General features: G+C 37.1%; 1 pseudogene; it reads left to right on the top strand.

Annotated features, from left to right (window-relative positions):
* Positions 1-45688: 45688 nt before the first annotated feature.
* On the top strand, positions 45689-49509 carry LOC141489480 (arginase-2, mitochondrial pseudogene; annotated as a pseudogene).
* Positions 49510-72089: the final 22580 nt, after the last annotated feature.

The following is a 72089-nucleotide window of genomic DNA, read 5'->3' as shown; positions in this document are numbered from 1 at the left end:
TAGACCTTTCTATGATTGTTAGCTGCTTGACAAATAACTGCCTCAGTGTCCCTCAGCAGGAGGTCACCAAACACCATTACTTTTCTCTTCCAATGATTCTTGTTGATTGATCTCTCACCTGACATCACCTAGGGAGCCATCATCATTTCATGGAACATGAGTTGCCACTTCTTACTCAGAGAGTCTAACTCCCTAGTATCTGTTACTTAGCTCCATCTGTTCTGTGTTCCTTAGCTTTCCCTTTGTCTCCTGCGGGATACCTAACCATTCTCTAATCTTCTGGCATAGGTCATAATTCCCTTCTGCTTCATCCTTATTCTTCACCTCCTCCTTCCCCTTTATGTGCTCTCCCCCTCCCTCTCCTCTTCCTCCTCCTCCTCCTTTTTATTCTTCTTTTTCTCCCTTTTCTTATTTTTCTTCTTCTTCTTCTTCTTTCTCCTCCTCCTCCTTCCTCTTCTTCTTCCCACACTGAAATCCTTGCATTTCTTACTTAAAAAGGAACATTGGCAACCTGGAGAAAAGGACAACTTTTCGTGAATTCCTTCTTTTTTAAAAGTTATTTTGTCAGACGTGATAGAGACCTAAATGACTGAGGAAGTCTTTGGTCCTATTCACATTTCAGAGCAGACTTGGGCTGATATCTCTAGCTGAACCCAGCTCTTCAAGGACTGAGAAAGGTTCTAAGAAAATATCTGTTCTTTCTCCATCTTCCACAACTGGGGTTTTTGTATTGCTATATAATGTCATGTACTCTGCTTCTCTACCCAAATGTTTCTGAAAAAAATCTGAATTTTGCCTCACCTCTATAAAGGTTAGACTTTTAAAGAGGTAAATATAAATGTAAATGAAGTCATACAACCAAACCTCTGCCTAAAAGTTAGGAATTTTCCTAACTGGGAGCTTAGAGCAATTGTGATTGTATTTCTGACTTTTCAGTTATAAACTCCCTAAAGAAGGAGATGAGAAAAATCGTGTGGACCTAAGGGACCATCTTAATAATGAACTAATTTTACAGTTGCTGTACTAGTTAATAATTTTTGGACTGAATATCTAGTCAATCCATGCTCTAATTCTATTCTTCAAAGAATGTATAACAAATTGTGGACCTTGTATTGCAAGAATTCTTGTAATTCTTTTTTCAGCATCAATACAAATCACAGACTCAATAATTGAGCATCCAAGAAGGAAAGTGAGATAAAGAGAAGAGGGAACCATTTAAACAAATTAGACTAAGACCTCCTTATCACTAAAGAAAATGATTATTTAAATTAATTTGATCTAGAAAAATTCATCTCTCCCAGGTTTTCCCCAATCTTCCAATTTATTTTATTTTAAATAGATCCTTTGTATGGTGCTTAATATGCCTCCTTACATAAAGATAATTTAAATTCTCTTGCATTTACCAAGTTCAACAAGAAGGCCCAGATGGTTTCCTATAAGATAAGGCATACAGTGAAACTGAAATAAAATCAGTTATAACCCTTCATTCAGTAAACATTTATTTTATGTCTCTTCTGGGTAGGATACTATACTGGGGAAGCTTCAAAGATAAATAAGAAATGGTTTCTGCCCTCTGTAAGAACACTTACATGATGATTCAGATCACAGATCACAAAGAGATCTTTTGCGAGATTATTCGGATAATACTAACTAATATTTATGTATCACTACTATGAGACAGGCTCAGTGCTGAATGTTTTACAATTATTATTATAGTTAATTATTGGGATGAAACATTGAAGAATGCTTAGTGACAGTGAAAACAGTTCAGGGAGAACCCAGTTGCAAGAAAGATCATTATCCCTTATAAATCAACAATTTAAATGCAGAAGCTCAGGCACAGGAAGTTAAACCATTTCAGGAAGATGAATCTAAAGTGGTAAACAACCTCAGATATGTTAAGGAACACCCAAGTAATCAGAAAAATGGAGAATAAACTCAGGATGACAGATAGAACCTCCTGTGGGGATTTAAGCAAGAAAGATGGAAAAGTTCAGGTTTGTCCTTGAAACAGATAGCAATACCACCACATATAATTATATTTTAATTTTATTGAAATATTATGATTTAGAGTTCAAATTTGGCCTCATAATTACCCGGCCTTAATAATTATCTAGTTGTGTGACCTTCGGCGAGTCATTTAACCCCCTTGCCTGGCAAAAATAAAATAAATATTATGATTTATACTATTGTTAATAATTATTGTGATAGCAACAATATCTAGAATTTCTATAGTGCTTTAAAGAGGGAGGGATTACAGGTTCCCAACTCATGGAAGTCAAGAATTTCTCTCAGACTTACTCTAACTCTGTATTTCGTTTTCCATCTCCCATATTTTCTCACAGATAGCTCACCACAAGTGGAACTCCCTCCCTCCTTATCTTTCCCTCTTATCTTCAAGGCTTGATCCAGGAGCATCCTACAACAAGCCTTCCTTCCTATCTCTACAGTTTTGCTTTCTCTTTCTCCTCAAATTGTATTTATCTCCATTGCCCAATAGAATTTAATTTCCTCTTTTTCCCATTTTTGATTCTGGTCTTTTTATCTATTACCACTGAGAATGGTGCCCTTCATAGTAACAGGATACTTAAAAATCTGTATGAAAAGAATTGTTGTGTTTTGTTATCGTTAACAGGTTGTGGACCTTGAATTGTAAGAATTCTTTTGTCAACACAAATCATGGCCTCAATAACTGGGAGTTCAGCAGGGAGAGTGAGATAAAGAGAAGTTAATTAATAAAGAAGTCCAAATCAGCTTGTCTCCTATTTATCTGAGGTGACTCTCAAGAAACATAGCTTTTCATCTCTGAGGTACCACCTCACACCTCTCAGACTGGCCAATATGACCAGAAAGGACAATGATCAATGTTGGAAGTGATGTAAGAAATCTGGGACACTAACACATTGTTGGTGGAGCTGTGAATTCATCCAACCTTTCTGGAAAGCAATTTGGAATCACATCCAAGGGGCAACAAAAATGTGCATACCCTTTGATCCAGCAATACCACCACTGGGTCTATACCCTGATGAGATTATGAAAAAAAGGTTAAAAACATCACTTGTACAAAAATATTCATAGCAGCCCTGTTTGTGGTGGCAAAGAATTGGAAATTAAGTGACTGTCCTTCACTTGGGGAATGGCTTAACAAACTGTGGTATATGTATGTCATGGAACACTATTCTATTAGAAACCAGGAGGGATGGGAATTCAGGGAAGCCTGGAGGGATTTGCATGAACTGATGCTGAGCAAGATGAGCAGAACCAGAAAAACAATGAACACCCTAACAGCAACATGGGGGTGGTGATCAACCCTGATGGACTTGCTCATTCCATCAGTACAACAATCAGGCACAATTTTGGGTTATCTGTGATGGACAATACCATCTGTATCCAGAGAAAGAACTGTAGTTTGAACAAAGACCAAGGACTATTACCTCTAATTTTTTTTTAAAAATGTTATCTTATTATGTAATTGTGCTATCTCTTGTAGTTTATTTTTCTTCCTTAAGGATAAGATTTCTCAGGGCGGCAAGGTGCCGCAGTGGATAGAGCACTGGCCCTGGAGTCAGGAGTACCTGAGTTCAAATCTGGCCTCAGACACTTAATAATTACCTAGTTGCGTGGCCTTGAACAAGCCACTTAACCCCATTGCCTTGCAAAAAAAAACCCAAAAAATAAAAAAAAGGATATGATTTCTCTCTCATCACATTCAACTTAGATCAATGTATACCATGGAAACAATGTAAAGACTAATGGACTGCCTTCTGTGGGGTGGGGGAGGAAGTGAGATTGGGGGAAAATTGTAAAATTCAAAATAAATAAAATCTTTCTAAAAAAAAGAAACATAGCTTTCAGTGATTCTCCAAAATCATTGTTCTTTCTTTGATCCATTTGCTATTATTTGTGACTCTTACCTTTCTAGATCACAAGAATTCCCTTTGTTTTCACTCTTCTACTGCTCTGCTAAGTGACAATTCAAGGAAAACTATATTTTATTTACTAAGAACTTTCTTTGAAACTGTGTGAATGCATTTAAAGACAGTTTGATGGAATGCATAAAGTACTGAACTGGTAGACAGTAATACCTGGGTTCAAATCGAATTGAGTGATTCTGGATAAATCACTCAATGTCTCTGGACTTCAGTTTCCTCTTCTGTAAAATAAAAAGATTGAATTAGATGGCCCTTGAGTTCCCTTTCAGCTCTAAATCTATGATCCAATAATCTTTGGTTCAGAATAGTCATGAATGGTTTCCTGAACTTGGGCTGAATCTAAAAGACCAATCGTCATTGAATAGATCCTTTCTATAAATGGACAATATAAACAAATCCATGAGTGAATCTCTAAGTGGGTAGATTGTGTATGTGAATTTAAATCCTTTAGTGGGGACATATATATTATATTATATTATATTATATTATATATATATATATAATTAGACTATCTTGTCTGCTCAACTACAATTAAACAAGAGGTCACAGAACAACAGAACACAGAACAATTGGGTGTTGTTCTGTGACCTCTTGTTTAATTGTAGTTGAGCAGACAAGATAGTCTAATTATAATTCACATTTCTATACTGTTTTAGAGTTTGCAAAACACTTTCCCCAAAACAGTTCCTTGAGGAAGGTGTTGCAAGTATTAGTAAGGTTTCTAAAAAGGACAAAAAAAGGAAACAAATCCAAGGTCACAGAGTCAGTGTCAGCCAAGACTAGACAAAAGTGTCATAGAATTTGAAATTGTAAAGGGACCTCAATAACCATTTCCATGAAAGGAATCTCTACTATCATATGACCTAGGCAAGTCCCTTAAATGCTGTCTGCCTCAGTTTCCCTAACTACAAAATAGAGATAATAATAGCACCTACCCTGCAGGCTGATTGTGAGAATCAAATGAGAAAATATTTATAAAGTACCTGTCATGTTGAAGGTGCAAGTTAGTCTCTAGCCAGTGCTTGAAAACCTCTGAGGAGGGAGAGCTGTCACCAGGGGAATAGGCGACTCATTTGGCTTGGGAATAACTCAGGAAGATTTCCCTGACTTCAAGCTTAAATTGTCTTCTTTGTGACTTCTACCCATTACTTTTGATTCTTCACTCAGAGATCAAACAAAATACATCTGTCTTCCCAGGATACTCCTTCAACTACATGGCCTGGGCCTAGCAAGTTGGTCCCTAGGTGATTCCTATTATCTACATTAACGATGGGGTTTACTAGCTCAGGGGCCACTGCTCCAACACCACAATCTGATATCTGTAACAGCCCAATCCAAATCCTGGTAGTCAGTGGTTCTCACCTTAAATCAATACAGTAAATCTGTGTCACCCAACGAAGCCCTAGGAGGAAGTCAGCAGACTTTAAAATTATAATGTCAAAAAGCCTTGGAACCAACTCTGAGTTCTCAGTTAGCATCTTTCTCCCTAGTCCCCCTTCTTTTCAACTTATAAGACTTTGCCTTGCACGCTTACTTGCCAAAATTCATATAAATCACAATCTATACTTTGCAAGATTTACATTTGATTAATTCTTAAAAATGTAGAAGCTGCGTGAGTAGGGTTTGAGATTAAGTGTATAGAGATGCTTGGGACTAGCCTCCCCACCAGTCTTCAGATTGAGATGGATGAGAAGCAAGACAATGTTTGAGCTATCTATAATTGAAAAAATGTGTGCCCAGAATATGATATTTACTCTGACTCTTTTACAAGAGTCATAACTCTCAGGCATCCCATTAGTTTGCCAATAAAATGAATATTTGTGCTTAGAAAGTTTTCCCTGAGTCAGTGAAAATAGAAAGCTTGGTGTTCATTAGAAGGGAAACAGAACTAAAAGAGTCTTGAGAGTTAAGAAGGCAGGGGCAGCTAGATGGTACAGTGGACAGAGCACCAGCCCTGGAGTCAGGAGGACCTGAGTTTAAATCCAACCTCAGACAACTTAATAATTGCCTAACTGTATGACCTTGGGCAAGTCACTTAATCTCATTGCCTTAAATAAAAATGAAAGAAGAGCTAGGAAGGATCTCAGAGATCATCTAATCCCAATCCACAAACAAATCACAAATGTCTTCAACAAAATCCTCAACAGTGGTCTACCTGCCTCTGTTTGGACATTCTCCATGACAAGGACTTCACTACCTAATGTTTAGTTAATAAAATGCTGGGCCTGAGATTACGAAGACTCATCTTCATGAGTCCAAATCTTTTCTCAGAAACTTACTAGCTGTGTAACCCTGGGCAGGTACATTTAACTCAGTTTCCTCATCTGTCAAATGAACTGGAGAAGAAAATGGCAAACCGCTCTAGCATCTTTGCCAAGAAACCTCCCAAATGGGATAACAAACTAGTGAGACATAATTGAACAATAACATTATTTGAGACTGAAATAAAAATTTATCTTTCTGAAATTTCTATCTGTTGACCCTAGTTTTTTTTTTAATTTTTCCTGCCTTTGGAATCAGAGTTATAAAGGATTTCAGGGACCATCTAGTCCAACTGGTACCCCGGAGAGGATCCCCTTTATAGTATACAGGTCACATAGCATCATCTTGAAGAGATTTGATACAAGTGAGACCACTGTTTCCCAAGGCAGCCCACTTCTCTTCTGGCCCTTGTTTCACATAGCAGCAATTTGGGTCTTTAAGACAGAAAATATGGTTAGAAAGGTTAGAAATAAAGGGAAATGGAATCACTTTCTTCTAGGCAAATGACCCCCAAATTCCCTGAGGAGTTCATTGTGGAGCAGCCCAATTTGTGGTTGTGAACAAAGCAAAGAGGAGGGGAGACATTCAACAGTCAGCTTAACAGTCCGCCCCACAAGGGAAGGATGGCAAGAAGCAAAAGGAAAGGCCCTAATATCAACCCCAAGGAAAAGAGTTTCAGTTATCTGGTCTTCCCCAAATCTTTAAAATTCACCAGAACTTCCCTTGGCAATGAAACCAGAGGAGTTATAGGCAACACAGGTTTGCCTGGCATCAGCAGGCATTTATTGGCACCTTCAAAGGACTTGCTGAAATTGGCCATAATTTCTAATTGGGACCTTGATTTGACTATTGTTTGGCTATGATTTTTAAATAGGACAATATCAATGAATCTGTCCACTCACTTCCTTACTTCATTTTCCCTTCTTTCTCCTTTTTTACCCACTCTACTTTTTCTAGCCCTTTTAATTTTCAGTGGGGTTTGTTTGTAGTGAAATAAGTTGGTGGCTCCAGTGATGCAAGTTCAATAGCATCTGATTTTGAATTGGGTTGAAATGAGAAAAAGGGAAAGAACACAAATGTAATTAAGTCGGATCTCTTTGGGCAGATGCTAGCTGAGAATGATTCTTGTTAACATTCGGACAGTGGCAAATGGCTTCCTGCTAAGATGGCAGAGTGATTGTGAGCAGAACAGTCCAGATTTATTGGAAGGGTACTAGTAAGAATGAAGCCAATAACATCAAGGCAAAGAACAATCAAGAAACTCAGGGAGAAGTAAGAGTAAGAGAGCAAGTCCATTTTTACCAGTCCAGGTCCACACCAAGAAAAGCCCAACCTGGAAATATAGTGCAAGCAAACCTGGTAACAGACCAGGAGTGAGCCAGAGAAATCTGAAACCTTCAGCTGTGTGCACAGCAAGATGAAGCCTAACCTGGAAGCCAACCAGAGACACCTGGACTAAGCAGCTGGGTCACTCTGACCCTGAACTGGGTTCTGGAGCCTACAATGACCAGATCAGAAGAACAGTGATCAGATCACTCCCTAGACCACTTAGGGGGATGAAATTTTTGGAGTTGTTGACCTGAGGAGCCACTGAGGTTTGTGAACAGGACATTTAGATAGAATATAACAGGCCCAACAAGTAAGGAAAAGGGAAGCAGTTTTAAAAACTTGGCTTCAGAGACCCAGTAGGCATAAGTAAGTAGGGCAAGCAAAGGGCAGTTAGCTGCCCAAATTAACCCAAACCAAAGATAATGAGAGGATCTCAGTAGATGGATGAAGGAAATAATACAGGAACCTGTTAGGTTGGGGTACATTGTCCCTGATAGTGCTAATTGGTAACTCTACTTAGTTGATAGACCCATGATCTCATACATAGAAAGATCTTGTTCTGCTCATAACTTCCCATCCTGTGAAATTCATATCCAGCCATTCATATAACTACCCCAAAGAGAATCTCTCCAATACACTAGAGATTTTACTTTTACAAAGGTGCTCTTTATCATCTTTTATGATAATTGAGCCATTATAATTAAACTTTAACACTTCGGTACCTTCTGTGACAGCTGAAGTAGAAAGAACAGCTGAACAAGATCAAGTTATATACAAAGAAACCAGAATTAAAGATATCACAATTTTGAAAACACTCAAAGGTGAAATTTCAAGACAACTCAAATGACAGGATGGGGGTAGCGGTGGAGGCAAAATGATGTAAAAAAAAAATCATAGATTGCATTAATACAACAAAAAGACAAACAAGATGACCCATCTGGTTGTTATAGTACTTTGTTATTGTATTGGGGGGTTTATTCAAAGAGATACTGGAGTGGTTCACCATTGCCTTCTCCAGTTCATTTTACAGATAAGGAAACTGAGGCAGAGTTAAATGACTTGTCCAGTTTTGAACTCATGTAGATGAGCTTTCCTAATCCCAGACCCATCTTTCTATCCACTGTGCCACCTAGCCGCCCTCTGTCTGTTATCCCTTATATATTATCTTCCACATTACAGTTGGCAGATAATTGAACAAAATTAACTCTGTGGCTGCATCTGTCTAAGAATCTTGGCTGTGTCTTCCCCACCGAGGTTTGTTGTTATTTGTTGTTGCTGTTTTGGTAATCAGCAAATAAAAACAGTGGGAACTCTCTGCACTTGTAAGTAAATTATGTGATGTGAAGATAAATCCTGCCATGGAAAATTGCCTAAGAAAGCTTGCCTGTTATTTCCTCATATTTTCATCAAGGATAGCCTCACATGCACAGATGATTCTCATAAAGATTTTAAAGAGATGAGAAAGAAGGCACATGGGACCTTAGTCCACTAGGTGTTGACGTCATCTTGCTTGTCCTTTTTGTTCTTATAATACAATCCATGATCTTTTTTTACATCATTTTCCCTCTGCCATTTGAGATATCTTGAAAGTTCATCTCGGAGAATTTTCAGAATTGTGACATTTTCAATACTGGTTTCTTTTAGATAAACTTGATTTTGTTCAGCTGTTCTTTCTACTTCTTCAGATAACCCAGAAGGTATCAAGATATTAGAGTTTAATTAAGATGGTTCTATTGCTATAAAGAATGACAAAAGAGCACTGGCAAATTTGGAAAAGTTTAGATCTATTTCTTTCTCCTTCTAATTTCATCTATAAATGCTAATGGGGTGATCTGGTTCGAGTCAGATATCATGCCAAGGTTTCTGTGAGCTTGCCCCTCCTACATTTCTTTTTTCTTTTTTGTGAGGTGATGCTGCTCGTAATTTTCCCTCGCTCTGTTATGCAGTGCTTTTTATATAGCAAAGCTTGCCAGATTTTCTCTTCCCAACAAACTATGCCAGGCTAAGTATCTGTTTTTTTTTTCCATGCCTCACCATTCTCCTACTCCAGGTACATGGGATTGGCTGACTTTTTGCCAATATTTCAGATTTGGGGATACTGCAAGAGAAAACAAGGGGTTTAGGGTAGAGCAAGCCCCCCCTAAATCATTGAGAGGGTTGTAGGAGATCCAAGTGAGTTCAGGTCTGAAAATAGAGTAGAAAATGGAGAAATATAGCAACATGACACATTAGATGAGGCACAGTCAGGTGAAGCCAAAGGGAAATAATCAAAAGTGTCCTGAACTTGGCACTACAGCAAACATAGTGTTTCAATTCCTTAAGTATAAAGGTACAGAAAAGAACACAAGAGTACTGGTGTACTCTTCAGAGCTAGTTGAAATAGGTTAGTTTGAGTATAATTACTTTCTTATTCACCTTTTATCCTATTTTAGTGCTAATTTTGACCTTTATTCTAACGGGTCTATAGTTTGACCAGTCATACATAGCTGACATGAAAATTTTTCTCAATCTGTAAGCATTCATTTCCTGTTCACTGAAACAAAGTACAGGTGAAAACCTGATGAAATGACTCAAAAGGATCAGTTGGAAGAGATGTTGAATAGGCAACCTGGGGGAACCATGCGATGGAGTCACAGGACAAGGGAAAGTCACAAATCAACATTCATAGTTAGGTACAACATTAAAAATATAAGTGCAATATTTTCCATACAAACTATGACTAAAAATGGCTGAGTCTGAAGAATATTTGCTCATGAGCAGGCGTGATTATTTTCTATGACTTCTAATTTAAGTCCTATTTGTTTATCTTTATTTGTAAACAAATCTGTGTACTTGTAAGAAGAGCTGTTAACCAGAACCTGGTAGAGAAGATGATAATGTTAGCTCTGGTCTACAGTTTATCTGGATGGGAACAATCTGAACCTGTTAATTTCTTAGTCAACAGGTATCAAGATATATTTTGAGTTAATTTGGAGTCTTTTGTCAAGTTCTTTACAGAATTTCCTAGCTCTTTCTTCCTCTATAGCAAATGTTAGTGCATAAATTACAATCATCTTCATGGTTATCATGGCTCATTCAAGGTGAAGTGACCACATATCCCATTTTCTTTACATTTTACTACAACTTTTTTGTGATATGTGGTAATATATACTTGTCGACTTTCAGTCACAGCATAGAATGCATCTCTCTAGTATCTCATTCATTGTTGGACAAAGACATTAAATTAAATATTTATATTTGGTTTAATGTCTATGAAATTCTGAGTATATCCTATGTCCTTTTTCTGCCATTGCCACTATCATTGTGGAAAAAGGTAACAAAGGACTGAGAATCATTTTGTATTTTTCTTTTTTAAAATGATTACTCATCACCTAATGGCATATTATTTGTTTGATCATTGGAGGATGGAGGAATTTTAATTGATAGAGATGTATGGGGAAATTATTTTCCACCTATAAGAAAAGAGGAAATAAAAAGGAGACCACCACCTCAGCCAGGCATATGATCAGTGATACAACTGAAAGGGTTCAGAGAATATTAAATGAACCTTTCTTAGTTTTGTTCATACTCAGTTTTCACATTTTCTCTTCCATTAGACTGTAAGCTCCTTGAGGGCAGACATTGTTGGGTGTTAGGTTCCTGCCAACTAGCTTATCCTTACCCAGGCAAACTTTGAAGAGGTGGGAGACAAGGATAGAAAGTTCTCCAAGTTCTCCTTTTATTAAACCAAATACAAGTGCTTAAATATCCTCCCCAGTCCCTGATCCACTCCCACTCCCATGGCACTCTCCAATCAACCAGCAAATAATGCTCTGGTACTAGAGGACACCAGGTGATAAAAGTCTATAGTACTCCCACACACAACAGTCCCTTACAGTTGGGTTTTTTCTCCTTTTCTTATAGCCAAAGCACTTGCCATGATGCCAGGTTCATTGTAGACACTTGGTAAATGCTTACCGACTGACTAAAATTTTGGAAATTTTACAGCAGTTGACCTGCTTGGCTCTAGAGGTATCTGTTTTGAAAAAGAAATGGTCTGGGGTGGCTAGGTGGCATAATGGATAAAGCACTGGCCTTGGAGTCAGGAGTACCTGGGTTCAAATCCAGTCTCAGACACTTAATAATTACCTAGCTGTGTGGCCTTGGGCAAACCACTTAACCCCATTTGCCTTGCAAAAAAACCTAAAAAAACAAAAGAAAAAGAAATGGTCGACATGATGATTAGGTAATCCAGGATCTGCTTTAAGGATCAAATTTTTTATTTGTCTTACTTAAATCCTCAGCTGTTCTTCCATATAAACTTCATACACTTAACATAGTATTGTGATTCTCTTCTTATATGCCTTTTCTTTCCCCTAGACTATCTTTTTTATTTTTGTTTTTGCTTTTTGTAAGGCAACAGGGTTAAGTGACTTGCCCAAGATCACACAGCTAGGTAATTATTATGTGTCTAAGGTCAAATTTGAACTCAGGTCCTCCTGACTCCTGGACCAGTGCTCTATCCACTGTGCCACCTAGCTGCCCCCTTCCCCTAGCCTATTAGTGGAGGCTTATAACTGCATCTTATTCATCTCTCTGTCTCCCACAATATCCTGCAAGTGAATAAATCTATTTTATGTATTTTTGAATCAAATTGAATAATGTAAATAATAACAATCAGTTATATTTAAAATAGCTCTTTTAAGATGACAAAATGTTATAAATACATTATCTGCTCTGGTCCTCACAATAACTTTGATAGTTTAATAATACAAAAATTATCTTTGTATATGTGAGAGTGTGTAAACTATACTTGCAATTTCATCAGAGTAAAGAACTATGCATGAGTAATGTCTTCCACCAGTACAATTCAGTATTTGTCCCAAAATTTATAGATTTAAAAAATTGTTTGCAGAACTGAGGGTTTAAGGTTCACACAGCCACTATGTCTCCGAGGGAAGACTTGAACCCAGGCTAGCTCTTTGTCCACAGTGCCATATTGTCTTTTGTTTCTATTTTATCCGTGGTAACTAAGGTTCAGGAGGACTATGTGATTCATCACAGGCATCCACTTTGATAGGGCTAGAAATTATACCCTTTCACATAAATCCTAGGCACAAATATTTTGCTTTTGGATCTAGTTCTCTTTACACTGCCATAACTGCTTCATAAATTCAATGAAAGTAAACACTTTTTCAAAACAGATACAGGACAAATTATGAAAGACATGCCTTCCTGGCTTCCTGCCTTCCTGACTTCCTTCCTCATCTCTCCTTGCTATTCTGACTTCCCATCTCTTTTCCTCCTAAGGTTCGATTGGTTAGTTGAAGTTCCAGTGTCATAATACTGACTTGAATCAATGTGGTTCATAGACTAAAAATCATAAATAAGGCAGAAAGTGTTAAAAAGACATAAGAACCTGCCACTGAGGTTTTTGCATATTTATTTTATTCTGAATTTAAGAAATAAAACAAGCATATCCATAGCATGGTAGAACAGAAAGAAAGAAAAAAATGATTGCATGTTTTGTAAAAATTCAAATAAGGGCCATAATCTGGCAAAGAAGAAGGAGCCCTCTAATGCAAAATGTTTTGATATTAGACAGATTTGATAATTACATAAAAATCATAGATTTAAGGATAAAATGCTAGGACATATTCTAATAACTTCATTGATTTTATTTTTGAGGAAAGAGGAGGCTTAATATAGTGATAATATATGACAAAAATAACAAAAATCATTCAAGTACAGTCATCTTAATTTTAGATAGTTTTTTATTACAAGTAGTTTGTTCTTCAGGGAGTTGTGAAATATACTTGATCAGCTTTGAAGCACCAAATAATATTACAAAACACATTTACTAATTGGTTATTTGCCCAGTTCTTGGTTCTACCTTTACAAGGTCATTATCCCTTTGGAATTAGAAAGGAAAGAATATTGTCCATTTGGACTCATTAACACTTCTGGGCTCTTCCCCTCCACGGTTGATGGTCCACGTGGCTTTGGTCACTAAAATCTATGTATGCTAATCAATGGAATCATGGAACTCAAAAGTTTAGAAGAGACTCCAGAAGTAATCTAATCCAATTTGTCCCTTAGCAAAAAATGTTGTTTCTATATCCTTGACGAGTAGCTTCCAGTCTCTAGGTGAGACAAGGAACTCCTCTGGAGGCATCCCATTACATTTTCAAATAGTTAATTAAGGAACTTTTCTACATATTGAAGCAAAACTCAAAGTCCCCATAGAAAATAAAAAATAATTTCTTCCATATGAGAGCCCTTTAAATGTTTGACTAAAACTAAGACTTAAGTCTTCTCTTTTTAGATTAAATATCCCCAATTCCTACAATTGACCCTCCCATTATATGCTTTACAATCTCTTCACTGTCCTGGTTACTCTCATTGGGATGTTCTCTAGTTTATCAATGTCTTTCCAAATGTGTGACAGCCCAAAATGAACAAAGTTCTGAAGATGTGATCAGATCTATCACTTCACTTAGTTACTTGAGGAATTTAAATCAAGACCAGATGAAAAACTTTAAAATATGTCCTAGGGGTTGGTTTTATTCTGGATGCTCAGGATGACAGGTAATGAGAACTGGGTTAGACATGGAGGCTTAGGTATCACCACAACTATTTCTGGGTGACTTTGAGGGAGAAGAGAGCTTTCCAATGGCCATCTTACATAGGAGGCCAGATGATCATTAACAGAAATGCTGTAGGGAAGATTCCTGTCTAGATATAGATTATACTAAATGATTTCTAACCTGGGTTTCTAGTAAAATAGCTGATACTCATACATCACTTAAAGGTTTACAAAGTATTTGGCATATTTTATCTTACTACCATCTTCATTATAACTGAGGAAACTGAGATTCATGGAGATTAAGTAACTTGCTTAGAGCCTTATCACAAATGAGAATCAGATCTGGGACTTGAATATAGGTCTTTGAATTCCAAGATCAGGAAGTGTCCATTCCTTCACATCATGTGTTTGAAGAGCTCCCCTGTTTAGAAACAGGACCAATGACCCCTGGAAAAGAGTATTCTTTAGCTTCACTAGTCATTTATAGGAAATTATTCTCCATTAAGCACATTCCCTTTGTGGCGGCAGTCCAAACCTACCACCAAGAGTCCTTTCAACAGAGTTATAACTGGGATACCCAGCCTTGGAGGCAGATTTATGTGAATAATGACTAAACAAACTGAAGGCAGAGACAGTGTAACAGACAGGCTACATGTAAGTTATCTTTCTGGGAAGGTGGGGGATCCATCTTCCAGACAGTTTGACCTTTGGTCCATCTACAGGAAGGAGAGAGATGAAAAGCTAGACCCTGGAAGCAAAGCATCTTGACCACAGGATTCAAGGGGCATCCAAGAGCCCTGGATGATTGTGCCCTGAGGCAGTAAAGGCCAATGGAGGAAGACACAGAGCAGGTACCATAAGGGGTAAAGGTATTCATTAGGGAACAATGAGTTCTCTGTCATTTTGAAACCCTCAGACAAAATCTTATTTGTCTCTTACTAGTTACACCTCCAGTCTCCCTGCCCACACCCAACACCTTAGTTCTTCTTGATGAAGCTAGCATAACCAGATAGTTCCGTGCCCAGGGATCAGGGCTCTCTGCTTTCCATAATCAAAGCTCATTCCCTTTTCACTTGCCTCTTCACCTTTTATGGCTTGGCAATACACTCTGCAGCCCTTCTTGCATTGCTACAGGAAATGATGGAATTGGATTAATTCTCTCCCGAGGAGAAATAATCCCCCCCACCAACTTATTTCCCTCGTGCTGAGAGATCATAGGCTCACAGTCCACTATTTAAAACAAATGGTTTGCCTCAGAAGTAGTTTCCTCCATGTAGACATAAGCAAAATGGTAGGGAAGAGAGCACATCCATTGGGACATGAGGAAATTCAGATCCGGATTGTAATCCTTGCTCTGCCACTAATTAACTGGGTGACCTTGGATGAGCCACATCAACAATTAAGCAGACATTTATTAAATGCTTGTCTCTCTGGGTTTTAATTTCAGCATCTGCAAAATGAGAAAACTGGAGGAGCTGATCCCAAAGGTCTCTTCTAGCTGAACACTGGATGATTCAGAGGCAAGTGTAAGGCTTGGATCTGAGCTGGTTTTCCCAATTGCATGTTTTTTTTTCCCCCACTAAATTACTGAATCCCACTACATATTTCTAAAGCCCAGCCTTTTAAAGCTTTGGTCTTGATGGTGGTGTCCATTGTGTGTCAGCCTGATGACTTACAGTCATATGTACAAAACAAATACATGGAGAGCAGGACCTTCCCCCACCCTCCTCCAATTTGGAGGAAATTATTTGGACTTCAAACCAACTTTACCATCGAAAATACCCCTTAAACTTTGAAAAGATATTGATAGCAACTATCCATCTGTTGAATAAATCAGAACAGGACTAGAGATTCAGGGAAACTACCCAACATTGTTTGAATATGGAAAACAGCCAGGAAAACACTAGAGTTTCAAGAAAGCTGATCCTCTTGAGTACAGACATAAATAAAACATGTCAAGATCTGAAAGAAGAGAATGAGAATAAAGGGAATAACAGAGGTGTTTTCTGCTTATTATTAACCTCTTTGTAAGGAAATCTAGAGGAAGAGTTTGGGGCTGGGAGTCAAGAGAACTCTGTTTTGATCCAGTCTCTGCCTCCTAATTCTTTGTGATCTTAGGAAAGCATTTCAATTATCTGGAGGACATGTTTCTTCATCTGTGAAATGGGAATATCTGCCCTGTTGATGTTCCACAGGAAGATGTAACTGGGGCTCGGTGACCAGGCACAAGATTGTAAATTCACCTGGTTGACTAGATTTTATCATTTTGATTAGAAATGTATCTACTACTTCCCCAAGCAAGAGGAAAATAAATTTGGCACTAAATTAGCAGTAATAATTAATGAAATTGGGAGCTACCTTTCCATCTCTCCCTTGATCTCCCATAGAGTTTTGTTCCCTACTCTCATGAGAGAATGTCCACAGCAGTGGCCTTGTATTATCCTGACAACTTTGGCAGTGACCCAGGGACCCTCCTCACCACTGATGCCTTAGGTCCTCATGTTTGACCACAATTTTTCTGGTTCAGTGTGCATATCTATGTGTGAATTGGGGTGTGGTGGGGAGGAAGGCAATATCTAGAGCTGGGATTTCACTGGTATGGGGTAATTCCCTTATGTAGAAACTACCTTTCCTGATGGGGATCAGTGAGTTAATCAATAAACATTTATTAGGCATCTACTATATATTAGGCATGTTCTAAGTTCTGGCAATGCAAACAAAAAATATTATTAGCAACTCATCTGCAGAGAACTGCCCCAGGGACTAAAAATGTATTCCTTGGGTTAAGGGAATCAAAAGAGATGATGTGATCTGAATAGTTAAATATTACACATATGTCTCATTTTTCAAAAGAAACTCAGAATGACCACTCTAGCTCCTGGGCATGGCAGAGACATCCATAGCTGTAATAAGCAGCCAAAGGAAGCTCTAGAGAGCTTTGATTCTCATCAAAATTTGAGGAAGGATCCTTAAAGAGAGGGCTGATGATCATGCAGAAAAGGAAGGTGTTACTGTTGTTCAGAAGGTCGGACTCCTCATGACCCCATTTGTGAATTCAGAAAAACCTCTCAAAGAAGGTGGGATTTTAGCTGGGAAGCTGTCAAGATGCAAATTTAGACCAGAAGTCTAGATATACTTTCGAGAAATTCGAAATATTCCAAAGTAGAATTGGTTGCTTTGAAAAGTGATAAGTACTCCCTCCTTGGAGATTTTCAACCAGAGTTTGGACTGCTACTTATGGATATGTTTTAATAGGGATTCCTTTCATCTATGGATTAGACTCAGTCATCACAGAGATTCCCTTTCAAATATGAAATCCCATGACTCTATGATTCTATGATCTAAGGACAAAGAAGAGGGTCACGAGGGGTGAGAAATAGGGAAAGATGTAAAAGACAGATTTTATTATCAGAAATGAGGGTTCCAAAATTCCATGATATTTGAAAAAATGAGGAAAACAAGAGATATACCTCAGGATTCAAAAGGAGCAAATGTCATCCACATTTTTTAAAAGGAAGATGATTATATATTTTACTCCAATTCCTGAGGAAATTGTGGATTAATTTTTGGAGAAATAGTTAATAAATATCTAGAACCAGCATAGTTTGTTTTTTTCATCAAAAACAAGTCATATCAGAGAAATAGTATTTACTTTTCTAACCAAGTTATTAGAATAGTAGCTTGGGAAAATTCTGAAATTCATCTGGTTGACTAGATTTTATAAATTTGATCAATAATCTATCTACTACTTCTTAGAGAAAATATGGAGAGATGTGGCCTAGATAATAGTACAATTAGAAGGATTCAGAAATAGTGCGATGGCTATGTTGAAAAAGTAATTATTAATGATTCAGAGTAAGGTGGAGTATCAAAGGGAATCTGTGTTTATTTCTGTATTGCCTAACACATATAGGAGTGAGGGTAGGGATGGGAATGGCCATGGGAAGGGAATTTTGATCTATAAGGACACAGAGATGTTGAGTTGAATCATGAGGAAATCAATTATCATATTCCTTACAGAAAAAGGAGTGGTATTGATTTGAATTCTGTAACCTGAGTCTTAGTGGTAAGCTGGACATGTGTATGGTGGAGGAGGTAGAAGGGGCTATACAAGGGTATATACAAGATTTCCTGGGTGAACAACCATATGAGATGTGAAGCTAGATATAATGGACTAAGTAAGCTTTCCCTTGGGGCAGTGAATTGATTGGTGTCTGGTCTGGAGTCAGAAAGACTCATCTTCATGTGTTTAAATCTGGCCTTAGACACACTAACTATGTGACCCTGGGCAAGTCACTTAACCCTAGCTGCCATCTATAAAATAAGTAAACCATCCCATATCTTTATCAAGAAAACTAGAAATGGGGTCACAAAGAGTCACGATGCAAAAACAACAACCAACAACCATCATCCCTGGCAGCAGCAACAAGTTTTCACTCAACTTAAAATCAAGAGACCTCAACCCCTGGGAAATAGTCTCAAAGTGAAGCAGATTACCTTCCCCTTTTAGAAAATACTTGTCCAGGAAGGAACAAATGAGGAATTGGAAACAAGGCAGATGTCAAGATGAATGGCTAAATGGAATGGAAAATGGTTTCAACCTTCATCTTAACTATTGAAATTCCTTTCCTTCTGTCTAGATCCCACTCAGGTGCAATTTCCTAAAGGTCTTCCTTCACCTCAGTTAGTCACCATAATTACAAGTGATGAATGATAATCACTAATCATTCACTATTTATTATTTATTATTCACTATTTATTAGGCCCTGTTCTATGCAAACCTTTCAAAAAGAAAAATCCCTTGGCCACAAGGAAGCTTTCATTTTTAACAGGAAAAGGCAACACTTAGAGGGAAGTGATGACTGGGGAAGAAGGTTTTGTTGGGAGATGGTTTGGGTGTATGCTTGGGAGATGAAGGTGACATACAAAGTGATTTCCCCCTTCTTAAATCCCTCATGCCACTGTTGCATCTGTCCTGTGACTTAGCATATCTTAACATATTGTAGTTATCTATGATCATGTCTGATCTGCCTTCCCTCTGAGATGTCCTCTTATAACACCAACTACATGTGTTCACCAAGATCATCTCATACACATAGTTCTGAACTTCTTGATGCTAAGGCCGCCATGTTTTAATCTTTCTTTATTACACAAATGCATGGCCCTGCAGTTGATATTATGAGCTCTGTGAGAACAGGAACTTTGTCTTTTTTTATTAGGTATCCCAAACACCTAGGTGAGTGTATTATATATAATAGACATAAAGTAAAATTTTGTTGAATGAAAGAGTTAAGGAGGAAAATAGTGGAGGAAGATGATGTCTAGTAAAGTAGAATCATATCATTTTAGATGCGGAAGAGTCCTTTTGGGTACCTAACTTTTATCCACTTATTTAACAGATGAGGAATCTGGATCAGTGAACTTAAATGCCATTTTCTAACTCTAATTCTAATGCCCTTTTCGCTCTATCTTTGGTCTCTTGAGGCTCCCTTAATTTTATTCCTCAGAAGAAAGCTGATTTGGTTAAAGGACCTGGCAGAATTCCCTAACATTGTTACAGCTCATATCTCATCTCTGTCTGTAGCCCGGGCAGCAGATCTGAACACAGAGCTTATGTTGACTTCAAAGGGAACTGGCAGGATGGAACGGAGCCCAGTTTCTTTAATCAAGATAGATTCAAAACCTCTTCTTATCAAGAGGGAAAACAAAGCCAGCAATGGAGAACTAATTGACACCGACAGAAAGGGAGCTGACAATTGAAAGGGCTCCTAGTACCTAATAACATTATTTTATAAGGTGACACTAACATCTGGCCAGATGCAGTCCCAGAATGCCAGAATCTCAGAGCGGGAAGCGATCTCAGAGGCCATCTAATTCAGTTCTTTTTCAGTTGAACAAGAATCCGCTCTCCACCATCCTTGGCAAGCAATCTTCTAGCCTCTAGCTGAAAATTTATAGGGTTGGAAAATTCACTACTCATCGAGGCAGCCTATTGGCCTTTGGGACAGCTCTTCTTGTTAAGTGGGGTTTTTCTTTTATCAGGTGATTTAAAAAAACAACTTTAAATGAATCCTACTTGCCGCTCACATACTTTGTAAATATGAAAGTGCTGTAGTTGATATCATTATTTATCATTGGCCCAAACATTAGTTATGGTAGGAAATTGCAAAAAAAATAAAGAAAGAAATGAATGAAATAAAAAGGACCTTCGTCCAAAATAAAATGTCTTTTCTTCTCTGGCATTTCACCCTGCCTGAGATTTTTCCATTAAAAATCTATTTGTCTAAGTAATGAAGTACTCCAAAGACTTTAATGTTCATGGAATGTAAAACTAAAAAGACCTTAGAAATATCTCATTCAGATGAGACAACTTTTCCCAACCAATGAGTTTATTTATCAGGATTGGCATAGAGCAAAGGATTCTTAACCTTTTCTATTACAAGACCTATGAACCCCCTCTCAGAATGATTTTTTTAAAAATCTATAACCAGGGGTAGCTAACTGCTGTGGATAACACCTTTGAATCAGGAAGACCCGAGTTCAGATCTGACCTTACTCACTTTTTAGTTGTGTGACTACTTCATCCTGATTGCTTCAAAAATATATATATAATTGAAGCAATTTAAGTTAGAGGTTAGTGAAAATAAAGATGAAACATTTCTCATCAATGCTCACTGACCCCTTCAACTCTAACCACATACTTCTTAGAAGTCCACAGAACTTCCAGGTTAAAAACTCTTACCATAGAGCAGGAGTGGGGAACCTTTTTACTGTCAAGGGCCATTTATAACATCATTCATGAGCCAATCAAATTTATCATCTTAAAAATTAACCTGCTATATTTGGTCAAACATTTAATTAATACAACCCTAAAAAATTCCTAGATTTATTGCATCAGATCAAATGATTTCTTGGGCCTTATAGGGTCTGTGGGTTGGATATTCCCACCACCCCTGTCATAGAATAATGATTGCACTTTAAAACTGAATTTGGCTGATTTTTGTTAGCGTTCATATATTCTCACAGTGACTTTATATTAACTGTACCATCATCTAGTTCACAGGACTCCATCATTTCCATAAGGACTGCGTAAGAAACTTTGTAAAATGTTGTGCTAAAATGTAAACAAATTATTTCTAGAGAATCCCTCTGATCCACTAATTTGGGGACTGTCAAAAAAAAAAAGGCAGCTTGATGAAACCTTCATAGATGGGGATGATCTTGGAGGCATCCTTTCTGAGTCTTTGCACTTCATTTGTAAATGAGTGGAACTGCACTGTGGTCTACTGAAAAATATGGTTTTAAATTGAAAAGGAAGGAGGAGAGAGAAAGTTGTCTCCAAATATCACCAAGCTAGATGATGAGATGGTGATGATAATAATGATAGCTCACATGGTTCGCAGAGCATTTGAGCGTTAGCAGTTCATTAACTACCAAAAATAGTAACTACAATGTAGAAGGAAGACTAATAGTAGACACCCTAGAAAATTCATAAAAAGATAAAATCTGAAAAAGAAGCCAATAATAAAATCCAAGGACTCAAATGCTATTAGGCAAATAGACAATGCATGTCTACCAAGAAAGGCGTATTAGAGATTCTAACTCAAAAAGACAAGTTTATCCGCAATATATAAAATCCCTTAAATTAGGCAGGATGAGACGCTTGCCCAGAAACCCAACTCTGGACAGGAAAAGGAGAAGAAAGAAAATAAGGACTTATCAGTTGCCTGCTATGGACCACCAGGTGGCGCCATAGTGCAAAGAGCCCTGGACTTGCAATCCCGAAGACTCAATTTTCATGAATTCAAATCCAGCCTCAGGTTGTGTGACCCTGGACAAGTCACTTCACCTTGCTTGCCTCAGTTTCCTCAGCTGTAAAATGAGCTCCAGTATATTTGCCAAGACAACAAGAACAATTGCCTGGCACAGTTTAGTTCTTTAAAAATATTAGCTCCTAGAGGAGGCTAGGTGGCGCAGTGGATAAAGCACCATCCTTGGAGTCAGGAGTACCTGGGTTCAAATCTGGTCTCAGGCACTTAATAATTGCCCAGCTGTGTGGCCTTGGGCAAGCCACTTAACCCCATTTGCCTTGCAAAAACCTAAAAGCAACAACAAAAAAATTACCTCTTACCCACATAAATCAACATGTCTATATATTACCAACAAAGCCCAGCAACAAGAGAGAGAAAAAAAGAAATTCCACTCAGAATAACTTAAACAGCACAAAATATTTGAGAATCTACCAGCCAACAAGACAAATCCAGGAACTATATGAATACAAAAAGGTCAAATCTAAACTAGAAAAATGTCAGTAGACAAAGCTAATATGATAAAAATGACAATTCTACTTAAACTAATGCATTTACTCAATGCCATACCAATCAAACTACAAAAAAATTTTTCTTTTTTTTTTTGGATTTTTCCAAAGCAATGGAGTTAGGTGACTTGTCCAAGGTCACACAACTAGATAATTATTAAGTTGGGTTTGATTATGAGGTTGGATTTGAACTCAGGTCTTCCTGACTCCAGGGCTAGTGCTCTATCCACTGTACCACCTGTCCCCCAAAAATATTTTAATGGAGCTAAAAAAATAATAAAAATATTACCTCATTTGATCCTCATAATAACCCTGGAGGAATAGGTAGATAAAGAAAAATATAATCACAGAATCTGAAACTATGCCCAATATTAAGTCAACCAGTCTTTGTTTGATGCCCCCCCCCCAACTATAGGGGATTCACTACTTTGTGAGGTAGTCCAATCCCCTTTGGGAAAGCATTGTAATTAGCTTTGATTTGTTTGTTTGTTTGTTTTTTCCTTTCACATCAAGGCTAAATTTATGGCTTTGAACTTCATGGAATTTTCAGTCTCAGAATTCCAAAGCTGGAAGGAAACTCCAAGGTCATTTAGCTGAATAAGAATTCATCCTACACCATACTTCAAATGTGATTATAAACCTTGTACATAATGTTCTCCAGTAAGAAACCCAAACTTCCCCCTTTTCTAAAAGTTATCAACTTTTCCTTATTCCTCTTCATTCGTTTAAGTTGCATCTGACTCTTTGTGACACCCTTTGGGGTTTTCTTGGCAGAGACACTGGAGCAGTTTCCATTTCCTTCCCTGGTTCATTTTACTGATGAGGAAACTGAGGCAAACAGGGTGAAGCGGCTTGCCCAGGGTCACATGGTTAATAAATGTCTGAGGCCAGATTTGAACTCATATCCTATCTACTTCAGGGTCAGCCCTGTATCCACTGCACCACATAGATGCTGACAACCCTTCTAAAGGACCTAGCAGAATAAATTTAAGATATTCTCATGTGAAAAAAAAGTCAGAAAACAGAATGTGATGGAGAACATTTGGATAAGGATCAATGAGGTGGAAATGGATGGGATATTGTAATCAGAGTGTATTTTACAGACCACCTGACCAGAAAATTTAACTAGATCAAGAGTTTAGGAAAGAAATCATAAAACTAACCTAGATATGGTGATGGGGAACTGCAATATTTGGACGTCTAAGAACACTATGCCCTCAAACAGAGCAACTAACATCTTCAATTGTCTGCAAGATAATTTGAAACCCTTCAAAAGATAGGGGAATTTATAAGGGAAACTGTTTTCTGACTATGATTTCTACAACAAGAAGGAACTAGTTTCTGGAGTAAAAATTATGGGAACCTTATAGATGAATATAAAAGCTATTAACAGTGAGTACTCCATCTTAGAATTTTCTAAAAACAAAAGGAGGAGCTAAAATTATCTGAATGTACCCCAGATTTTATGAGAGCACATGTCAAGGGGTTCAGAGACAGATCCCATGGAATAAAGTTCAAAGGGACAAATTATCTCAAAAGTGATGAAAAGGATCTTAAAAATGAAACTTCTAAGATACAAAGAGAAATGTGTATGCACAGGAAATTCATCAACCAAATAAGAATTGGGGGTTTTTTAAGACACAAAAAGCAAATTGGTGCAAGGACAGGTAACAGAACATGAATACAAAAGTTTGGCATGAATGTATAAGAACAGTGCCAACAATACTAAAGCTCATATTTAAGTCAGTTTAGTGAAGAAAGCTAAGGAAAAAAGGTGGGAGTGACTTGCACTGAAGGAAAAAAAGAGGAAAATCCAAAAGAAGGGTAGGATTCAAGTTGGAAAGGGTGGCAATAATTGACTACAGAAAGTAGAGCTCCTTATTTTACTGTTTTCTCTGCCAAAGAAAATTATTTTTGGACAAGAAAAGATAGAACAAAAATAGGGAGTTGATATCTGAGATATATATATATAGAAAAAGTAATAGAGTATCTCGATGGCCCTGATGAATTCAAGGCCTATTTGAACTGCATTCATAGGGTACTATAAGAAGTGACAGGTGTAATTACAGATCCACTGCCTGTGATCTTTGAGGGAAAAAAAAAAAGAATGTGAAAAACAAGATGGGTATGCACTGGGTAGAGTGTTGGACCCGGAGTCAGGAAGACTCATCTTTGTGAGTTCTAATCAAGCCTCCACACTAGCTGTGTGACCCTGCACAAGTCATTTAACTTTGCGTTAGTTTCCTAATCTGTGAAATGAGTTGGAGAAAGAAATGGCAAGCCATTATGGTATTTTTGCCAAGAAAATCCCAAATGGAGTCACAAGGAATCAGACAAGACTGAAACAACGTAACAACTAAAAGACTGGGAATAGCAAATATTGTCCTCATTTTCAAAAAAAAAAGTGATTAAAATGGAATTTGTAAGCCTTAGATCAGGAGATTAGACTTCAATTCCTAGAAGAGTCTAAAACATATTATTACTAAAAAGATTACTTAGTAAACATCTAGAAAAGGAAGGAATGATCACAAAGAGCACATATGGCTTTAATAAAAATAAATCATGCCATACTCATCCTTTAAAAAAACAAATTATTAGAAAAATGCTTTTGAGGTAGTTTACCAAGATTTTAGCAAAGCATTTAACAAGGTTTTATATGGACCAGAAAATAGTACAACTAAATGAATTTGGAACTGGTTGAATAATGAAATCAAAAATTGAGTCATTTTATGGTCCTGTGTCAATTTAGAATGAAGTCTCTGCTAAAGGAATCAGTGTTTGACCTCGTTTAACATTTTTATCAATGACTTGACAAAATTCATGCTTGCCACACTTATTAAATTTATAGATGACATAAAGCTGAGAGAGAGAGAGAGAGAGAGAGAGAGAGAGAGAGAGAGAGAGAGAGAGAGCTAGCATATTGAATAATATGGTCAGGCTCCAAAAAGATTTTGAGAAATTTAAAAGTTGGGACAAATCTAGAAAGATGAAAATTAAAAGATTAAATATGAAACCTTTGGCTTTGAAGAAACTTTTTGGTTTGATTCTAACCTGTCTTTCTAGACTTCCCTTCATATATGACACATTTCAGTCAGTTTAGCTTATTAACTGTCATAACTATTTCATCTGTCCATTCCTTTGCATAGACTGGCCCTTGCCCGGAATGCCCTCACTGATTACATCACCTCTTGGTATTCCTAGTTCCTTTCAAACAAAAGTCAAGGGCTACCTCCTTCAAGAAGTCTTTCTTAATTTCCCCAGTTATTAATATTTAACCAAAAAAATATTAACATTGCATATTTCTATATGTATGCATATGTATGTATGTGTGTTTTTATTTATACATATTTATATATATATATATATATATATATATATATATATAAACTTCCTAATTTTACATGAAGAAACTGAAGTACAGAAAAATTATGTGACTTGCCCAGGTTCACCCTGCTAGTATATCTGAGGCAGGATTCGAACTCAGATCTTTCTGATTCCAGGTCCAGAATTCTATCCACTATTTCATCTATCTGCTCCTCTAGATTTGTGCATGCTGTCCTTCCTGCTCCTAGAAAGCATAAACTGCTTCATTTTTATCTCTTTATTCGCAGAGCCTAGTACTGTCTGATGCATAGTAGTCATTTAATTAATGCATTTTGTAATGCTGAAATGAATTTGACACCAGAGTGAAGAAGGGAGAGTAATAGAAAAGAATGAAAAAGGGACAAATAGTACTGATGTAAGAAATTTCTAAAAATAGAGAAAAAATTCACAAAGTTTTTCTAAAATTTCTAAAAGTAGAGGAAAAATTCACAAAGTAGAATGAGTGCCCCTTTTAAGAGTTAGTGAATTTTGGACAGCTAGGTGGCACAGCAGATAGAACACTGGCCTTGGAGCCAGGAGTACATGAGTTCAAATCCAACCTCAGACACTTAATAATTACCTATCTGTGTGGCCTTGGGCAAGCCACTTAACCCCATTGCCCTGAAAAAAAAAGTTAGTGAATTTACCCATAACTGAAAGCTTTCAGGAAAAGGCTAGATATTTTTTTGAGTATAGATAGAAGAGGTTCTTCTTCAGAAGTGGATTAGATTAGATTGCCTCTGAAGCCTTCTTTTTTTTTTCAGAGACCCTCTGATTTTGGATTGGTGGGACTGAGTATCAGACAAACTGGATTCAGATCCCAGTTCTGCTACTTAACTAGCTTTGTTGTCTTTGAAAAGTTACTTCCCCCTTTTAGGATTCAGTTTCCTCATCTTTAAACCAAATGCAACTGGATTAGAGATTTCCAAAGTCCCTTCTACTTTGAAGTACTATAGTTGAATAGGTGATCTCTAACCTTCCTCCCATTTTAAAAGTCTATGATCAGTGAGAGAAATGAAAATGAATCATATCACTCACTGATGGATTTAAAATATAGAATGAAACATTTGGGGGCACTATGGCCAATGTACATTTATTGTTTATTATTAACTTTTTTGTCATTCAATGAAGGAGGGGAGAAGTAGGAGAGAGAAGCCAAAAATGTTGTAAAATAAATAATTTGAAAAAATAAAGCCTATTATTTATCTTCAATTTAAATAATAAATGAAATTATTTATTATATATAAATTATATATGAATAATAATAAAATAAAATAATGATAAATCATATATTTGATTTCCAGATTTTCTTTTTTAAAAATAAAAGTGTGTGAGTGTGTTTATGTTTGACTAGATCTTCTTATCTTACCTAGACTGGAAGTATAGTAGCAATCCTGGGACCTACCCCAAAGCTGATAGGCATGAAAGTTTTCACTTGTTTCCTTTGTCCAACTTATACTGGTTTAGCCTTCCTTAGGCAGTCAGGTTCTTTGTTCCAAGGGTTTGCCATATTGATACCCAACAACTTTAGCTCTACTGTAGCTCGGAACTCCTAAACTCAAGTGATCCATCAGCAGAAACTACAGATGTATCCCCTCTACCCTCCACAGCCAGCCACCTCATATGCTTTCAATGGACAATAAAACTAGACAAGTGGCTAGGAGAAATCGTAGACTGGAATGTATTTGGAAAACTACAGTGTTTTCAATGAACCCCATCTCCTGACTGAAACAAAAACACCAGCATTTTCCTGTTATATTATATGGCTGAAAATTTTAGAACATAAGACCTTTGAAAAGTCAAAGTTGTGGATGACCCAAAGGGCAACAAAGAGATGCTTGGAGGGTTCGAAATATTGTCTGATATTGTCTGCTGTAATTTTCATTCAAAAAGTACTATGTCAAATTACTCTAAATCCACAAATAACAAAAGAAATGCAAATTAAGACAACTTTAAGATTCTGCCTCACATAGATTGGAAAAGATGATTTTTTTAAAAGGCAATTTTGAGAAGGGGTTTGAGAATACAGGCACCCTAATTTACCATTGTTAGAGTTTTAAATTGACCCAACCATTCTGGAAAACCATTTGGAACCATATTCCAACCAAATCACTAAATTGTGCATTCCTATTGTCCCAGAAATTTGGCTAGAATGCATACACACCTCAAAGAGAACAAACATTGAAGAAAGAACCCATATACACCCAAATATTTATAGCAGACTTCTTGCTGTAGTGAAGAACTGGCAACAAAGTGGGTGCCCATCAATTGGGGAATGACTGAGCTAATTTATGGTATACAAATGTAATGCCATAAGAAATGACTAATATGAAGGATTTAGGAAAAACTTGGGAAGAGCTTTTCAAACTGATGCAGAATAAAATGAGATGAATCAGGAGCACAATTAAATGACAACTATAATAAAATAAAGACAATTTTGAAAGATTCTGGTCCTCAAATGATCTTGTGAGGCTCACAAAAAATGCCTTCTGAGTCTCTTCGAAACTTTTAGTCTGAAATGGGCAGAACCTGGACTGTGGACCAAAATGGAAATCTCAACCCTGATCTCTAGAAGGAGCTCAAAGGCTATGGTGCAATATTTCCCAATTTTAGATTAATGGATTAAAAATAGTATATGGCAAATTTGTATCATTCTGCAAATTGTTTACTAACAAAACCTTTACCTTTACTTATAACCTATAAACTTCAAAAACTTATTCCATAGTTTTCCTGTATCTTTCTTTTGCTATCCCTGTATCCTCCTTATTTCTAGCTCTGGTTCTTTCTCTTGTCTGAGGAAGACGATTTATATTTTTTACCAGCACCTGTTTAATAACAGTTTTAGTTTGGGAAATGATAATGTACTTGCTCCTTGAATCCAAAATATCAAGAAGCCAGTAGCCAGAATCCTTCACAAATGGTAGGTCAGAAGTTAGCAGGAAGGTTCCTTAGGTAGATATCAGAGTATTTCTTTTATGAAGGGTAATGACCTTTTCCTTATGAAGGGTCACCTATCTAAAAATAAGAGCACATAGTCCTCGCTCTCTTCTTTGGAGTTACTGATTGGAGGCTAGGTAGAAATTCTGGTTTTCCTGATGAGGAGATACATCAGGGTAGTTGGAAGCCTAGGCTCAGAATTTCTAGTTTTGGTGTGGGAGCATTTGGATTCTGTTACAATACAGTACAAAAAGGAATGATTGAAGAGAGCAGGCTACAAGATGTGATAAATAACAAATTATGAAGAATTGGAATAAAAGACATCATAAAAGTATTCCATTTTGAGTAAGTGGGTAAATTTTGTCTTTGCTCCCCAATAGATTGTAAATTCCTTAAGGGAAGGGACTGTTGTTGGTTTTTTGTCTCTATCTCTAGGTCCTATCAGGGTTGTATGACTCTAGATCATGACATCCTGTCCATTGGATGTATCCACTTATCAATTTTGACCATCCCTGACCACTCTCTTTCCAAAGAATTAAAAAGGAGCATTAGTGTTATCACTTGGAAAACAATAGAAAGGTAGGTGATAAGTGGAAATGAATAAACAGAACAAATAAGAAATTGGTAAGAGGAAGTGGAAGAAAGGACTTCATCAAAGAGATGGTGAAAAATCTTTCAGAAAAGAAGAGGGACTGGCCATTCTATGAGAGCACATAATGACTGACAGACAGCCCATATGCTTTACTGCCTCCTTATGATGTTGGGAAAAAGTCAGGAACTCACCTGATACATTGGAAGAGCTTCTTGGATTGAAGTGAAAGCACATAGAGAAGTGTGGATATGTATGCATCCATGAAGGTAATCACTACATCAGTTGCATATAAGGACCACGTAAATAGAGAAGCAATATCAAAAAGAAAATTTTTAGTGATCAAAGCTATTTTGCCCACTTGGGTTATTCCTACATCACTTAAAAACCCCTCCTATCTTTCCACAAGATATGTGTGAGGACATATCTTTTGGAATATTTTATGTCCAAAATCTGAAATCCTTATTTTACATCTTCATTTACATTTACAACCTTCAATGCCAAGCAGATCAGATGCCAGATCTTTCTAATAATTAGAATCTGTCCAGAAATGAAATGGACTTCTTTGTGTTATGTTTCTTAAACGGGTATCCCATTAGAGGAGAGATTTCTAAGAGTGGATGAGTTGATTAGGGAATGAAAGCACCAAATTGAAACTTCTTACAGAAATTTGCCTTCTAACAGAGAGATGAAATAGTTTGCTGGGGAAAAGGGGATTAAGGGAGTTTTTTCCTAAGGATAAGAGAAATTAGGGCATATTTTCAGAGAGAAAAGAAAGAACCAATGGAAAGAAATTACAAATGCATGAATGAGAGTAAATATTGACAGAGAAAAGTCCTAGAAAACAGGTAGAGGGATCAGTCTTGACTTGGAAAGCCTTCTCTCCCTCTTAGGCAGAGAACTTTTGTAATGTGAGGGTAAATTATGAGATAGCCACAATCTTCTTTGAGAAGGAGGCAAAGCACGAGAGAAAATGTGTATGATGGTAGAAGTGTGGGGGGGAGCATGAGAGAAGTGAGGTAGAAGGGGCAAGGAAACCAAGGAGAGAGGAAAAGTTTAGGAACAATCACTGAAGATAATCTGAGTAGAATGGAGTAAAAAAGAGTTGAGATGGAATATCACTGAGATGTATTAAGAGTTCCATTAAGGTTATGTACTATAAATTTATATCCAATACAGAGTCTCATAACTTTTTCCAGCCATGTTTACCAGCTAGTAACAGCAAAGAAAGGAAATGTTGGAGATTGTTAGCATGAGTTGGTGAAAACTTGATTGATTGGTGTGGTGCCAACCTCCCTTTCCTCCATTTCAGCCTTTTGCTGAGATGGTACCATTATGTTGAATTACCATTTTTCACTGCTCCTCCTTCCTCACTCTATAGTAGGTAATTTAGAAAATATTCTCACTTTTATGTCACATTTATAACCGAGCAGGGCCCATTGATATCATATTAGCTCTTTATATATAATGATTTATGTTTGAGCCTAAAGGATTTGGAGCCAACTGGAAAGTGGGTATGGTTCCACCCTCTGCCCATGTATTTCTCACTCTGTATGTGGAAGTCACACATTGAGACAATTCCTAGACCAGCTGTTTCCTCCTCACCTTGTAAATAGCAATGGTTTTTGTTAAAGTTATTTCTATGTGAGCTGATCCTTTTCATTTCAGTTCCCCAGTGTAAGAGTTTAAAAACAAAACAGAGTAAAACAAAAGTGTTTAGGGGCTCTCTTTAATACTCATAAGGTTCATTTTCTAGGTTATTTTGGTTTTAAACACCACCCCCCCCCCCGGAAACCTCACTCCCTTGCCCTTTCCTGGGATCTAATATGTCTAGAATTTTCTGTGTATCATGATTGACAGAAGGGTGACATCTTCTAGCCATTCTTCAGTGACTTCTTCCCTGTGTCATAAGAGAAACTGAATACCCAGGCAAGATCCCCCCATTAAAACAACAACAGCAGCAGCAGCAGCAGCAGCAGCAGCAGCAGCAACAACAATCTCATCTTTAGTGGCCTCAGAGGAAAGTCATATCTCTATTCATTCAAGGGTGTGAGAGGAACATTGAGGAAAAGTTCCATGGTCTGTTAGAATCTGTTAACTCACAATGAAATAGCAAGATTTGGACTTGGAAAGATCCAGTAGAAAGGGGTAGATACTAGAGAAGAGAATTGAGTTAAAAAGTTTAAGTATGGGAGAGAAGAGTTAGGGAAAGGGAAAAAGATTTGGTTTGTAGTTACAACTAGAACTTCAAAGATATGAATTAGAGTTAAAGAAAATGGTTATATTTAGCTGGAAAAGGCATAGCGAGGGTATGATCACTATCTTCAAATATCTGGAAAAAGGTTAACCCTAGACTGTGTAGCCTCAGTGTAGAGAGCTCAAACTAATAAGCAAAGGTTACTGAGAAGTAGATTTATATAATATTAGGGAGAATTTCTTAATCAGAGCCATCTAAAAGTGGGAGGTGATATCTCATGAAATAGTGAGTCCCCTGTCATTGGCAGTATGCAAGTAGAAGATGAACAAGGACATGTCAGGGATATTATATGTTAGTGGAAGTCAACACTGGAATCAGAGGCAGAAGACCAAAGTACTTGTACCAGCTCTGAAACTTATTAGCTGTGTGATCACAGTCACGAGATGGTAATTTATGGTCAGCTATATTTTCCCACACTTCTCAAACCTCAAGATAAATGCAAAGTATTTTAAGAAGGACACTAAAAACTGAAAGGATCAGGAAAGGCCTCTTGAAGGAGGGGTATTTGAGTTGATCTTTGACAGCGTATGAGGTTCCAAGAAGTAAAAATGAGGAAGAAAAGCATTCAAGGTATGGGGGACAGATGTGCAGAGATACAGAGACAGAAAATATACTGTCATTGACAGAGAACCATAAGTAGGTCCATTTGGTTGGAATGTGGAGCATATGTTGGGAAGGAATTTGTAATAAGCCTGGAAATTTGTAATAAGCCTGGAAATATAAGCTGGGGTCCAGATTGTGAAGAGTTTTAAGATATTTGATAACATTTCTATAATTGATTGGGTTGAGGCATAAATGGTATGCTTATCAAATTTATGAATGATCCAAAGATGGCTGATGTCCTTAATGACTTGGTTAGGATCCAAAAGATCTTGCCAAGCTAGAGAAGCATTTGGTTTTACTCTAATGAGATTAAATTAAATAGTGATAAATGTAAAGTATTTAGCTTAGGTTCAAAAAATCAATGCCACAAGAACAAGATGAAAAAGGCAGTTTATGAGGTGGCAGAAAAACAAACATAAAAGTTGATTCAGTCTTGGGCTAAGAAGATCATAGTCCTGCCATACTTTGCTCTGGTTAGGTCACATTTATCATATTGTATTTAGAAATGAAAGTAATATTCTGGAAAACAGTCAGAGTAGTCTATGGATCAGGAGGGAGTATAAAGAAGACTTGGAAAAAAGGATGATGACTGTATTTAAGTATTTGATAGGGGCAGCTAGTAAGCATCATAGTGATGATGATGATGATGTTTCTTCTTCATTCTTAAAGAAGACCACAATATCAGGGAAGTGATGCTATGACATGAACACAAGTTGGATTTGAGTGGGGGCTATGCTGACTCACCAACTACACTTTCTTCTCCAGAGCCATCTGGGTCCAGTAGCCAGATATGGATCAAGAGGATTGAAGATGATCCTAGATGCAAGGCAACCAGGGTTAAGTGACTTGCCCAAGGTCACACAACTAGTTCAGTGGCAAGTGTCCGAGGCCATGTTTGAAATCTTCTCCTCCTGACTCTAAGGTCACTGCTCCATCCACTGCACCATTTAGCTGCCCCTGCCAAAGTGCATAGAACATGGAAGCTGGAGTCAGGACTCATCTTCCTGAGTTCAAATATGGTCTCAGGCACTGTGTGACCCTGGGCAAGTCAATAAACTCTGCCTCAGTTTCCTCATCTGCAAAATGGACTGGAGACAAACCTTTGTTTTTGGCAACCTCTTTGCCAAGAAAAACCTAAATTGGGTCACAAAGAGTTGTACATGAATAAAAATGACAACAACGATGGCAAAATTAACAGTCTGCCTATGTGAAGAGGGAGTAAGCTTGTTCTGTTTGATGCTAGAGGACAAAACCAGGAATCACACAAGCAGAAATATGAAACAATCAAGTTTAGACAGGGAAAAACTTCCTAATAATTAGAATTGGTGTGAAGTTGTCTCACTGGGAAATGGGTTTCCCCTCATTGGATGTCTCAAGCAAAAGTTAGATGACCACTTACCAAATATATTAAAGAGGAAGTTCCTTCCAGTTCTGGGATGCCTGAGATCCTCTCTTTCTCTCAAATTTTGTGATTCTGGGAAAATTCAAATAGAGGAATTTTATTTATCAGGAACTTTGGAAATTTCTTGAGTACAGCACAAATACTATACAATTCCTGGTGAAACTGGGTATGAAGTTGGATCTAGGTGAAGATGGTGAAAAACATGTTGAAGAATGTGAATCATGAATAAGGAATGAAAGAGACTAATGATTTATAGCCTACACAGAAGCCTTGTGGCTATTCATCATTCTTTCTTCAAAAAGAAATAGAAGGTGGCAGTTATATTAAGCACAAAATAATCACCAAAAAATGAAAAGGATTATATTTTAATGATAATATGAATAGATTATATATTTAATTCAAATAGATTCATATTTTAATAGGAATCATCTGAAACTTACATGAGTCATTAGTTCTTAGAATAGTTAGACCACTTAGAAAAATGATCAAAGGGGCAGCTAGGTGGCCCAGTGGATAGAGCACTGGCCCTGGAGTCAGGAGCACCTGAGTTCAAATTTGACTCAGATACTTAATAATTGCCTAGCTGTGTAACTTTGGACAACTTACTTAATCCCATTAAAACAAAAAAAAAAAAAAAAAGAAAGAAAGAAAGAAAGAAAGAAAGAAAGAAAGAAAGAAAGAAAGAAAGAAAGAAAAGAAAAGAAAAGAAAAGAAAAGAAAAGAAAAGAAAAGAAAAGAAAAGAAAAGAGATCAAAATACCATAAAGGGGGAGAAAAATAGAGCATACAATTTGACCAAGTAAAATAGAAATCATATAGCTAAACAAAATCATTTAAACACTGATTAGAATAATTTCACAGAGGAGTCATCAATGCCAATTGTCCTAATGAGGAGAACGAAAGAACCCCAACAGCTCTTAGTTAGAAAATGCTTGACTTGCCAGGTGTTGGGATGTGGCACCAAAGGTAACATTAGCTTATAATACAAACTATTCTGTAAAATCTTAAGAGAGAATGGTAGAGAAAGATTATATGTGTTTCAGCTCATAAAACAGAATCAGGGAAGGGTAAATGCTACTTGGACAATAGTTCAATGGTAAATTTTATTAGGCAAAGTCATCTTAAGTGCTTTTAAGAATAAAGCTAAAAGGGAGATAAAAGAGATAAAAGAACAAAAAATATTTTTCAAACAAACCCTGCAATCAAGGAAAATGGAGTTAGCACATCGGATACTAACAGGCTCAGATTTTATAAATCCTAGATTAGAGAAGAAATAAAACTTGCAGTAATGCAAAGATAGGGAAATCACCCAGATCTTACCAAATAAATAGACAAATTAACAGAAATGATAATAAATAAATGAATGAATGAACAAATGAATATATAAAGGAGGTCTGTGTTGTAAAAGTAACATAACTGTAAGGCTATTGAGGATCAATTCACAAATTATTTGAAGAAAGTGTGGGGAAAAAAATTAGTCCTATTTAATCCTAAAAAAAAAAAGTTGCAATCCAGAGAATATCAACACATATTGACATATATAACAGTCTCTTAATTGATCTTCCTACCTATCCCTTCCCATTCCAGTCTAAACATTTCTCAAATATATGTTAATATAGTTCAGGAAGCACTTAGATATTTGCCCAGAAAATTATTTTTGACACCTCTGCAATACATTATTTGCAAATTGTTTCCCTTAAGAACAGATTTAAACAGATGACTACCCTAGTCAACCAACTCCAGGAGATTCCTTTACCTCTTGGATAAAATGTAATCTCTGTTTCGTTTCTAAAGCTGTTAGACTCATCTCCAATCTATCTTCCCAATATCATTGGACATTGTTCCCTATTCCACTTTACAGTCAAACTGACTTTTTTCCTCAATTCTTCTCAAAAGATACTGCATTTTCCTCTCTGTATCTTTGACTGAACTGTCCCCATTCCTCCAATGACTTCCTTCTTACCTCCCTTTCTTCTTTTAAGATGCACTCTGATCCCATCTTCCATTTAAATTGCTTGCTGATCTCCCAGCACCTTGTACCTTCTATTTAACTTCTTTGTAAATATTTGCATTTATGGTGTTGCTCTTATTTTTATATGTGTTTGTTACATCCTCCATTGGATACAAACTCAATGATTGTTTCATTCTTTTGGTTTTTGTTTGTTTGTTTGTTTTGGTTTTTGCAAGACAATGGAGTCAAGTGACTTGCCCAAGATCACACATCTAGGTAATTATTAACTGTCTGAGGTTGGATTTGAACTCAGGTCCTTCTGACTACAGGGCCAGTACTCTATCCACTGTACCACCTAGCTGCCCCTGATCATTTCATTCTTTGCACTTGTATCCAACTCTGACTCATAACAGTGCTCCATAGTGGATATTTAACAAATACCAGTTGGTTGATTGTCATCTTTAAAATTTTTTTCTTATAACCATCTGCATATGCATCAAGAGAATGCTTTTACAAGAAATATTCCATTGACTTTCTCTTTATTTATGCAACAGATAGAAAATAGTTCTTTTCGTGCTTATTATTTGCTAAGTATTTAAAAATTTGATTCATTTGTGCAAATGCTCCCATTGGAACTTCTCTTTCAACAAAGCATCTCCCATGTACACATAAAAACTATATAAAAGTCCTCAGACACTTAATAATCAAATCTGGCCTCAGACACTTAATAATTGCCTGTGTGACCTTGGGCAAGTCACTAAATCACATTGTCGTAAATAAATAAATTTCTAAAAAAAACTATATAAGATTTCCAGAAATAAATAACAATAAAGATAATGTTATTCAACAATATTCTTGTCATTGATATCAGGAAAAATGTATAATTACTTCAAGGATCTGCTGTTATGGAGGAGATTCAGTCCAGTGACCCAATTAAAGAGAAGATGCCCTCAAGCCACGCCTATTTTCATAGTACATTGTGTTGCTTGGTCTCTATCAGAACTTAGAATATTGATATTCTAGTTAAGTTCTTAGATAAATTCCATGATGACTCAAAAGAGTTTGGTTTGACCTTCCACTCAGGAAAAACCAAGTAGCTGAAGAATATCTATTGATCAAACTGTGATATCAAGTTAGTTGGACCCCATTCATCAATATAGATCTTAAATAAACTTTACAAATAGAAAATGAACTGGGCTTCACAAGAAACAAAGAAAGTGGCCTGCTGTGGGAGATTGCAAAACTCCTTTAATGAAATCAATTTTTCCCCTAGACAAAAGCCTATGTTTTTAATAACAATGGTTTACCTGTGTTGTTCTATAGCTATAAGTCATAAAAGTTTCAAAGACTAAAATTAAGTATCCCTTGGAGTGTAATAGAGAGGTACATGGAGGATAAAAGGAGCTACAAAAAAGCAGGAAAAATAAAGTATATCACCAAATAAATGCATAATTGAAAAATAAGAGCTTAAATATGTGGAGAGAAGGGAAAGAAGAAAAAAGAGTCTCCTTAGAGACACACTTGGAGAGAGTAAGACTCTCTGAGGTCACTTATGTAACATAACAAGGCTTCTTATAGGCAAAATTTTGTTGTCAGAGTGACAGAAAAATGATTCATTTACATATAGCAATCTTATATAGTCCTTTTAGGCCATAAAGGTAAAGGGAAGATAGATTCAAAATCCCATGCTTCCTTCAGTGTTACAAAAGCTGAGCAAATTTAAGATTATAACCTCATGTATTCCCTAAGGAAATAAATTTTGTCAGACAAATTAAGGTGAGGTTATACAGATCAAATTACACTTAGGATTCATAAATAGCTTGATTGAGGGAAAGAATATACATGTCAACTAGGAGTTAGGGACAGTTCTGGCTTCATATCTAAGGAATGTTTAAGGATCTCTGTAAATTTTCCCATCCTATAGGAAAATTTTGGTCAACTGAGATGAATATTAATGAGGTTAATATTAAGATAGACATTTTAGTTAACCAAAATTTGAAGGAAGAGTAAAAGGAAATTGAAAATTCTCATAATACCTACAAGCTTGACTGAGGAGTGGAGATGAGGGGAGGAGTGGAAAAGTGGGGCCTCCCATCTGACCTTAAACCAAATCTTCTCAAAAGCCTTTCATCATTCTTAGTGATCTTTATAGAGAAAGAAGCTGCTTTGTATAATGAAAAGCCAAAGTTGGTCTTGGAGGGAAAGATCTAGATTTTTGCCTTGACAGACCCACAGTCTCTGGGAAAATCATTTAAATTTAATTTAAAGAATTGCCACCAAGCAATTCTTTAAGATTAGAAGTTGCAAAACAGTTGCAAATCTGTTGAGAACTTCCTCACTTGGAAAATACATAAGCTTGGACTTTTAAAAAAGTTTGTATGAATATGTCTCTTTATTCTTATCTATAATATATCTGAGAGAATGAGATATTGAGTATAATAGTGCATGGCAAATAATCAATTCAATAAACATTTACTCAGTTCCCACAATGTACTAAGCACTATGAAAAATGATTGGGGATACAAATAAGAAAAAGAAAGATAGTCTCTGCCCTCAAGGAATTTATCATTTTTTTTCTTTTCTTCCTTTTATTTTTGAGTTTACCTTCTAATGGAGAAAGGCATACACAAAAGGAAACTGAAAGAGATAGACTAAGTATTTAATAAATGTTACATGCAACAAAAAAGATGGTGTCCCTCTCAGATGAAGCTTATCATCCCTAAACTAATCATCATGCAGCCTTGACTGACCACCCTCCTCAACCTCCTCTCCCCCTCCTTTAGGGTTAGAGATTGGACTATCCTCCCTGTGTCTTCCTTTATAGAGGATAGATACAGGACTTCTTGATTCATTCTTCTCTTCATCTGTTGCTCTGTTTCTTTCATCTCTACAATGAGACATACTCAACCCCATGATATCGCTTCTTCTTCCCCTTCTTGCCTCCTTCTATGCATTTTCGCCTATTCCCCCTTTAACTTTTAAGTTCCCTGGGGGCAGAGAGTATCTTTTTATGAATTTATGAATTTATCACCAATACTTACCACAGTGCCTAGCATATTTGCTGTTGATGCTCAGTCTTTCAGTCATGTTCTACCCTATGTGTTCCCATGGACTTGATTTTCTTGGCAAAGATGCTGCAGTGGATGGCCATTTCCTTCACCAGTGTATCCCCATTTTAGAAACTGAGTCAAATAGGAGTTAAGTAATTCACCCAAAATCACATGGCTAATAAGTATCTGAGGTTGGATTTGAACTCAGATCTTCCTGACTCCAGGTCTAGTGCTCTATCCACTGCACCACCTGGCTGACCTATCATGTAATACAGTAGGAGCTTAATAAATGTCTATTGGATTGGATCTGTTGGATTACTCTTATTTTGTTATTAAATATTTTCTTCTATTGGGTCCAAAAGTGAATTAGGTTGACTCCAGAAGACAGTCCTGTGAATTATCATCAACATCTAGTAAAACTCTATGGCTACTTCCCTGTCCGTTTGACCATGATAGTCATGGAATTCAACCAGTATGTGTTCAGATCAAACTCCCAGATGCCCCTGCTCCCAATTCCCCTGATTTGGAGCGAAAACCAGCCACAGATACTGATATATCTCCTCTCCTTCATTACTAGACCCAAAAGAGTAGAACCCACTGGTGTGTTGGAGCTAGCCCATACCAGCTAGTAGAGTCAATTGTGTAATTTTCACTGTGAACATATACATTTCAGAAAATAGAAAGCGGTATAAGTCAAGACTTGACAAAACAAAACAAAACTTGTTTTGATTTCTAGACTTAAGAAACTGATAAAGAAAATGTTGATGACATAGATTGAAATTAAAAGTGTGTGTGTGGGGGGTGTATTTCCTTTTCCCCCAGAGAACATTTTGTTAAATATTGCTGTTGTTTGTCCTTCATTCTCAGAGAAGAGGACCTATTACTAGCAAAAACAAAGTACCACTTACTGGTACCCTGAAATCTTTTAGTTATAATCATTTAACCCTCGCCCAATTCCACTCCCCAAATTCTCAATATTATCCAGTTTAGATAGTAACTAACTTTTCCTTATCTACTTTTTTCCCTTTCTATATCCAAATGCATCTTTAATTATTATTAATTTTTAGAGCTATTCTTCTCACATTCTTCCCATTTTCTGGCTTTTATGGAAACCTAAATCTCTAAGGAAAACACTTAAAACTTGATTTCAGGGGTGGCTAGGTGGCGCAGTGGACAGAGCACTGGCCCTGGAGTCAGGAGTATCTGAGTTCAAATCCGGCCTCAGATACTTAATAATCACCTAGCTGTGTGGCTTTGGGCGAGCCACTTAACCCCATTTGCCTTACAAAAAAACAAAAAAAAAAAACTTGATTTCTCCATTGTTTACTGACTTTTCCAATTCAATACAACCAATGAGCATTTATTAAAAACCTACACTTTGTCTCATATCTAGGGTCATCTCCAGTCAGCCTGATTTATAGCTGGTCACTGGACCCAGATGGCTCTGGAGGAGAAAATGAGACTGGTGACTTAGCATATCATCCTTCACTCAAGTCCAATTCATGTGCTTGGCAAGGCATCACTTCCCGTGATATAATAATCTTCGAGAAAGAAGGACAAACATCATCATCATCATTCTTCACAAAGTCCTGTAGGAGATAACAAAGGCAAAGTGTAAAAGAATTCATACCCACAAAGAGTGTTCATTCTACTGGGAAGTGTTTTACTTTTGTTTTTTGAGGGTGAGGTTGGGTTTAGATTGATGCAGATCAAACCTCCACTATATTTTATAGAGTTGCCTGGGGTCACTGAAAGCTTAAGTGATTTTCCTATCACTTGTTCTTCCATGAAGAGACTTCTATTTACTCCCTTTAACTATTTCTCTCTTGGAATCATATAATACAGAGAAATATATATCTAATAAATTAAGAAAGAGGGGTGGAGAGACTACTTGGAGGATCTAGAAAGGCTTGTCCTAGGAGGGGACACAAAGAAGAAAGTTAGATTCTAAAACATAGAATGCAAACATTCCAGGTTTCTACAAAGACATGGAAGAAGGAGAAAGAATAACTTAACAGATCAGTTTGGCTAGACAGAGAATATGAAGGGAGAGGGAAAGAAAAAAGAACCAAACACCTACCATGGGCCAGGATCCCATCTGGTCCTCACAACTCTGTGAGATTGGTGCAATTATTATCCCATCATCATCTCCCCTTATTATTATGCCCATGGCTCATTTCTGCCCATGGCAGTCAAGTGATTTACCCAGAGTCCCACACATAGTAAGTGTTTGAGGCTGGATTTTGAACTCAGGTCTTCTTCACTCCAGTCCCCCAGCTCTCTCTCTCTCTCTCTCTCTCTCTCTTCATTACCTCCTTTATTACCTTTATTGAACACTACTCACTACATGAATAGTGCAATTAGTAATCTCTCATTGTATGAAAAACTGGTGATAGGGGCAGCTAGGTGGCACAATGGATAGAGCACTGGCCCTGGAGTCAGGAATACCTGAGTTCAAATCCAGCCTCAGACACTTAATAATTGCCTAGCTGTGTGGCCTTGGGCAGGCCACTTAATACCGTTGCCTTGCAAAAACCTAAACAAACAAAAAAAAACAACAAAAAAAGAAAAACTGGTGATGCAAATAGAAAACTAAAGCAAATTGCTCTCAGGGATTTCATATGCTAACAGGGGAGGGAAGAAGGAGATTCCAACTGCAAGTCAGTTGGAAAAGTCCCATGATCCTTAAGGTTTGGTGCACTGGAAGAATATCATTGGAAGAAAGTACTGGAACAAAAATCAATTAGGGAGAAAGGAAATTATAGTGTCAGTCCTTGATAGTATAGAATTAAATGATAAAGTGAACTGCCATGACAGTGATACTTCTTCAATATAATTTCCACTGAAACAACCACATCAGTTTCTGGTGTTGAACCGTTTACCACCAAAGTCCTTGGCAGCAAGAACCTTCCTCTCTGTGTTTTTTTTTTAGGTTTTTGCAAGGCAAATGGGGTTAAGTGGCTTGCCCAAGGCCACACAGCTAGGTAATTATCAAGTATCTGAGACCGGATTTGAACCCAGGTACTCCTGACTCCAGGGTCGGTACTTTATCCACTGCACCTCTCTGTGTTTTTAGTTGCTGTGCCTATAGCACCTGCAGGGGCAGTGGCCTGGTGGCGTCTCCAAGGGGGTTGCTTCCCAGCATGATGGACATCATTACAACTATGACTCTAATATTGTACTATCAGCTAGTATAGTGCCAGATGAAGCACTCCTTCATCAAATAATTTACATTCTATTGGGGATAAACAAAATATACACAGAGAAGTATATTTACAAGTATAAATAGAGAAAATGCAAAGCAATTTGGAAAGGGGGAGAGAAAGGAAAAATCAGAAAGGGCATCCTATTAGAGGTCAAGCTTGAACTGTGAAGTTCATCTCAAACTTAAGAGTTTATGAAGTGGAGGAAGAACATTCTAGGGATGGAGGAATCATCAATCCACAGACTGACTAGGTCAATCTGTCTGAAATAAAGTTCCAGAGGCGAAATAATGTGTCATCAGTCTGTATGTCTAGCAAATAACCATTATAAAGACTTTATCCACATAAAGACAGATTGAACAGTTTCTTGGTTTCAGAGATATAGTGAAGTTGTACCAGAATCCAGGCACTAAAATATCTTTATTTGTCTGTCTCTGCTGTATGCACCCTTATATGTTGTATATATATCTTATAAGATGTCACCCAAAAGCTAAACCACTGGGTAACATCCTGCCTCCATGTCTGGACTGTTCTCCCAGACAAAAAACTCAGTGTCACATACAGTATTGCTCTGGATCTAGCTCAGTGAGACTTCTGCCTAGAATAAACCCAGGCTACTGGGAGCTCTTTAACCAGTAGGCCTGCCCCAATGGGATGACACTGGTTTTATGCCCCTGCTTTTAGGGGCATAAGTACCCCTCCCTTATCTCTTCAATTTAGTAAAAATATTTTTGGCTATCACATTGTAGCTCTTGTGGCTATGGTGCTCCCCCAGTTCTGAACTTAGTTTGTTTTCTTTCCCCAGCTACATTTTATAGGCTGGAAGGGTGAGGGGGAGCCAGGTTGTGAAAGCCTTTAAATGGTTGAGATTAAAAAATTTTATCCTTGAGAATTTCGGAACCAATGAAGACTCCATCCATGGAGCAATAGTGACAGGCTCAAAGTTCTGAATCCTAACATACTGGTCAGGAGGAGGAGTTTATAGACTCCCCACTATTCTTGCACCTCCATTCTTCTGCATTACATCACTCAGCAATTCTTTTCTTCTTATTTTTCACTCCATGTATTACCTGGTCTATATTCTTGTTATAATCTTACCAGGCTGCAGATCATTCCTCTCAAGTTGCTCAGTAGCCCTCAGTTCTTTTCTCTTCACTCTAAAGTCTGCCTTCATACCTGAGAACTTAAATTTATATCTAATCTGATATAGATATAGATTAGATTCGATATAGTTTAAATGAGGGCATTGTCACCATTGTAAAATGTATTTGCTCAATAAAAAGTCAGGCAGACACAAAATGAGCATCCATTAACCATTTCTTAGGTAACAGATACTACACTAAGTTGGAATACAAATGTACCAAAAAGATAATCCTTGCCTTTATGGAAGTGAAACTACAGAGGTAGATTATAACACATGAAAGGGAGCCAAAAAAGGATATGTGTATTGGAAGTTTAGTGAGGTGATGGTGACAAATTTTAGAGAGTCCAAAATCCATCTGGGAAGGGAAATGAAGCAGTCCTAGAATGGAAGTCCACAAAATGAAAGTGAAAATGGGAAAAAGGATGGTGACAAAGCCAAGGGATTTTCCAGGCCAAGAAGGCAACCAAGTTCTGTGACAAGATACCAACCAAGTTGGACAAATATTTTTCAGGTAGTAATTTTAATGGTATATAGGCAGGATGAAGATATTATTTTGAGAATGGTCACATGAATTCAAATTTATATACATCATAGAGAAGGAGGGGGTAGATGGAGAATAGCATTTTCTTAAATTTCATTAGAGGTTTCTACTTCTGCTGTCTATGAGATTGCTAATAATTATGATAACTTTTGAAAATATTTATTTTTAATATTTTAAAATACTCAAAGAGTGTTAATCTTAACAAGATTTATGCTCTAGAGAACAGGATCAGGACCAATAAGTAGAAGAAAGCAGTATGAGCAGTCATTAGAGTGATAGACCAAGGATCAGGAAGACCTTGGGCCTAATCTTGCCTCAGAAACCCTTAGGTTTTGTGATTTTAAGCAAATCATATCAAATAACATTACTAGGCTTTAACTTCTGCATTTATAAAATGAGATGATTGTACTCTATGACCTTTATTACCCCTTCTAGATCTATATTGATGATTTTGTGATTTTTATTGAAACTTTCTTACAACAAACTTCCTAACATTTGTAGTCATACAAATCTTCAATTCAATAATCATCTATTAATCACCTACCTACTATTACAGGAAATTATGTTTAATCCTTGAGATGTAAAGACAAAAACCAAAATAATCTCTGCCCCCAAAGAACTTGCATCCTACTGGGAGGATCCAAGATGCCCAAAGACGCAGAAATATGCCCTCCTAAAAAGTAATCCATCAATCAATGGGAATTTCTTCATTGCCTTCTACAGATTATATACTGTTTCAAGTGCTAGAGATTAAAAAGCAAAAAGGAAAGTTTCTTCCCCCAATGAGCTCACATTCTTTTGGGGGAAGACAATATATACACATATAAATATTTACAAAATAAAGTTCAGTTTTATTCCTAATGTCATGGGCACTTAATAAATCTTGATTGATTGAATATTAATACAAGACAATTTGGGGAAACTAAGGATTTGGGAAGAAGACATTATGTAGGAAGCTCATGGGATGTTTCAGCTGAACTTTAGAAAGAAATTGAGTTACCAAGGTTCTGAACGGGGAAAGGCTGTGTCCTGCAATTGGAAGAGTCCATACAAAAACCCCCAAAGGGAGATGGCAGCCAAAAAAGGGCAGCAAGAAGACTTCATGATTGGGAGATCAATGAAGGTGTGAAGGGAACTAATAGAGAGCAAGACTGGAAGGTAATTGAAGCCAGTTTGGGAAGGGCTTTAAATGATAGAGACATTTGTATTTGCTGCAGGAAGCAAAAGAGAGCTACAAGAATTTACTGGACAATGGAAGGATATGGTCTAATCTGTGTTTAAGGGATGTCATATCGGTAGATAAGTGACTGACAAATTGGAGGGGAAGAGACATTAGGCAAGGAGATTGATCCTGAGACTGTTACAGATAAGAACTTTTCAGTGACTGTACTGGGTGGACTTTCAGAGAAGCCTAGCTGTAAAAACCAAGGAAATTAAAAAAAGGATCCAAATAGGAGCAGCATTGGAGTTAAATCTTGAAAAGAGGTAGGAATTCAGAAAGGCTGAAATGAGAAAAGAGCATTCAAAGTGTAGGGACAATCTGTGTTTAAAAACAAACAACAAGGGGCAGCTAGGTGGTGCAGCGGATAGAGCACCAGCCCTGGAGTCAGGAGTACCTGAGTTCAAATCCTGCCTCAGACACTTAATAATTGCCTAGCTGTGTGGCCTTGGGCAAGCCACTTAACTCCATTGCCTTGCAAAAAAAAACCAAAACAAAACAATGACAACAACAACAACAAAAAAAAAAACCAAAGAAAAGGGAACAAGCATTTATTAAGTCCAGATACAGGATTAAGTGCTTTATATTATCTCATTTAATTCTCATGGCAGATGAAGAAACTGAGGTACAGAATGGTCAAGTGATTTGCTCAGGGTCACACAGTTATCAAGTGTTTTGAGGTCTTCCTGACTTCAAACTCAGCGTTCCATCCACTGCTACCTATTTGCAGGGAAATTTTGTGAAGGTCTTCAGTGTATTTATCATGGTTGAATCTACCTGTGTAGACAGGATGACCACTTGTCAGGGATAGATTTGTACAAAGAAGATCCATGCTTCAGATAGGGGTTGGAAGAGATCATTTCTGTGATCCCTTTTAAATACCAAGCCTCTACATGCTTAAATGTCTCTCTTCAATTCCCTGTGCTAAATTGACCTGTGTGTGTGGGTGGGTGGGTGGTTGGGGGTTCTGGGTGAGTGGTCAGCATTGGAAAGAGTTCATTGAAAGCTCAGTGTGCATCGCTCCCATGAAGACCATAGGTATCCTGCTGATAGCTGGCACAATTGGAAAGGGGATGTAAGGTATAAAAAATGGGGGAGCAGCTAGGTGGCACAGTGGATAGAGCACCAACTCTGAAGTTAGGAGTACCTGAGTTGAAATCCAGCCTCAGACACCTAGCTGTGTGGCCTTGGCCAAGTCACTTTGCCCCATTGCCTTGAGAAAACAAACAAACAAACAAAAGAAATAAAAGATGGAACAGGGAGAAAAGATGAGTATTCCACTTTTGCACTGTATGAATAGCAAACACTGAACATTGCAGCTAACCAGTGACTATGTATCTTGTCCTTTTGCAATGCAATGCCTCAGTTTCTCCCTCTTTCTAGTGTAGCTGTGAATTCTGCCATCTTTATTTCTTGAGATGTGAAGAAAGAGTTGCCATGAAATAGGGTTGGGGGAGCATTAAAATAATAGCGTGTGGTGTGTGTGTGTGTGTGTGTGTGTGTGTGTGTGTGTGTGTGTGTGTGTATTGGAAGGAATGGAGAAAGAGGAGCAAGTGAGTACCAGTAGACTAAGGAATAATTCTGTTATACATAGGCTACATTTCCCTCTGCTGACCATGTGGTTCCAGGTCTTTTGAGTAGCAGACAGCTCACTCCACAGCAGTGAGAGAGAAAAAAAACCCTAGCTTCTCCCAAGAGCAGCCGGAGACATCAATGTTGTGTAGAAATGGTGTCAGGGATGTCAGAACCTTGGGGGCAGAGAACTGAAGTCTCTGTAAGAGACATCTTTGTCTGCCTGTCCATCTGTCTGTCAGCATGATATTTTGGTTCAATAAATACCAATCAGGATTCACTATGTTGGCTGACCTATTCTCCCACCTCTGTCTGAGGAGAAAATAAACAGACCTTTGAGTATGGAGCAGCTCAGTGTCCTCTTTGGAGCTCCTGTTGGGTTATGTGTTTGAGCCAAGAACATAGGGGGATTGCCTAATGGGCCTCCTCAAAGCCAGCTACAAGTTGGTAGGTCTCATAATGGTCCATTCAGACTCCGTTCTGGTGAACTAAATACATGCACTGAATGATTTCTCAGTCTTGCTGAAGAGAACTGTTGGCCTCATGATATCAATCATGAAGGCAAGGAGAGCATAAAATCTAAAAACTGATCAGTAAATAATCTGACTGTGTGGTCACATCAGGAGACCTGAAAACAAAGCAACTTGACCTCCAGAGGACCAAGTTCTGAACTGGGAATCAGAACACTTGGGTTTTCTTTTCCTTCACCTTCTCAATGATTCTAGAATCATAAATGAAAATATTTTAAAGCTTGGAGAATTATAAAATATAAGATATTACTAGGACCCTTTAAGGGGGCCAATTTCAGCTTCATTTAAGGAAGTTAGGGCTGTCAAAAAATGGAATGCAGTGTCTTGAGAGGGAATGAGTTCCCTATCACTTGAAATCCTGAAGAGAATTCTCTGGATCAATTGTTGGAGATGCTGAAGAAAAGAGTCAGGCAGGCTTCAGGTTAGGCACTGAACTTGATGACTTATCATTTAACCCCTATGGGTCCCAGTTTCATCAACTGTAAATGAAAGGAATTGGATTCTCAGTTTTAAGACCTTTTTTGTTTGCATAAGGCCTTTTCTTTTATGACTGTTAAGCTCCTTTTTAATTCTGAGTCTTACTTACTAAGTTAGAGTTTCATAAATGTTTTCATTATCTAAGTCTCTGATTCTATGATTAGATCTCTTCCCAACTCTAAAATTCTATGATTCTATTATTAATATACATGGAAAGGACTTTAGAAATTATAGATTTCACAGATTTAGAGGTAGAAGGGAATTCAAGGATCAAAAAGTCAAACCATCTTCTAGATAACTAGCAAGAGTTTGGGAGATTGAAACATCTGGAGAAAGAAAGAGAAAGAGAGAAGAACATGGTCCTGCAGCTGTGAGAAAGGAAGGATCCTTGAAAAAACTCTCCAACTCAGACTGCTGGCTAAATGACCTGGAAGAGCTGAGCTTCACTCCTGAGACCAGTAATGAACTCTAAAACAACCTAGTCATGGATCCTTGATTGATGAGCCATGCCAGTTTGCCCAGAGCTACCTAAGGCAGTTTGTAGGACTAGGTCTTCTGGTTACTGCTGCATCACTGAGGGAGGAGACCACACTTTGGCATTTGATTCTGCCAGTGATCATATCCATCACTACCTAGACTTCAGTGGCATTTGGGTCGATGTGTATGCTGACATCTACACACCCCTTTTCACTTTGTTAGAAAGTCTGCATGGGTAGCCGGTCTCCATCATACTTAGAGAACGGCAGGATAAGGTGCCATCGCTTCCAGAATTCTCTGGGACCAAGGCTAGTCTCTCAAATCCAGATAGTATATATGGTTCGAGGGGTGTGGATCCTACTGAACATTTTATTTTAAAAACTATGACATCTTAGACTTTTCAATAAGGAATATTGACTGCTTTGAAATTGGAATTGGAAAGTCTTGGAACCAGAAGGTCATGGAATGAACATTTGATCAATTTATATGCAAAAAAAAACAAAGACTAATTCATCTGGGCTTTGATATGAATGCTTTTGACCCCTCATTGGCTCTGGCAACAGGGACTCTCATCCTGGATAAGGTGATTTATTGGATGGCAGTAAATTACAGAAGAAATAAATAATACAGGTTTCTTATCAGCCCTGTATCTAGATAAAGTCATTCCTCTCTTGGATAGTTCAGAGGAGGAAGTGAAGGCCACAGAAGGATTGACTCTGAATGTGAGCTCCTCAAGTTTCCACCTGAAGAAGAAAGGAGGACTGTGACCAGCTCCCCACACCCAGTTCATCTGATGAATCAGACAAGTTAAGAATGTGTTTGAATTTAAGTATTTTTTCCACAGTATGTTTCCACATTCAAGAATTCTGCAGAGTCACTTAAAGGAATTTTAAAGTTGAAGGTGTCAACACTGCCTGATGATAACATTTTCTCATAATTTTTTAAAAATTTTATTTATTGGGGCAACTAGGTGGTGCAGTGGATAGAGCACCAGCCCTGGAGTTGGGAGGACCTGAGTTCAAATGTGACCTCAGAAACTTAATGCTTGCCTAGCTGTGTGACCTTGGGCAAGTCACTTAACCCAATTGCCTTGCAAAAACCAAAAAAAATTTTTTTGTTTATTTAAGGCAATGGGGTTAAGTGACCTTACCCGAAGTCACATAGCTAGGCAAGTATTAAGTGTCTAAGGTTGGATTTGAACTCAGGTCCTCCTGACTCCAGGACCGGTACTCTACCATGCCACTTAGTTGTCCCCTCCCTCTCCCATAATTGTTTTAAAAAAACAAAACTTCATTTTTTGGTGATCAATGTTCCTCTGTTCTGTAATTTTTATTACAGATTTTATTTAATTCATTGCAAATTAATATATTGAAATATCATATAATAAAGAATTAAGAAATACAGTATTAATTTGGCATAGCAAAATATAAAAAAAATTTAATTGCATCATTTAGCTGCAGCTCAGTTATGAGTGAGGAGATGGAATGAAGGCTGGGCCAGGGATTAGAGATGGATATTGAGCTTCCTGGACTATCACTTCTGCTTGTTAAGGTCTTGAGGTGAGGAACTACTGGCTTTGGCTAATGTTGGAGATGACTGGGTTTCAGCATGACTCGAGTTATACCTTTCTCCACCAAGGCTGATGGGACGGCAGAATTCAGAGTGTGGCATGTGGCTAATCAGGGGATAACTTTTCCCTGATTTAAGAGTCTGTGCAGAGTGTGACGTGCTTTTTGATTGTTTGTTTTCTGTTTTTAGTTTCTGTCTACCTTTCGGTTGGAGGGGACTGATGCCCCAACTCAAGTTTTTCCGCTTGTTGTCCTCATTGTCGTTAATTTGTTGTTTTAATTAGGACCAAAGCTAGTTCTGTTTCACTCTTTGGGAATGTAGAGAGGAAGGGAAGGATTACACAGGGATTAAGGGATTAATCCCTCTACATCACTAGCATGAGATCCAGGTTGAGGGACTGAACCAAAAGAGAAAAAACATTGTTGATATTTATGATTGTTCTTTGACAAACCTCCCCAGTGAGGTAATTCAGACGACTACCCTAGGCAAAATGCTTAAACAGAAAGTAAACAGATTGAAGGGGTAGAAAGAGGCTGGGTGGGTAGTGAACTGGAGACACTTTCCTCGGAGCCAAACAAATTAACGTCTTACTTTTGTTCTCGGAGCCAAGTGTTGAGTCAAAGAGAAGACACTGAATAAGAGAAAGTTTGCCCTGAGGGAGAAGAAGGGAGGAGGGAAAAGGTGGCTCTGCCCATTCAGAAGATAGGGCTCATCCAAGGCCCCAAAACTATTTTTCTACTAATCTGTGTACCTTTCCATAGCTTGTTAAAATGATCAGCTAGTTAAAGTCTAGGGATAGTAGCCTGGTTCCTAAGGGCCACTTGGTTTCCTTCTATCTAGTTAAAGGGAGTTTATTTTAGATGAAAAAATCTAAGTTCTATCACTCTGAGCCATCAGGAAAAATTTTCCTAATACTAAAAAAGAGGTATGATTCTATTTTGAACTTTATATTTGTATCTATCTCTAATTAACTCCTAGAATTTTTAATTTTTTTAAATATATCTAAGGCAATGGGGTAAAGTGACTTGCCCAAGGCCACACAGCTAGGTAATTATCAAGTGTGTGAGGTCACATTTGAACTCAGGTCTTCCTGACTTTAGGGTTGGTGCTCTATCCACTACGCCACCTAGCTGCCCCTATTCCTAGCGTTTTTGTGACTGAAAAAAATTCAGTTTACTGGAAACATTTAGATAAAGAAACTGGAAAAAAAATGTGTGTGTGTGTGTGTGTGTGTGTGTGTGTGTGTGTGTGTGTGTGCAGTCTCTCATCCAGGGATTTTGATTGATTCACACTCAGTTGGTTTCACCCCCTCCCTTATATAATCAACCTCATTTTGACAACATACAGATTGGGAGACTGAAGCTTTCTGTGGGTAAGTGCTAAGGGCAAAATTGAAACTTGGGTCTTAGGGGTAGCTAGGTGGTGTAATGGATAAAGCACCGGGCCTGCAGTCAGGAGTACTTGGGTTCAAATCGGGTCTCAGACACTTAATAAGTACCTAGCTGTGTGGCCTTGGGCAAGCCACTTAACCCCATTTTGCCTTGCAAAAACCTAAGGAAAAAAAGAAACTTGAGTCTTCTTGACTCTAAGTACAGTGTTTTATTCATCACATTGGACTGGACTGTCTAAATCAATCCTCAGATTTCACCCATAAGAAGCCTGAAGTGACCTTGTCATGGGCAGACAGCTTGTACTTGCTCTCATCGTTAGGATTGGAACTCTCATCTCCTGAGTTGGCAGCTCCTTCCCTTTTCTTTTAGGCTCCATCCACAGTTATTGTTCACTTGTGTCTGATCCCCCATTTGGGGCTTTCTTGGCAAAGAAACTGGAGGGGTTTGCCACTTCTTTTTCCAACTCCTTTTAACAGATGAAGAAACTGAGGCCCAGAAACAACAGCAAAGCGACTTGCACAGATTACATCAATAAGTGGAAGAGTTGAAATTCAAAACCAAATCCTCTGATCCTAAATCCATCGTGATTGAGGATGGGAAACAAAGGAAATCCTTTCCAAAAACTGTGCAAATAGAGGCCTTTATAAAGCAGAACACATCATAAAGACCTGAGCTAGGGTTTGGATGAGTGCCCATGCCTAAGATTGATAACTTTGAGCATAATGCCAAAGATTCCTCCGTGATAACTCTAAGTTTTATACTAAAACCACTTTTTGGAAACTTAACCAAAAGAATTCTAATACCTTATTCTATTCCCAGCTTCATGATCCACATAAACCGTTGGGGGTTTCCTGTGGAGACCAGAGGAGTTTTCATCCCAATTGAGTGCTAACCCAGTTTGACCCTAATTAACTTGGAAGATACCATCAGCTCATGACCTTAAGTATAACTCCATAAATAGGGAAGGAGAGAATAAATAATACTCTTGCCAACCCTCTTCAGTCCACTCCTATACATGCATCACATACATATATATTTACATATATACACATATTTCTTATTTCATGAATATGCAAGTTTATATGTATGGGTATCCCCTCCAATGCAGACTACAATCTTTTCCACACCTTAGTAAATGGGCTTCATGAATTACTGTGGACTTTACCTCCCATAATAAAAAGATCACTTGGAAGCCAGCCTTCTAAGGATGGATCTCTCTGAACTTAACTAGACTGGTTCTCAGACAACACACACAGAGAATGTATTGGAAACCTTATTGGTTGGTAATGATCTGAGGGAATTTGTGCTCCCTGGGGATGTTGAGGATGACTGGGTTAAGAAACCACAACCTCCTCTATTATCTACAATAAAACAGTGAAGGGGGACTTTAGTGGAGGACACAAATGCCTTAATGGATTCTGGGAAAAATCATGGTATGAGATTTAGTCTCTTAATTAAATCTAAATTATAGACTTAAAGAAACATTAAATTTGTTGGTTTTCCTGGGAGCTTTCATTTGCAAGGTCTAGCTAATGTACATGTTTTAAAGCAACAAAATGAATTTATGTCATGACATGTCATTCCCATGTCATGAGGGGTTATATATAACTGTGTTATACTAGGGAAAAGCACACACACAGAGTTAAATCAATAACTTAGTCTTTTTCTAGGGAATAAAACATCCAAGCTTTGAATATTGGATCTGCCATTTACAAAATGTATTTTATTGGGCAATTGTGTATCTTCTCTGAGCTACTTTCCTCATTTTTATTATGAATGTGATAATACTTAGCATCATAGAATATTCAGTTGGAATGAAGCTCTGGCCTCATCTTCTCCACACATTCATTTCTCACAAGAAGGCAGTAAGGACCATAATGAGGATGTGACTTGGGCACCATGAAAAAAGCACTGATGAAATTGGATAACCCAAGCTAGAATCTGGATACTTTCACTTACTGTGTGACTTTTTCCTTTGTCCCAATTTCCTTGTCTGTAAATTAAGGGTTTTGGAACTAGATCAGATTAATTGGCAAGTATTTATTAAACTCTTTCTATGTGTTCAGTATTGTGATAAACACTGGATGTAGAAATACAAAAATGAAGCAGTCCCTGCTCTCAAGGAATTGGCATTCTTTGGAGGGAGATAACATTTTGTAGAAAAATAAGCATATGTGAAGTAAATAAAAAGTCATTTCAGCAGGGAGGCACTAACAAGGGGAATAAAATCAGGAAAGACTTCAAGGAAAGGCAATAAGGATCCTAAGGTAAGGAAGAAAAGAATTCATTTAAGGCAAGGGGATGGATTGTGAAAAGGCATGGAAATGAGATGGAATATCATGTGAGAGGCATAATAACAAGTCAGCTTGACTATGTCATAGAATGAGAAGGCAGGTATTGTATGATAAGTCTAGAAAGATAGGTAGATCCATCTTGTGAATGAATTTAAATTCCAAATAAAGAAGCCTATGCAACATTAAAGTTAAGAGGGGGACCACTAAAGTTTGTTGGGTAGGAGGGCAACATAGTCAGTCCTTTAGGTATATCATTTCAGTATGAGACTTGAAGGAAGAGATTTGAGGCAGGAGGACCAAATATGAAGCTATTACAATGTTTATATTGTTTTCCCAACTCTCACCTATGGCTCTGGCCGTACAACAGTACAACTATTAAGCTAAAACAGGTTGAGGGTAAACAATAAGCCTCAAACCAATTATTGAATTAAGGGAATTCTGTCCCCCAACATGTGAAGACTTCCTGTGTTGAAATAGGTGAATGAGAACAATTTGTTCCAATAATCATGAAGACTTCTGAATAAGGTAGTGTGAAGCACTTAGAGGTTAATCAGACACAAAAGACACCAAGGTTATCCATTGCATACTGGGCTATTACCAGTCATCTGTTTTGACTTATGTCTTGCTACTGAACTTTGACAATTCTGGAAGAGAGGAGACTGATGATTTTGTGCAACTTCAAATCTAATTCATATATAAATTAAGACATCACCTAGTGTTGTCATTGAAAACAAAGGATAGACAACAACATTGCTTTCCCCAAGAGAATGCAATGTTCATTGCTGGAAACATAATGAGTGTTTAATAAGCTTGTTGATTGATTTATAGGATGAAGAAGAGGTGATGATATATTGAAGTAAATAGTAAATGTGTGCTTGAAAATTAGGTGACAGCTATGAGGTAGGATTAACAAACTTTGCTGATTGTCAGTGTAGGAGACTGAGGAATCAAGGATGCCAGATTTTATGAACATGGGTCACCACAAGGATAGCACTGACCTCAATAGAAATAGAAAAATTAGGGAGAAGGGTGGCCAAACCTATCATTCCAACAATAATATTCAGTTGTCAGATGGCCTAATGGATTTACAAATGTAGTTCTAGACTGAGAAAGAAAATTATTATTTAATGGTTAGTGGTTTTTCAGGTCATGTTCTCCTTTGTCTTGCTGGTACAGCCTATGGACCTTTTCTCAGAATAATGCTTTTAAAGACATAAAATATATAAGATTACAAAGGAAACCAATTATATTTAAATACAGTTTTTCTTTGAAAGTTCACAGACTTTGGAGTTAAGAATTCCAAATCTAGAGACTCTCAAGAGTTAAGATAAAATCAACTCAAGAGAAGTCTAAAATGTTAATTATGAAGGAGGAGCCAAGGACTTACATGGAGAATATTACTACTTTTTATTCGAGGGCTGGGTGACATCAGCAGCCAGATTAACCACACTTGACTATATAGATCCTTCCTCTTCCTGTCCTCCATCAAGACACATAAACTGTGCTCTCTGATATCTAATGACATGTGAACTAATATTCTTTGGAATTATGGCTGCATCCTTGACTCTAGGTGGAACTTCAACAAACTTTGAAGATTTAGCTCAAAATCCTGTTCCATGTGCCCAACCCTCCTCCATCGTCCAAGAAAAACGGAATCCCTATGCAAAAGGTACACACAATGAAATTTGGTAATTGGGCATTAGTGTTGGACCAGAGAAGGGGATTGGGCACCATGCATTCACAGGGACTTGGAGAATAGGTAAAAGTAAACTTCTTCAGCTATCAATTGAAAAAATGTGGATTGGAATACTCACTATATATACAAGTTGCTAAATGGGATAGTGCAGGATATACAAATATAATTTTTTTAATGCAAGTAGTAGGGACAGCTAGGTGGTACAGTGGATAGAGCACTGGTCCTGGATTCAGGAGGACCTGAGTTCAAACTCAGCCTCAGACACTTAATACTTACTTTGCTGTATGATTTTAGACAAATCACTTATCCCACTGCCTTACAAAAAAAAACTCATAAAAAACAAAAAATAAACAAAATAAAATGCATGTAATACATCATAGAGTTACTCATAAAAATATCAATTGACATTTCTATTGAAATTTAAGATTTACAAAATCCATTCCTCACAATAGGACAGACAGGGCAGTACTATTAACCTTATTTTTTTTTTTTAGGTTTTTGCAAGGCAATGGGGTTAAGTGGCTTGCCCAAGGCCACATGGCTAGGTAATTATTAAGTGTATGAGACCGGATTTGAACCCAGGTACTCCTGACCCCAGGGCCAGTGCTTTATCCACTATGCCACCTAGCCGCCCCTTTAACCTTATTTTGTAGATAAAGAAACTAAGACTCAGAGAGGCTGAGCAGCTTGCCTAAAATTACATAGTTATTACAGTAGCAACATCAGAATATGAACATAGATCAAGGGACTTCAAATTCATTATATTTTCCACTGTACGTGTTACCTCTCAGAAAGTTGTCAGAAAAATACTTTGTAAAACTTTATAATTCTTAAATTATAATATCCAAGATTAACTTCAAAAGAAAGAAATGACAAGAGACATCTTTGCCGAGGTAATAGGGTATGGACATAGAACATTATATATAATGTCCAATCTGTTCACCTGCTTTTCTGTTTTTAATTCTTTAGGAGTTTTATCCTCATGAGAAACACAGAAAAATTTAAGAAAGAAGCAAATAGACATAATCAGTCTAAATTTTTTCCCAGAATAATCTAGAAGGAAAGAACATGGAAGAAGAAAAGTAAATAAAAACTTTTTAGAAAAATGTGCAGTTGGGGTAGCTAGGTGGTGCAGTGGATAGAGCACCAACCCTGGAGTCAGGAGTACCTGAGTTCAAATTTGACCTCAGACACTTAATAATTGCCTAGATGTATGGCCTTGGGCAAGCCACTTAACCCCATTGCCTTGCAAAAACCTAAAAAAAAATGTGCAGTAAAAGAAGACAAATGGGAGATATCAAAATAGCTACTTACTGAAAAGATAAAATGAATAAACAGAGGGGAAGAAATAAAGGAAAGAGAAATTAATAATTAAATTAAACCCCTTAAAAGGGAAATATTAGCAAACAGAGATTGTGGTGGAGAAGTAACATCATTAATCACAGAGATGAAATATTAAGAAGAGAAGAATACAAATTTTAAAAAAAGTAAAACTCAAGAAATAAGGAGATAATCACAATTATATCTTAAATGTGGATGGACTAAAAAGAAAAAGAATAGTAGAATGGGAAGGAAAACAAAACTCCATGATTGTTTGCTTACAAGAAACACATTTAAAAAGCAAATACAATCAAAATGAAAGACAAAATTTATTATGTATGAGGTGAAATTACAAAAAGCAAGAGATACAGTCATACCATAATACAAAGTAAAATACTTATTCTAATAAAAAGCAGAAGACTCGAATATAAGTTTCTTAGGGGGAAGAAACTGTTCTGGTTTTTTTGTTTGTTTGTTTGTTATGTTTTTTGTATTCCCTAGTACCTAACATAGTTTAACTAAGTTCATATTTCACAAATGGCTATTGAATTTAATTGAAAAGGAAGTTTTAATCTTATCCATTTTTCTATTTGCTTATAATAGCTATTTTCTAGCTTTCTAAAGGTCGGATGGAAATTTTTTCATAAATATGTAAAGAAACAAATTTAAGTGCATGATGAACTATCCTTTTTAAAATGTTGCCAACAAATTGCATGGAAGCTCTGGATTATAAACCCTATCATCACCACATTAGGGTGGGTAACTGGAATACTAAAAATAGCTTTTACAAGAAACTCAGCACAAATGGCAGACTCACGGGAACTGAGATCATATTTCCATTTTGCCTTGAAGTACAGAACACCACACATTCAGATTTTAGGTAAGAAATGATCCCTTCTGCAGAACTATGAGAAGATACTTGTTACTTGATTCATTGTTAAATCTTTAATTGATTGTCTAAATTGGTTTGTAAAATCAATATATTTCAGGAAAGACTTACTTACTAATATCTCCAAATGCTTTTCAAATATTTTGGACTCAATAAAACACAAAATGTGCTTTAATTTACCCTTAGGATTTTTTCCATGGATATTTTTTCAAAACTGTATCATGTAAGGAAAACTGACCCCATAAATTTCTGATTCATTTCCCCTTAAGTCATCCAAATATTGCTTTTTATGAGCTATGCAATATCCAAACAGTCTCTGGAGATATGGTAGTAATTTTCAAAGAGTATTTTTGAGCTTCATTTTGTCTTAAAGAAACAAAACAAAACATGATATGACCATTTAGGCCCAGAGTGAATTAAATTAGTTTTCAAAAATTCAGTTACATAGTAAAAAGAACAATGATCTGAGAGTTATGACACTTCTAGCCCTAACTAGGTCATTAATTGACAGTATAATTTTGTGCAAGTCATATTATCTCACTGGGCCTTGGTTTCCTCATCTGTAAAATTTAGACTTAGGACTAAAGACTTCTAAGATCCCTTTCAGTTCTTGGATTCTTGAACTCACAAACCTAAAAGTACAAGTAGGTTCTAAATTTTATCATACCTGGTCAAAAGTCCACCTAATTATGGAAGTTGTTCAATCCACCCCTTTAGTTTATAACAGTGAAAGAGTAATACTCTATATATGGGATAAAGGACACATTATTAGTGCACCTATTGGAAATAACTTTGATATGTTGATGTGTTGAAGAATCAAAAGTCAACTAATATGTATTAAGCACCTACATTGTACCAAATATTCTGCTAGGTGATGGATACACAAAGCAAAATACAAGATAAAACTTTGTCCTCAAGGAGCTTATATTCTCTTGGAGGATTCCTGTTCACAGGTGAAGATGGAAAACTAAACTAAACCATTTGCTGATCCTTACTTGTTTAAGCACAAGTTGTATCCCCTAAGTAGATAAGAACTCTTGCATCCTCAGTGGCTTTCTACGGTGTTTGGTACACAGTAGGCACTTGAGAAATGTTGAATGATGTCTCAGTAATGATGGTGATGGTGGTAATAGGTAACTAACCCACCAAAATGAGTCTCTTGTTTCCCATCTTTTTTTCCAAGATGGTTTTTGATGAAAGAGGTACACTAGAAACCTCAAGTCCTGCCCTTGGGTGGCCCATGGTCTTTGTCTTCTCTTGTCTATAAAGAGGTGATGGGAAGGAAATGACTTTTCATAGTCCCAACTTTGTTCCAGGAACTATGTTAAATGTTTTTTACAAATATTATCACATCTGGTCTTCACGACAACTTTACAAGATAGATGTAGATACTATAATGATTCTCTTTTTAACAATTGAGGAAACTAAGGCAAACAGAAGTTATAATTTGTCCAGGGCCACACAGCTAGGAAGGGTCTAAGGATAGATTTGAACTCAGGTTTCTCTCATTCCAGGTTCAACACTCTTTTCATTGCTCTAACAACTGTCTCTGCATTGAGTTAGCTAGAATGAAATAGATCTAGTGAGCAATGATCCAGGAGAGAGTGTTCTAGAAAACTCCAGAAGAAAATTGTCTGGAAGTTGTGGAAGGGAAGCAGACTTTGACTTTGACCTGCTGACCTAGATCTTTCTGGCCTCCCCCTCTCCATCTTTGATGGAAGGAGGACCTAGTGATTTTCAAAGAGCCCAGAGTATGATAGCCCTCCCATTTTCCCTTTGGTCTTTTAGAAGCATCCAAGAATTAGCTCCTGGCAATGTCTCTGTACTATCCAGTCAAATACAGAATGGTCATAGATTCATGGCTCTGAAAGGAGTTCAGCAAACACACTACACCATACCTGAGTTGAATTTTTTGAGGCTTTGAATGGGTGGATTGGACCTCTAGTATCCAGGGACTGTGGATCACTTTATTGTCACATATAACTTTTGAGCTCAAGTCCTTGTTTTTTAGGAATATATTTCTTGGGAGAACATTTCACAGACTTTAGTGGAAATTTTATTTTGTTTTGGTACAAATTTTTCTAGCCATGCCACTTTAGTAAATATTTCTTTCTAAAAAGTACTTAATACTGACTGACTAAAGTGATTCTCCATTGATAATTTGGGGGAAGGAGGGGTATTGGTGGGACCTGAAGCCAAGGATCACCAACCCAAATACTCCTGACTACCCCTAAATACCAAAAGATAGGGGCGGTTAGGTGGTGCAGTGGATAGAGCACCAGCCCTGGAGTCAGAAGTACCTGAGTTCAAATCCTGCCTCAAACACTTAATAAAGACCTAGCTGTGTGGCCTTGGGCAAGCCACTTAATCCCACTGCCTTGCAAAAAAAAAAAAAAGATAAAGTAGCTTGAGGGCCTAAAGTTTATCTGTGAGAGTAACAATTGGGATAGGGATCTTCAGTGCTTAAATGTGCTGCATCTATTTCAATGAATCTGTACTCAGAGGCAATTAAGGTAAGAAAAATGATTTAATAACATCTCCCCCCAAAAGAACAATCTATACTTAATTCATTATTATCTGTGGTACAAACCATCCCACTTTAATGCCTCATTGTGGAGGTTATTCTGGTTCTTCAAGGTTTTTCTAATGAAACTATGTCGGAAAGTCACTAAATCAATAAGCATTTATTATTGACTAAATGATGTTGAATTGCCTACAGCCTTTAAGTTACATCTGGGCATTGATTCCAAGAAAAACAAAGAGAGAAAGATCCTACATATAACAAAGTATTCATAAGAGACTTCTTTGCAGTAATACAAAACCAAAGTATAAACAAAGTGAATGTTCATTGATTGGTTAGAAAGAAAAAATAGTTTGACAAAATTAACTACATTTATAGTCCTCAACCATGAAAGAAGGGAGGAAGATAATCTGTTCTTTGGGACAAGTTTAACCATGAATGTTTTAGAGCATTCAGTTAAGAATATTTATTGTTACCAATTTTTTTTCATTTCCATTATGTTCATTGTATATATTATTTTTCAGGTTCTACTTACTTCTCTTTGCTTCAGTTCATACAAGTCTTCTCTTGTTTCTATTTCATTATATTCATTGTTTCTTACAGTACAGTAGTATTTCATCATACTCATGTATTATAACTTTCAACATCAATTTTCTAGGTTCACTGTGAAACCTCTTGAGTTGCTTTGACTTGTATCTCCATTATTGATTTGAAGGAATCTTTCATAAAGTTTTTAATAGCTGAGAATTTTTGTTCATATTTTTTCACTACTTATCTATTGGGGAATGGTTTTTTGAATTTATAGATTATATCTAATTGACAGGAAGTGACTATATATATATATATATATATATATATATATATATATATATAGTAGCCATTTCAGAATCAACTGTCTGTTTGCAGTCAGATCATTATTTGGTTAGAGGAAAGGTTAATGTAAACATTAGTATTGCCTCACAAAATGGCAAAAAAAAATTGAGGAGAATATGAACCTGCAGAAACTTTGGCAAAAATTCCAACTACAGTGAATAATTACAGAATCATGTGTGGATGTGGTAGAAAGAAAAAAATATGGGTATAGAAATCTGTAGATACAAAATGTAGATATCAAAAAATATATAATATATAAAGATAGATTATATTACATAAATAGCAATATATGATATATGTCAGTCAATAGACATATATAATACATAGATATAAATAGATATAAAATAGAAAAGATTAGCTAATGCTTCTATAATGATCTAACCTTAACAGCAATGATGATGAAATCATTACCTTTGTAATTCTAATATTTGAGTATATGTGAAGAATCTAGCATTGATATTTAAGGTGAAACCATGAAGATAGACAAAAACTTCTTTTTCTCCTGTCTCCCCGTTTTCTATTAATGATGCTATCATTTCCCTAGTTATCAAGTCTCAGAAGCTGAATTGTTCTCAATTTTTCTTTCTTCATCTCCTCCAATATCCAGAGTTTCAAGGTTCTATGGCTCATAACTCTGAAAAATCTCTAGAATCTACCTCTTTCCCAGACACTTACTAGTTGTGTTACCCTGGACAAATCATTTTACTGTTTCTCTGTTTCCTCATCTGTAAAATGAGCTAAAGAAGGAAATAGCAAACCACTTTATCTTTACCAAGAGAACCCCAATGGCTCAAAGAATCAGACATGACCAAAGCAACAAAAAAGTCTCTTAAAAGATTTTCCTATCCTGATTCTCTTTCCTTCCCAATCCAGTCTTGAAACATGGCAAAATTAAATCTTCTTAATGTACAGGTCTGATCATTTTGCTTTTCAAGGCAAACAATCTTAACTGATTCTCTATTAAATGAAATACTCTATAATAAGACTCTCCACAATCTGTTCCAACCTTATTTCACAATATTTTCCACCAAGTACATGGATTGGAAAATGGACTGTATACTAATTATTCCTGGCTATAATCCTTTCTTCTCCAATATGAATGTACATATATAGTTATCTGTATATATGTCTAGCTTTCTTCTCCATGATGCTATCCCTGATCCTTCAAGTACTTTTTCCCTCCTGTATAGTCCCTCCAATGTACCAATCAGTTTCCCTTTTGTGGTATAATTTTTAACTTGTTTCATCTCTACAAGACAGTTAGAGCTTTATGTCATGAGCTTTTGTGTGCCTAACAACACTAATCATACTGAGGATAACAGCCAAGGACAGTTTCTTGCAAGTCTATGTTCTCCCTTCTCTGTTTTTTATTTGTTTGCTTCTTTTCAAAGAAAAGTTTGGGGCTATAAAAATATATGAGCTGATGTTCTGCCTAATTTTTACCTCCAGGGGAGAATTTCTGTCTTGCACATAGTTTTTCATCATTAGCTCATCTTGTTTGACTACCTTCCTAGAAAATCACTTAGTTGCTGGTTTAGCTGCATTGTCAGTTGAATGACCAAGCAAAGGGCATTTTAAGGACTTGCATATGGGTGTACACACGACACACAATTAAACAGTGCTCCTTGTAGGGCTGGGAATTATTCACTCACTCACAAAATCACTTTATTCTTGTACACCAGCCTTAACTGTCTCTCTTCGATTTAAGACCATTGTCCTTAAGCAAGAAGTCAAGGAGGCATAGATGTAGAAGTATTAAAAGCAATGGGGTTTTCCTCATAGGGTGATAGCTTCCCTTCTCTAGCACAGATCCAGAGCAGAGTTCTCTGTGGGTTTTATAACAGCCTGCTCTGGGCCTATTGGGAGTAGAGACTTGTGCTCATTATTAAATTGGGTGGAATTCAGAACGGAACTGCCAAAATGATTAAATAGACTGGAGAGATTGATTTATGTGGAAAGATGAAAAGTGTTCAACATGTGTAATTTGGCTAAACGACAGCCAAGCAAGGCTATGATTGCTATGAGCAAGTATTTGAAGGGTTCAGACACCAGACATGGAGAGGAGCTGATGAGGAGATAATTAAGAGGAAATAGAAAAGTAAAACAAAATGAAGAGGCACCCAAACAAAGATGCCTGCGTGACTGTCTCTCTGTCAAGTAGACTCTCTGGGGAAGAAGGGAGAGCCTTGTTCTTCAGAGAAAACCCTAGAAAATCCTAGTTGAAGAATTCAATCATGGCAGCTCCCAGCAGAGAGGGGGCAGATATTCTCCCTGAAGGTTTTGTTTTTTTCTCTATTTTCTTTGGACTTGGTTGTTCTACTTCATATACTCCTTACAATTACCACAGATTTAGAGGTAAAAGAATCTCTGGAAACCATTTAGTTCAATCATCCCATTTTACAGATGTGAAAACCAAGGCCAAGAAAAGGACCAGACAGAAAATAAAGAAAATTAAACAGCAGAAACAGTTCCTCTAGACTTCAAATAGTGTTCTTTCCACTCCATCTCTGTGCATAGGATGCCCTCCTCATGTGGTCTCCCCTACAAATCAGAGTGATGACTGTATGAAGAATGAGACATCATTCTTCTGAATGCCAAACATGGTTGGGATTTTCCATTACACAGTCATGCATACAAGGTCTGTGAGAGTTTGAGGTTTTGAGGAACTTTGCATTGGTTGTTGGATGGAAGGGTGGTGTTGCCCAGTTCCTGTACTGGTCAGGAGCAAGACTATTGTGGTCTTATAACTTTGATTAACCTCAGGATATTTCATTCACTTAAAAAAATCAGGAGAGTGCTGATTTAATCAATATAGGAAGCTCCCTATATGGAAACTCCCTCTATGAAGAGGATAGCATCTTTGATTTAATAGGAGCAGTCTAGGGTGGGTCCTGAGACACAAAGAAGTCAGTGACTTGGTGGGGGAGGGGGGTGAGGCAAACTAATGTCGAGGAGAGGTTAAGCCCAGGACTTTCAGATTCCAAAATCAGCATTCTATATGCCATGCCTTGCTGAGGAGAGACAAAAGAAGGGAGGAGGAGAGAGACAGCGATAGTGAGAGACAAGAGAGAGTCAGAGAGTGGGAGAGACAAAGAGAGGGAGAGACAGAAACAGATATAGAGACTAGATACAAAAAGAGACAGAAAGAGGAGAGAGAGAGAGAGAGAGAGAGAGAGAGAGAGAGAGAGACAAAGAGGAGAATGGAAACAGAGATATAGAGAGAGACTAGAGACAAAGAGAGACAGAAAAAGGAGAGAGAAAGAGAAAGAAAGAGAGACAGAGACAGAAAGAGAGAGACAGGCGCAAAGAGGAGACATACACACACAAAGAGACAGACAGAGAGACAGACAGAGAGACAGAAAGTGGGAGAGACAAAGAGAAGGAGAGACAGAAACAGAGAGATTTAGAGAAAGACTAGAAACAAAAAGAGACAGAAAGAGGAGAGAGACAGAGAGAGAGAGAGAGAGGAAGAAGAAGAAGGAAGAGGAGGAGGCAGAGGAGAGAGACAGAGACAGAGAGACAGAGACAGGGAAAGACGGAGACAGAAAGAAGAGAGCCAGAGACAGAGGCAGAAAAAAGGAGAGACAAAGACTCAGACAGAGACAGAGACAGAAACACCCACACCCTAGTCTTTGTTATCCTGTCATCTCACAAATCTAGTCACTGATCTATCTTTTGTTGTACAACTCTCAAACCACTAGTCTATCTTAGTGAAATGACACTGTCTGATTCCCGGGGTGGGAAAGACATGAGAAAATGTTGAGCCTCAGTACAATGGTACTCATCTGTACAAAGGTAGCAATACCTATGGAACACCTTTGAGTGTTCATGTAAAATAACAGATGGAAAATGTTTTGCAAAATTTAAAGATATGTTATATATGTTTCATATAATGGCAATTATTACTATTAGCATCCCAATTACAATCACAATTTTTAGAATTGTAATTCTAATAGTAACACTTAGGTATAAAGTTTGTCTCCAGAAGTTCAGTGTATGGCTCTGTGACTGCTCTCCAGGAGTTGAGGACAAGGGTAGGAGATTGAATCTGTTTTGGCCCTTCAGAGCAATTTTTAGCAGTAAAGAGGCATGGGTTGGTCATTGTCAGAGCATTGGTTCAGAAGTAGAAGGTAAGTTAAGAATGAACAGTCCTGGAATAAGGCTGTAAATGAACAGATCCAAAGTGTGAGATCTAAGGTCCACAAGGTTTAAATGAAAAGCATAATTTTTCTACCTGAGGTTATGTTGACTCAAAAAAATCTCGCTTCTAGAATCAAGGAACAAGTCAAAACAGAAATGAATTGACATGAGAACATCTTTGCTTCTGTTTTGGGTACCACCATTACCATAGACCTCCAAGTATAAATACCTGAGATCATTCTTGATGCTCCCCTCTTTCTCATCTCCTTTATTCAGTCAGTAAGCATATCTTGTCAATTCAGTCTTGACCAGAACTTTACTATCTATTCCTTTCTCTCTACTCATCATTACTTATTCAGGCCCTTATTATCTCTCCTCTGAATTCCTGCAATAATTATCTATTCTTCCTGCTTCCAGTTTCCCTCCCCTTCATCTGACCTTGTACATAACTACTAAAGCTTTGTCTGCAAATAGCTTTAAACGTGTCACCCCACCCTCTTTCCCTGACTCAAAAATTTTCAGAGGATAAAAATAATAATTTCTTGGTCAGCATTTAAATCCTTCCATTATTTGGCTTACATTTATTTTTCCAGTAGTCAAATGAGACTACTGAATATTTCCTGAATTCAATTTTCCATCTTCTAGTTCCAAAAATGTACTCCCCTTGTTATCTCAGCCTTTTAGAATCCTTTTCTCCTTTCAAGGGTTATTTCAGGTCCCATGCCCTTTTCCCCTTTCAAATTATTCTTTATTTACTTAACTGAAGTCTACACCTATTATATTCCTTCCCTCATGTTTTCTCCCTCCTACTCTATCTTTGATGGCAGAAACTTTGTTTTTGTTGGGGTTTTTTTTTTATATTTGGGTCTACCATAATGTCTGTCACATAAGAGCTACTTAAGGGGTGTTTGTTTAATGGAATTGAAGGTAGTATATTTTAAGGAGTTAAACATGGAAACCTCAAGTTGAGGAAGATGCCAAGCCCTGAAACCCAGGGACAGGTAATTTTGGGGCCAGATAGGAAGGGGTCTTTTTTTTTTTGAGAGAGAGAAAATGGTCAGTAGAATGAGGGTAATTTATACCAGGATGATCAAACTGGAAATTGTAAGAGGAAGCAATTCCTTGTCTAGGTCTGAGAGTGAGGTATGCTATATAGAGAGTTGGAAAAACAGAGTCTGGAAGGCTGAAAATGAGAGATCTAAGACAACATTCTTAGACAATATTCTCTCAACAGAGAAGAAAATTAGGCAGGAGAAAGCAAGAAAAATAGTTTGTCTAAACTGTAGCTGATATTGAAGACCTGGTATTAGACAACAAGTGCCTTTATACAATAGGAATTGCTAATCATGTCATCTGCTGCTAAGTATCTCCTTCTGTCCTTTCAATGATCCTTCTCCTAGAGGGATGGGTTAAAATTCCTTTAAATCACCCAAGAGACTGGTATGTTGTTACATAGGAGCAATGGGTAATGGTAACCCTTGCGGACTTTTCCTCTAATGGGTTCTGGGATTTAGGGAACAAAAAGAAATGATATTTAAAGTTTTAGAAACCTGTGAGTTGAGACCATTGATTGCTGATGAGAAAAAAATAGTTGGGGTATAATGCACTAGGAAGAGACTGGTCATATTCCTTTCAGTTTGCATTTGTGTTTGTCAGGGATCTGCAAAAGAGTGTGAATCTGTGTATCTTTATGTATCTGTATCAGCAGATGGATGTCTATTGAATCTTTGCATAAATGTGTTTATCAATATATTTATATATTTTTATAATAGATAAAGAACTGGCTTAGAGAAAGAACACAAAAGGTAGGTATTTTAAAGAGGTATTTCTTTATATCATTCTTTATATCTTTATGTCATGGGTTCTTAATTTGGTCCTTGGACCATGCCCAGCAATCTTAATAGATTTCAAGGGATATATGAACTTGGATGAGAAAAAGATGACATCTTTTATTTTTACAAACCTTTGGTTCTCTTTGTAATCCTGTGTAGTTTGTTTTATGCACTGCCAAACATCATTCTGAGAAGGGGTTTGTGGGTTTCATAAGACTGTCAAAGGGTTTCATGACACAAAAAAGTTGAATGACTGCTCTTAGATGAAGAAATGTTAATAGTGGGGTGTTGGAGAGAGACATGATAGAACCAATATTATTTAACATTTTTAAACACAGTGAAACTAAAATTTTAGTTGACCCCAAGTTGATCTGAAGAGAAATGTTAGCGTGAAAAGATGAAGTGAAAAAAGAAATAAGAAAGCCATTGAGATAAAACAAAATAAACAGAAAAGGGAGGAGTTGAACTTTTGGAAGGACAATTGTAACGTAAAGTATTTAAAAATCAAAGAATCATAGATGTACATCTTTGCAGGAAAAATCACTTAAACTACACATATTTCATAATGGGTTCTGAGTTCTAAATTACCACTGAGGAAAATTGTTTTAGAAATCAACATAGGAGGTTGGAGACATGCAGACACAGCCCCAAGAAGGATATCCTCAAAATCTACAAAACCATTTTAGTGCTCACCACACAGAAATGTGAATTCAGGGATTAAAAGAAAAATGTAGGAGGTGACTTTTAAAACTGACTTTCTCCATTGGTTTGAAACATCAGATATAATGATAGATTTTTTTCCTTAGTTAATTAATTGAAGTGTTTTCTTTTTCCTCCTTTTTTTGTTTCTTAAAAGTTCTTTGTTATAAGGGACAGATCTTTGGAAGTAGAGTAGGGGAGGAAATGTAGGCAAAATCAAGATTATTAAAAACAAAAGTCTTCAGCAAAAATTCATCTTTCAAAAAATCAAACTGATTTTTCTATACTATCACAGGAAAAAAATGTTTTAGTGGCATTAAAACTGGTTTTATTGGTGAATATTTAGAAAATAATCCTCAAATGCTTCAATGGATCCATATTATCAATGTGAGTATTTCATCCAACAATTGCAAAGAACAAATGATTGGTACCTATCCATCTTCTGCAACTCTTTCTATGCCCTCCCATAAATATTCTGTGAAAGGCTGTTCTAATATGATGTATGCTAATCATCAAGGTCTCTTATCATTGCATAATTACCACCTAAAGTAAAAAGAATCTACTATGACTCCTCAGTTTCTATATGTAACCTATCCATCTTTTTTTTCCAGTTTAGTTATCTTTCTAATGATGTCCTTTTACACTATCATTACATAATTTCTTGTCTTGCAACTTCTTTTATCTACCATGCATCTTTCAGTTGGCCTTGGTGAAACCCTCAACTTTAATTCTCCAGAACTCAAACTACTTCCATAGATAGATCTGTGATCTTGTGGCTTTGGAGGTTCCCTCCAATTATAGAACAATAACACAGCTCATATTACATACCTTTTGTCCATATCTTGAAAAAAAAGCAACTGAAATAGTGATCTGTATGCTTATTTTTTGTCTATGCAAAATTTTACAAAGAATCTTCAACATAAAATATTGAAGCCAGATATTAGTAGAAGATATTGATGAAATAGTAGGGAACAGCCAGGTTTTTGAATGACCCACTCTGGGAAGCTGTGCTTAAGCTAATCAATAATTGATCTTGGATAAACATTCCTTCTCTTTGCTAAATGTCCTTTCCTTCTTGACCTGGCACTTCCATAATAGATACAGATTAGGAAATCTCTATTCTTTTCTTTTAGGGACCATTTAAGGCAATACTTCAACTGAAGTTAATTTTTTTATTCATTTTTTATTTTATTTTTGTGAGGCAATCAGGGTTAAATGATTTGCCCAAGGTCACACAATCAATGTCAAGTGTCTGAGACTGGATTTGAACTCAAATCTGACTTGAGGGTCAGTGATCTATCCACTGTGTTATCCAAACTAATGTCTTTTTTTTATTTTGAATTTTTTACAATTTTTCCACTAATCTCGCTTCCTTCTGCCCCACCCCCACAGAAGGTAGTCTGTTAGTCTTTACATTGCTTCCATGGCATACATTGATCTAAGTTGAATATGATGAGAGAGAAAGGAAGAAAAATAAAGTATTGTGTCCGATTGTTGCACTAATAGAATGAGGCTGGTCATCACCTCCATGTTGCTGCTAGAGTGCACAGTGTTCCTCTGGTTCTGCTCATCTCGCTCAGCATCAGTCCATGCAAATCTTTCTGGACTTCCCTGAATTCCCATCCCTCCTGGTTTCTAATAGAACAATAGTGTTCCATCACATACATATACCACATTTTGTTAAGCTATTCCCCAACTGAAGGATATTTACTTAATTTTCAATTCTTTGCCACCACAAATAGAGCTGCTCCGAATATTTTTGTACAAGTGATTTTTTTAAATACACTACTAAAATATTCTTATTTAACAGTAAACATAATACCCCCTCCCCACAAAAAATTTATAGACCCTCATGAGAAATAAAGTAAGGGAAAGAGTCTGTGTTCTGGTACCATCAGCTCTGTCTCAGGTGGATCATATTCTTTATGACAAGTCCATCATGAAAGTTACTTCCATATTTTTCCACTGTTGCTGTTGCTGATTATAATTCCCTCCATCCATTCCTCCCCACTACCATATATTATATTTTCTCTCTCCTTTCACTCTGTCCCTCTTCTAAAAGGTGCTGTAGGGTAGCTGAGTGTCACAGTGGACCAATCACAGGCCCTGGGGCCAAGAGGCCTGAGCCCATATACCACCCCTGAGATCCAGCAACCACCTGGCCCTGTGGTCCTGGGCAGGCCATCCAATCCCAGCCCCTTGCAAGAAGTAAAAAAGAAAATGTGTTATATCTGACTATTCTCCCCTATGATCTACCTTCTCCTCTATCACCCACATCTTCCCCCTTCCCCCTTCCCCACCTTCTCTCCTTTTTACTCTAGATGTCTATACCCTATTGAGTGTGTATGCTATTTCCTCTCTGAGCCATTTCTGATGAGAGTGAAGGTTTTCTCATTCTCCCTTGCCCCCTCCCATATCATTACAAAAGCTCATTGTAAAAAAAAATATACATATATATACATATATATGTATATTTTTTCCCCAGTGCATTTCTCTTTTAGTCATTGACTCCATTTTTACAATATATTATATTTTCAAATTCAGCTCTCTCCTGTGCTTCATCTATAAAAGCTCTTTCTACATACTCTATCAAATGAGAAGGTTCATATGAATATTATCAGTATCATTTTTCTATGCAAGAATACATGCAGTTCATCATCATTAGGTCCCTCATATTTTACCCTTCTCCTCTGCTCTCTATGCTTCACCTGAGTCCTGTATTTGAAGGTCAAACTTTCTGTTCAGCTCCAGTCATTCAACAGGAACATTTGAAATTCCCCTGGTTTTAAAGTCTATCTTTTCCCCTGGAAGAGGATGTTCAGTTTTGCTGGGTAGTTGATTCTCAGTTGCATTCCAACCTCTTTTGCCTTCTGGAATATTATATTTCAAGCCCTATGAACCCTTAATGTAGCTGCTGCTAAGTCCTGTGTGATCCTGGCTGCAGCTCCATGATATTTGAATTGTGTCCTTCTGGCTGCCTGTAATATTTTCTTTTTGACTTGGGAGTTCTGGGACTTGGCTATAATATTCCTGGGGGTTGTATTTTTTGGATCTCTTTCTGGGGGAGATCAGTGGAATCTCTCCATTTCTGTTTTGCCCTCTGCTTCTAGGATATCAGGGAAATTTTCCTGTAGGATTTCTTTAAAAATGAGGACAAGGTTCTTTTCCTGATCATGACTTTCAGGTATTCCAATAATTTTTAAATTATCTTTCCTGAATCTGTTTTCCAGATCAGTTGTTTTTTCAATGTGATGTTTCACTTTTTCTTCTAATTTTTTATTCTTTTGGTGTTGAAGTATTGTGTCTTGACTTCTTGTAAAGTCATCAGCTTCCTTTAGCTCCATTCTTCATCTGAAGGATTTGTTTTCTTCAGAGAGCTTTCTTATCTCCTTTTCCATCTGGGCAATTCTTTTTAAGGCATTTTTCTCCTTAATAACTTTTTGAACTGTTTTGTCCATTTGATCTATGCTGGTATTTAACATGTTATTTTCTTCAGCAACTTTTGGATCTCCTTGAGTAAGCTGCTGACTTCTTTTTCATGTTTTTCCTGCACCTCTCTCATTTATTTTCTCAATTTGTCTTCTATCTCCATTACTTGATTTTCAAAATCTTTTTTGAGCTCTGTTATAACCTGAGCCAAACTTCCATTTTTCTTGGAGTCTTTAGATGCAGGAGCTTGTACTTCCTCTCTTTATATTGAGTATTTTGATCCTTCTTGGGATCATAGAAAAAGAATTTCTTAATGGTGTCCCTCTTTTTTCCTCTTTTTGCTCATTTCTCCAGCCTGTGCCTGGTTTTGGGGGTGCTACCTGAGTTTTTGAGTATTATTGTTTCAGGGGGGGATTGGGACACCCTACTGGAACCTTTATTCCATCAAGGTCTTATATTCTCTTGCCTGTACTTTGATATGTAGATGACCACAGGTACTCTCCTCTGTCTGGAGGGTCCCTGCTATCTTAGTATGGAAGGCCAAACTGCAACCTGGATCTGAGTGTGGAAAACAGCTGAGTCCTGTCCCAGGGAGAGAAAAGAAATTTCTGCAGTCTCCCCTTGACCCCCTTACTGTCTGTGGGCTGTGCTCTGGAGGTGCAGGCTGATTTCCCCAGATTCCTCCTGCAGGTTCTCACTGCAGGGCTGCTCTAAGGCCGGTGCTCCTTACTCCACATTCATTCTGGTGCAGCAGAATTCTCTCACCGACCCTGCAAGCTGTTCCTGGTGATCCCCGGGCTGGGCTGAGCTGGGTTGTACTGAGCTGTGGCTGGGGCTTTTTTTCCAACCCCTGGCCCTAGTAAAACACACCTTTTCCATGGAGCTTCTAAGTTATCTTTTAAGTTAATGTTTTTAAACAATCAACAAATAATAATCACAACCGAATTTTATATTCTCTACATGTTTCAGCCACTTGATGTTTTCTTTAAGAAAATCCATGTGAAAATCCTCTCAAGTTTTCATCAATGATACCTGTGCATGAGATCTATTCTCTTAGAATGTTCAATTAAATGTTTATTGAATTGAATTATTTGCTGATAATTTCTCAGTTACATTTTCTGTAAATAATATTCATAATTTTCCCTCTTCACTAGTATTTGTTCTGGGTAGTTTCAGTCTGAGGAATTCGTAGAAAATTTACCTTCTTAAATACTATTTCTACTTCTTCACATAGTAATGATGTACTAAGGGCAACAAAAATGAGGCAATTACCCTTTCATCTTCAATTAGAATAGAATGTTTTAAAAACCACTGGTAAATATGTTCCACTTTTCTGTCTGTGTTGTCTTTCCTCTAACTTAATCCATAAATGTTCTTAAAATAATAGTAATAGTTTAAATAGTTTATAAATGTAAGGTTTGCAAAGCATGACATATATATATATATATACATATATATATATATGTATATATATATATATATTCTGTGTGCATACACACACAACTGCTGGCTCATTTTCTCTTCTATTAATTAAAAAAAAACACCACTCATAGTCCTGTATTTTTTTTCTTCTATAATGCTTTCTATATGCTTTGAATTCCAAACCAGTTTAACCTGTGGTCATCCTTTTTCTCATTTAGCAAGGTAATCAAGTTTTTTCTGGCTTGTTTGATCTCTAGACCCTTGCTCATTGTGTCATTTGTTTTATATCCATGAA

Source organism: Macrotis lagotis, chromosome 5 (assembly GCF_037893015.1).
Source record: "Macrotis lagotis isolate mMagLag1 chromosome 5, bilby.v1.9.chrom.fasta, whole genome shotgun sequence".
NCBI lineage: Eukaryota > Metazoa > Chordata > Mammalia > Peramelemorphia > Peramelidae > Macrotis > Macrotis lagotis.
This window is presented reverse-complemented; position numbering and strand designations above follow the sequence as displayed.